The sequence below is a fragment of the Eleutherodactylus coqui genome, chromosome 13 (assembly GCF_035609145.1).
Source record: "Eleutherodactylus coqui strain aEleCoq1 chromosome 13, aEleCoq1.hap1, whole genome shotgun sequence".
NCBI lineage: Eukaryota > Metazoa > Chordata > Amphibia > Anura > Eleutherodactylidae > Eleutherodactylus > Eleutherodactylus coqui.
In genome coordinates this window covers 54387667-54448614 of record NC_089849.1, presented here as the reverse complement: position 1 = coordinate 54448614, position 60948 = coordinate 54387667, and the positions used below count along the sequence as shown (strand labels likewise).

Genomic DNA, 60948 nt, shown 5'->3' with positions numbered 1-60948 from the left:
TCTGGTCCACAAACACAGACCTTAGGCCTCATGTCCACGGGGAAAATCAGGCCCGCTACGGATTCTGTAGCGGGTCCCTCCTGCCCCGCGGACATGAGCGCTTAAAATAAGAATTAACTCACCTCTCGCCCGCTCCGGATCTTCCCTTCGTCGTGGCTTCATCTTCTCTCCGTCGTGGCTGGATCTTCTTTCTTCGGCCTGGCGGATGTGCACGGCACGTCGGTTGCGATTTTGGTCTCCCGCGGATCCGGATGGCTTCAATAGAAGCCTGCGGGAGCCGTCCCCGCGGGAGACCCGCACGAAAATGGAGCATGGTCCATTTTTTTTCATGCTCCATTTTAAAAAAAATCCCTTTTATTGACCATCCGCGGGTATTTATCTACCCGCGGGTGCTCAATGCATCCCTATGGGGTGCGGATCCGCATGTGGGTCATCCACTGCGGATCCTAATTCATAATTTGCCCGTGGACATGAGGCCTTAATAGGACATGCTGCACTTTCTCTATATGCAACATCGGTCCACATAACAAACACACACATCAGAATACACCGATTCACTTAAATGTGTGCGAGTGCTCTCTGTATTCAGTTAGTAAAAAATACGGACAGAAAATACTCCCATGTGAATGTGACCTTAATCCCAGAAAACTCATGTAATACCGTAGTGCCTGCTGCAGCCATACCCCCATTATACATAGTAACATAGTATGGAAGGTATAAAAAAGACACATGTCCATGCGGTTCAGCATATTACCCCCCAATGTTGATCCAGAGGAAGGCAAAAAAAAGCTCAATGAGGTAGAAGTCAATGTTTCCCATTTAAAGGGAAAAAAATCCTTCCCGACTCCAATCAGTAAATCAGAATAATCCCTGGAACACCGACCCTTCTGAAGTTATTAGTGATTTTACAATATGGAACATTGTATCGCTCAAGAAAGACATCAAGACCCCTCATATACTCTGTAAGGCCCACAGCCATGATGGGCAGCGGAGTCCGACATGGCGCCCCACAAAGACCCCATACTCACCTCTCCGGATCCTCTGCGAGAGTCCTGTCCGGCGAGCTGGCGCGCATCCGCAGTGCAGCACGTGGCGATACTTTCGGCGTGCTCACAACGGAACTATCGCATGACGAACGTCTTCCCTTGATTACAATGGAAGACAGCCATGTATTTTTCCGCAGCAAATAGAACATGCCGCGATTTCTTTCATGCTGCGGAATTCTGCAGTAGAATTCCGCAGGGTGAACATTGCAAGGCAAAAAGCTATTAGGTTAAATAGAACCTAATAACTGCGGAATAACGCCACAGATTTCCGCTTCGGGAAAGGCGGCAGAAATCTGTCTGTGGGCATTAGCCCTTATACTGAAAGTCACAACCATCCTAGAATAGATCCTGCTGCATAGATGATATTCTGTAAACTTCCCATATTATGTAGCCTGTTTTGGGGTAGAAAAAAAAACCTAAAGAGCAAATTGAATGTACCAAGATGAAAAAAAAAAATTTGTGCCCCGTGTGAGGATCGAACTCACGACCTTCAGATTATGAGACTGACGCGCTACCTACTGCGCTAACGAGGCTCTGCATTATGAGCTGTGCTCTTCAGTACTTCCCTGAAAACACGATCGTGTCATCTACGTACTTCTATTGATTTCATTGATCGATGGCCATCAACAAATGCCTGTGAGCCCGAGAAAACAACTCCTCGTCCGCCCGGTGTAAATCTCTCCGTACATACCGACTTCCATCCTGTAGCCTGAGCAGCAGGGCGGAGAACAAGCGGCAGTACCAGCGACCAGCACTAGTCTGCGCTGCAGCTTGTGAAGCGTCCAGCCTCCCCTTCGGTGACGTCATAATGTTTGTTCCAGTGTCTTGGCACGGAGTGAGCTCAGAGGCTCGGGCATAGGAGACTGGGCACTGCCAGGCGGCTGGGGTGGACGAGGGCGGGCAGGACGAGGGCAGAGAGGACAGGAGACGCTGGTGGACACATCTGAAGAAGCTATTTGTTCTTGTGAGGAGTCGGGACAGCCAGAGCCCAAGATGCCGTCGGAGCGGCCTTTTAAACACAGGAGGAGCTTTGGTGAGTGTTCTACCTCTATTCTTCTGGGCTTACTTTGTCCTCTTGTTGCCCATCTGGCCACAAATGTGTCAGTTCAGCACATGGCGTCGCCAGGAACAAGAATTTGGATCAGTTAGCGGTGGTACCTTTGCGATCGGAGGCGATCACTTGAGGGGGTTTTGTTATCGAGTCGTGATCAGTAAGTTAATATGGGGCACTTATGAAAAAAAAAAGTGATAGCGGATCTTTGGTATTTTTGTCCAGAGTCTACGAAATAGTTTACGCTGTTAGAGTAAATGCAAAAAAACCCAAAAAACTGCGCTGTCGCGATGAGAGGGTAATTAAAGCGAAAACGGACAAAAGAAATGAGTTTCCATTTGGAACATTGCTAAACGGCTTTAATAATCAGTTTTTTTCTGTGATGTTTGCTAATAAGCGGACTAAATATTTTAGGCCGTTGCTTAGCAACAAACGCCGTGGCCAGTGGTTGGCACGGCCAGACTTCCATGCTACAGCATACTGAGCCGGAGATGCTTTATGATAGGCGCCGGCAGCGCTTCCAATGCCCGATGACAAAGCGGTATGAAAGTATGGCTTATTTTGCGTTATTCGCACTCATTGCAAACCACAACGTTTTTTTCCGTAGTGATGTCATCGCATTCAATGTTTCATCACTATGGACGTCACGTTTTTATGTATGATCGTCACCCAAGAGTGGCGGTGGGCTGTGAAGTTGGTGAAGGGAGGGCATCGGAAAGTTTGACTCCAAACAACCCAAGTTGGAAAACTACTTTCGTGAGCGTTCGCACGTCGCGGCTTTATTATGGATTCTGTCGCGAATTTTGGTGCAGATTTCACCCCTTCTGTTTGAATTTATTTGAAAGGGTGAAATCGACTGCAGATCCGCGCCAAAATCCGTAACACATCAGCTACATGTGAACGCAGCCGCAATGATCAGCGGGGATTGTCGTTAGTTCGAGTAGTGATGTCACAAATATGTTTTGTCCCTCCTATAGCAATGCGGATGGTGGGACGTTACATGACACAATACGTCCTGGAATCTGATTGGTTAATCTGGAGGCTCATTTTCTATTCTTTCCTATGACCGACCTATAATTCAGAATATCTAACAATTCAATGCCTGCTGGCACAGGAGGAGTTAATTAGTACAGCCGTCAGCGGTGTAATAAATATATTGACGTTCAGAAAGGTGACGGGTAATAACAGGTGCTGGCGTCACGTGGTGTTTGTTGCCCTGTTATTCACATTTCTGTCCCCGGTCATGTTTCCGGTGATTAATCAAGTATGGAATCCGGAGTGATCACTTTAAATCGACTTGAAGTATATATTCTATATACACCCCTTCCTTATTATGACCATACCATGGTATGTTCTCCACCAATCACAAGCCGCAGTAATGGGCTGCAGCTCCATAAAGACGTCCCTTGATAGCGTTACTTTAAAAACATCTCATCACGTATTTTATTTTCGAATAATCTGAAGATTTCGGGTTCCGCCCCGTTAATTATTTACAGGCTGTGCACAATTGTGGCTGCCGGAGACGTCACATGGGATTTATTAGGACAAAGAAATCCTCCCATTAGCTAAAACAGCATTTAAAAAAAGCTAGGCCCAAGTTTCCGAAAAGTTTTGGCAGTCCAGTTCGCAGCTGTGGCAGCTTGTGACGCTCCACCTGTTGTGGAGCTACAGGTCCCAGCATGCCCTGCTAACCAGATCCTATTAGATACAAGAAACGCAGACCCTCGGTTTAGATCTTGTAAACAACCTGTGAGGATGAAGGGTCGGGGGGTTGGGCCCTATTTCTCTTCATGGTGGGGTGAAGCTCTGCAAGGTTTGCACAAAAAGCAATGAGCTCTGCAGCAGATTAATCCCCTTGTCTTCTACTATGGATGGGAACGTTATGGGGGCAAATATTGGTCCAGCAAGGGTGTTCTTCGCTGAACATCAGAGAGCCTCCCCCATGTAGAAACAAGGATTTGTCAAAGGGCCCTTCCCCCTGTGAACAAAGGCCCATGATAAAGCTTTACCCCCTGTAAACAATGGCTTGCCAGAGAGCTTACCCCCTTGCAAGTAAGGGCCCGCCAGAGAGCCTTCTACTCCCATAAACAAGGGCCCGCCAGAGAGCCTTCTACCCCCATAAACAAGGGCCCGCGGAAGAGCCTTCCCCGCCTGTGAACAAGGGCAGGCCGGAGAGCCTTCCCCGCCGGTAAACAAGGGCCCGCCGGAGAGCCTTCCCCGCCGGTAAACAAGGGCCCGCCGGAGAGCCTTCCCCGCCGGTAAACAAGGGCCCGCCGGAGAGCCTTCCCCGCCGGTAAACAAGGGCCCGCCGGAGAGCCTTCCCCGTCTGTAAACAAGGGCCCGCCGGAGAGCCTCATCCCCCCCCGCCTGTAAACAAGGGCCGGCCGGAGAGCCTCATCCCCCCCGCCTGTAAACAAGGGCCCGCCGGAGAGCCTCATCCCCCCCCCCGCCTGTAAACAAGGGCCCGCCGGAGAGCCTCATCCACCCCCCCCACCCCCCCGCCTGTAAACAAGGGCCCGCCGGAGAGCCTCATCCACCCCCCCCACCCCCCCCCGCCTGTAAACAAGGGCCCGCCGGAGAGCCTCATCCCCCCCCCCCCGCCTGTAAACAAGGGCCCGCCGGAGAGCCTCACCCCCCCCCCGCCTGTAAACAAGGGCCCGCCGGAGAGCCTGATTCCCCCCCCGCCTGTAAACAAGGGCCGGCCGGAGAGCCTCATCCCCCCCCCGCCTGTAAACAAGGGCCGGCCGGAGAGCCTCATCCCCCCCCCGCCTGTAAACAAGGGCCGGCCGGAGAGCCTCATCCCCCCCCCCTGTAAACAAGGGCCCGCCGGAGAGCCTCATCCCCCCCCCCCCGCCTGTAAATAAGGGCCCACCGGAGAGCCTCATCCCCCCCCCCCGCCTGTAAACAAGGGCCCGCCGGAGAGCCTCATCCCCCCCCCCCCGCCTGTAAACAAGGGCCCGCCGGAGAGCCTCATCCCCCCCCCCCGCCTGTAAACAAGGGCCCGCCGGAGAGCCTCGTCCCACCCCGCCTGTAAACAAGGGCCGGCCGGAGAGCCTCATCCCCCCCCCCCCCCCCGCCTGTAAACAAGGGCCGGCCGGAGAGCCTCATCCCCTCCCCCCCCCCCCGCCTGTAAACAAGGGCCGGCCGGAGAGCCTCATACCCCCCCCTGCCTGTAAACAAGGGCCGGCCGGAGAGCCTCATTCCCCCCCCCCCCCCCCGCCTGTAAACAAGGGCCGGCCGGAGAGCCTCATCCCCCCCCCCCCCCCCCCCCCGCCTGTAAACAAGGGCCGGCCGGAGAGCCTCATCCCCCCCCCCCCCGTCTGTAAACAAGGGCCCGCCGGAGAGCCTCATCCCCCCCGCCTGTAAACAAGGGCCCGCCGGAGAGCCTCATCCCCCCCGCCTGTAAACAAGGGCCCGCCGGAGAGCCTCATCCCCCCCCCCCCGACTGTAAACAAGGGCCCGCCGGAGAGCCTCATCCCCCCGCTGAAAACAAGGGCCTGCCAATCCCTCTTTCCCTCTATAAACCGAGGAAGGTGGGTTGCCAGAGAGCTGATTCCCTCCTATAAACAGGGAACCTTTACTGAGAATTTGACCTCAGCAGGGTCCCCCAGAAAGCCCTTCCCCTTCTTACTGCAATCAGGACCCGCCAGTCGGTCCCCATATATATGCCCTGGCCAATAACCACACTGCCTACCAGAGAAAATAACTCGCCCGCCCCATATACACAGCCCAGCAGAAAGCCCCCCTGTAAACGGGGCCATGAGGTCCCCCATAAGCAGTGTGTCAGACAGAGCCTCCCTTCACTATTTTCGGTCCGTTTGCCCTGTAATGGTGTCCCGGCCATCCTCAGTATTGTGTATTCTCCATACTGCAGTCTTGTGTTTATACCTGACTGAGGCACGGAGGAGCGTGGCAGCCATCCAGGGCATATCCTTCCTCAGGCAGAACATGACGCCCGCCTCCCTTCCTCCACACATGGCTATTTTCATCTGTGGCCTCCCTGTCTTGTGTACAAACATGAGTTCTTCACCTCTAGTGACTAATATTCGTGTCAGACGGGATAATGGAGTCATCTTTTGCCCTGAAGAAAAATGCAGGCTCACTCTGTATTGTTTACTTCGTGTGAAAAGCTTTATTCATCCAGGACCTGCTGACATCTAATATGGCTGCCATTATGGCTCTCACAGGGACAGCTTTAGTCCTGAACAGCAGATGTTACCCAGCTGAGGGATAGAACCTGACTAATAACCCTTTTGGGAGTCTGGGAATGCCAGCTGTGAGCGATAATGACAGCCATGTTGGCTCCCAGCGTTCACAGTAACCAATATCCTTAAACAATGCGGGGTGGGCCACAGAAAGGTGCGGCACCACACTGTACTGTTAACTGACCAAGCGAAAAACTGTCCAATCACAGCTCAGCTTTCATTTTACCTCAGCAGTATAAGCAATGACAGCTGCGATGTGATTGGTTGCTATGGGCAACACAGGCTGATTTCCTTTAGTACAGCTTTCATAACAGTGTGGCCCCGGACTACTTTTCGGTGGCCCACCCTGCAAAATTTTTCAGAATAATTAAATAGCCAAATCCATTGTATTAACTCCCCTAGCGCCAACATATGCCGCAGCGCCGTACAGATATTGTCATCTAATGGGCTCTGCAGGCCTGGTGTACAATGTGCCAAATTTGTTAGGAAGCCTGTTAAAAGGACTATATCATCATTTTTTTATTCAATAAAACCAGATAGAGAAACATATATTCAATTTTTCTAATTTTGTTTTTATTTTATGATTGTTTATTTTTTTATTCTACTTCCTATACATGCTTAGCCTGGGTTCACACAGGGCAGATTCTCGTCGGAAATCTTGCAGTTTGGCCACAGCAAAAACCGCTAGATTTCCGCCGGGAGAACCGCCGCGGAGGCTTTGAAGCGGCTCGGTCGCTCGCTCTTCCGCTGCGGCCGGCGCTCCCTTAGAGGAGCGCATGGCCGCAGCGGAATGAAAAAAAGAATGGACATGCTGCATATTAAGAAACCGCGGCCGCCGCAGCCGCAGTTCCAGCTTGACTTACCGTAGCGGATTGGCCGCCCCGTGTGGACGAGATTTCTGAGAAATCTCGTCCACATGGCTGGCTAACCCCGAGAATAGCGGCCACAGGCAAATCCGCCCTGTGTGAACCCAGCCTTAGGGGGGGGGGGGCAGCCATCTTTATTATGCTACATCAATAAGGCCGCCTGCACACAGGCGGAAATTCGCTGCAGAATCTGTGGTCAGTGTCCGCACCGTGAATATGCAGCAGATAGTGCCCGTTACTTCCTATGGAGAACTGCTGCTTCCTACACACGAGCGGAAGTCATGCTCCATTTTCATGCGGGCTCTGCACGGACAACTTCCATTGAAGTCAGTGGAAGCTGTCCGACTCGCGGCACACCTGCAATGAACATTGCGGACAAGTTGCAGATTCTGTATCATCGCCTAGCAACAGCACGGGAAAAGAAATGTTTGGGGGAAAAATCTGTACTGCGTCTGTGCGACAGCAAGCCGCCGGGTCTATCCACAGTACAGAAAAGGCCCTTGAGTGCAGGGGGCCCTAACAGCATTTAGGCCAGCTTCACAAGGGCGATAAAATCGCGCAAGATTTGTGCATTGCGAGACGCACCAATATGAACCTCATTCTTTTCAATGGGGTCATAGATATGAGTGAGGCATGTTCTATCTTTCTGCATGCTCTCGCATCGCAGTGCCTATAGTTTTCAATCGGGTGACGGTGGCAGCATTGTCGACCCTATTGAAAGCAATGGGCGAAACTCAGCGATAATCTGCCGCGGCTGTGACAGCCATGCTGGAGGATCCCTATGTCCCCGAAGTGATGTGAGGCTGTCTTCACATGAAAATGCTTCGCTTTCCTGAAGAGTTCACATGGATGGCACCATAATTTATACCAATTTCTGGTGTAATGCTGGGTTCACACGGGGTTGAAATCTCACAGAATGTTCGTAAAGGGACCACATGGAAATTCCGCAAGATTTCCACAGCGGAAAGGCAGCTTCAAGGGTTTGAAGCGGCCTGTCCACCTGTATTCCGCTACGGGAATCTTTCCCCATAGAGAGAGCCCGCAGCAGAAACGGCGATACAATTAACTCTGCGCCACATGTCAGTTTTTGCAAATCTTATCCACTTTGCTAATTAGGCTTGGGCTTTAGAATGCATGTGGAAATTCCGCCCTGTGTGAACCTAACCCAATTGTGGATAAATCCGTTGGTTTGTGGGAGGCCCCACCAAACCGTGCCCATCCAGGCAGCAAAGAGTCACAAAGGTTTGTGCAGATATGGAATGCTCCAATATTTGTGGGTTTTTATTTATTTATTTATTTTTTTCATAAGAAAACTGGTGCAAACCGGATAATAAATTCATCTGTTGTATGTAGTATAGCTATACATGGCATATAAACAAGCTTAAAGGTGCGTTTAGACGTAACGGAAAATGGTGGGGATTTTCCGCTGTAGAAAATCAGGACAAAATTCCACATAATTTCTGCTGCAAAAACCGCTTCAGAGTCCACAACATCAGGGTGCATTCAGACGACCGTACATCGGCTGGATATTCACGCCGGCCGATATACGGCGTCTCTCTCTGTAGGGGGAGGAGGCTGGAAGACCCGGGAGCAGTGCACTGAGCTCCTGCCTCCTCTCCACCCCCTCTCCGCCCCTCTGCACTATTTGCAATGAAAGGAGATGGGGCGGGGCTAAATTCCAAGAATTAGCCCCACCCCTGGCCCGCCTCTCCTCATTGCAAATAGTGCAGAGGGGCGGAGAGGAGGCAGAGAGGGGGCGGGAGCTCAGAGCACTGCTCCTGGCTCTTCCAGCCTCCTCCCCCTGCAGAGAGAGACGCCATATATCGGCTGGGTGTGAAAACCCAGCCAATATACGTTCGTCTGAATCCAGCCTCAGTGCGTATTTTTACATGGTTTTGGTCACAGATCCTATATTGCTTCAAGGAGCAAGACTTAAGTTAAGATTACGCTTTAAAGAGAGTAAGACAATATAGAAGGTTTATCAATAAGAATTTATTAAAACCAAGTGATAATCAAGCCTAGTGGTGACTAATTGTCCTGCGTTTGTAAACTATTGGATCTATATACAAAGGATAATAGCTATATACAAAGCATAAAGGTTGCAGACGTCACATCACAAAGTATAAAGATAGCAAGTTATATTACATCATTAGCTACACATTATTGCCTAAAGGTTACAGATCACATATTACCATCACCAAAGGTTCCCTCACTTCTAGGGGTTCAACAGATGACCTCCTCATTCTGTATCTGAAGCGTCCGTACAACCCAGAGCTTCTCACCCTTCCATCAGAGATTCCAAGACTTCTCATAGCTTCCAAAAGCTACTACTCCCTTCTTAACTTGAGAAGATAGGACTTTTTTATATTCTAATACAGCTGACCAAATCCTCATTCCAACAGGTTACCTGGCTACATACCAAGGCCTTCTAAGCAAAAAGGTACCAGCACATTCCAGTGTGAAGTGGACATCAAGCAGTTGCACATGGTCATAAATATTGACTCCAGGTTGTCTGAATACAAACTTAAAGGGGTTGTCCCGCGCCGAAACGTTTTTTTTTTTTATTCAATAGGCCCCCCGTTTGGCGCGAGACAAACCCAATGCATGTGTTAAAAAAAAACAACGTTTAGTACTTACCCGAATCCCCGCGCTGCGGCGACTTCTTCCTTACCTTACTAAGATGGCCGCCGGGATCTTCACCCACGATGCACCGCGGATCTTCTCCCATGGTGCACCGTGGGCTCTGTGCGGTCCATTGCCGATTCCAGCCTCCTGATTGGCTGGAATCGGCACACGTGACGGGGCGGAGCTACGAGGACCAGCTCTCCGGCACGAGCGGCCCCATTCACCAGGGAGAAGACCGGACTGCGCAAGCGCGTCTAATCGGGCGATTAGACGCAGAAATTAGACGGCACCATGGAGACGAGGACGCTAGCAACGGAACAGGTAAGTGAATAACTTCTGTATGGCTCATAATTAATGCACGATGTACATTACAAAGTGCATTAATATGGCCATACAGAAGTGTATAACCCCACTTGCTTTCGCGGGACAACCCCTTTAATTACACCTCTTCCTAGACCAGGATGTAATCTTAAATGTCCATCATGTTGAGTTCACCCTTGTGTTCAAGTCAATAGAATTTGCACATCAAAAGGGGGGTCATCTCTTCTGATTTGCATATAGAACTGGTTTAGCCACCTACTCAGTGTATTCTGGTCAAAGGCTGAAAATTGTAATTAAAAAGGCTGAATGAAATCTAAATAATCATACATTTAGTATTTTCCTAAGGCCTCATGTCCAGGGGCAAAAGAAGAATTAAAATCCGCAGCAGATTTTAACTCTTCTCCTGCCCGCGGATCCGCATCCCGTAGGGATGCATTGACCACCCGCGGGTAGATAAATACCCGCAGATGGTCAATAAAAGTGATTTTAAAAAAAATGGAGCATGAAAAAATCTGGACCATGCTCCATTTTCGTGCGGGTCTCCCGCGGGGACGGCTCCCGCGGGCTTCTATTGAAGCCTATGGAAGCCGTCCGGATCCGCAGGAGACAAAAATCGGAATTTACTCACCCGCTCCGTTTCTTCTCTTCGCTGCGGCGCCATCTTCTCTCCGTCGCGGCCGGATTTTTTTTCTTCGGGCCGGCGCATGCGCGGGGCACGTCACCGACGTCATCCTGCGCATCCGCCGGGCCGAAGAAAGAAGATCCGGCCGCGACGCAGAGAAGATGACGCCGCAGCGAAGGAAGGATCCGGAGCGGGAGGTAAGTTTATTCTTATTTATTCTTATTTTCAGCGCTCATGTCCGCGGGGCAGGAGGGACCCGCTACGGATTCTCCATGGAGAATCCGGAGCTGGCCTGATTTTCCCCGTGGACATGAGGCCTAACAGATCCACAACAGCCTTCACCCTGGGTATATTAGAGTGCATCATAAGTGTCACCTAGGAAGCGCTCCCCGGTACAGTAGTGAAGGGGAAGCACTGACACCAGGAAACTCAGAGTGGCAAACATGGCAGGTGATAGAGAGAAGGTGGCTCGTCCCGCTTTGTGCACGGAGGGAGGAAGGGGTGGACACCAAGGAGGAAGAGGAGGAGCAGAGAGCAGCATCAATACAATAGGCTTCTTGTCTGTGGATGTATGCGTCTGCTACTGGGAGGCTGTGGAGAGGAAGGACGGACTGAGGCGGCTCTGTCTGTGCTCCAGGCACCGCGGCTCTGCCATGCATGTGAGAAACCTTCAGGACTGAGGAGGAGCATATGAGGGTAAAATGGGTGTATTCTACGGCGGATCCGCGTCAAAACATGCATCAATGGTGCAGATTTTGATGAAGAAGTTATGCAAATTTTCTTTTGCAGAAAATCTACACGGTTTTCCGCTACATGTGAATGCACCCACATACCTTCAATGAACATTTGTCCAACATGTATTCCTCGTGACTCCTCCATATACATGAATACTCGGTTTTCTCTCTTCAATGGAGAGGGAAAGATGGAAGCTGCTGTCAGACACTTTGGTGACAACTTATCTCTATGGAAAACAAAAGAATTGGGTGTTGAAACTCTTAGCACGCCCAGTCCTTCTTTCCTCCCATGTCCTCTGTCGGTGCATAAGTTGATAAGCCTCTATACACATGCAGAAGTCAGTCCACCATAACCAAGGTCAATGGGTTTAGATAACTAAACTCTAAATGTGTATGGGGTCCTTAGGGGTCTGTTCATTCAGGATCGAGGATTCTGTTATTACACAAGACATAACAGATGTATTGTATGATGGATCTATTGTGTAACTGATCCTAAAGGATCCTGATGGACTTGATTGGCAGATTATGGAATCATCAGTTTTCAAGATAGAATACCATTGCTCAGCTCCACAAGACCTAGAGACAGACTTCTTCAGTGGCTTTGCTTATGGGATTTGTCCAACCCCATGGCTTATCTCCAGGACAAAAATAGCCCAAAAGTGGATATATATGGTGTTTCCCCAAAATTAAGACCCTGTCGTTTATTTATTTTTTGACCCAAAAGAGTCACTAGGTCTCCAGAGCTGCGACACGTTTCTTGCAGTCCTCAGCTGCCCACACAAAATCACTTTCTGGTTATGGCTCTGATTGGCTGAGCAGCGCTTGAAAACCAATCAACGAAGCGTTCGATGAACCAATGCGATGGCTGTGATTGGTTCATTGAGTGCTGCACTGATTGGCTGAGCAGAGGTCGAAGAACCTATCACAGCTATCGAGTTGTGGAGGCGGGATTTATGAATTGGCTGAGCCGTGGCATTACCTAGCCTGCTACATAATGTATTCCTTTTTTTAATGTAATGCAGCTTGGGCTTATTTTCGGCATAGGGCTTATATTTCAAGCCTCCCCCCAAAAAAAATCATAGTAGGGCTAATTTTCAGGGTAGGTCTTATTTTCGGGGAAACGGGGTAGCATTTCTGAACATCTCTAGTTGTCTTAGAGATACATTTTTGGTAGTGGAATCTGTCAACTGACACATTTTTTGAAATTTATATATGTATTAGATGCAGTAAGCTAGCTTTTATGAAACGGCTCCTTGTGAAAGCAGCAGCTCGGAACATCATAAGGGAGGAGACAGAGCCAGGAGTAGGATTTATGTAGCCCCCCAAGACATTACTACACGGAAGGAGATCATCTGGCCAGGCGGAACTAAAGGGGGAGATCATCTCCAGCTTACACCCGCCTGGTGCCCACCACCGCAGGCTGGTGGCCTATGACATGTGTGACCACACGGGTTGCACGTGGCTAAAACCAGCCATGCGTATTCTGGCTAATTGGCCGAGTAGGATAACATGACCAGCTGTCAGGCCTATCTTCATGTAAAGGAGTTGTTGACCTATTCACATAGTCCCTGTTAGATAATAATCGCCCAATGGAGCTGGATCGTTTAAGCATATACAACATGTCCTTTTGCATCTCTATTCAGGGGGTTGGGGGGCATTTTATGGGTCTAGTAAGACCCTGTAACTCAATGTCATTAAATGATCTTTGGTTGAGAACCGCACCAGAAAAGGCATTTGGTTTACTTTAAAACGTGGAGTTGGTCTGGAAAGTCTTCCTGCTTTTTCACATTTTGATACGTTGTAGCCTTGTGCAAATTAAGAATAAAAAAATCAAGTTTTCCCCCATCAGTCTGCACTCAGTACCCCATAATGACAAAGTGAAAACCGAATGTTAGAAATCTTTGTAATTTTCAAAAAAATTAAAAACTAACATTTTGCATTGACATAAGCATTCAGACCCTTTGGTATGACACTTGAGATTTAGCTCTGGCGATCTCCCATTTCTCTTGATCATCTTTAAAATGTTTCTGTACCTTGATTGGAGTCGCCTGGGGTAAATTCAGTTGATTGGATATACCATATTTTTAGCTTTATAAGACGCACTTTTCTACCTCCCAAAGAAATACCTGCTGGGCATCGCGATCAGGCGTTCGTTCGTGCGATCACGAGTTTAACACTAAATTGCGGTCTCGCTAACAAATACGTGATCAGTTTGGAGTTCTCTCTCCTCTGCACTGCCGCCCGTATGTACTGCTGATTGGTGGTGAGCGTCGGCAGGAACTGCTGCTCCCCCGCCTCCACCAATTGGCTTCTTCCCTTCCTCCCGCTGTACACAAGTGCTGCTGTTACGGAGCTCCGCTGTCTCAGAGCTCTGCTGCTTCTTCTGTGAAAGAGAAAGTAAAGGCATAGAAGTGGCCATCTGTCGCCTGGCACTATCACCTGCACTGTCAACTAAATTCCAAAAATATTTTTTACCTATTTTCCTCCTCTCAAACCTGGGTGCGTCTTATTGTCCGGTACGTCTTATCAAGCAAAAAATACGGTAATTATAAAAGACACCCCGCTGTCTATATAAGGTCTCACAGCTCACAATGCTCATCAGAGCCAAAACCAAGCCATGAAGAGGAAAGAACTGCCTGTAGAGCTCAGAGACAGAATTGTGTGGAGGCTCAAAACTGGAGAAGACTACAAAAAATTCTGCTGGACTGAAAGTCCCCAAGAGTACAGCAGCCTCCATAATTCTTAAATGGAAGAATTTTTGAACAACCAGGAGTCTTCCTAGAACTGGCCGACCCACCAAACTAAGTAATTGGGGGAAGAAGTGTCTTTGTAAGAGAAGTGACCAAGAATGGTCACTCTGGCTGATCTCCACAGATCCTGTGTGCAGATGGGAGAAAATCCCAGAAGGTCAGCCATCACTGCAGCCTCCACCTATCTGGGCCTTATGGCAAAGTGCTTAGAAAGAAGCCCCTAAAGGATTCTCACATTATAAGGGCTTATTCCCATGAGCGTATATAGGCGTTTTTTACTGCCGGCCGATATATGCTTCCATCTGAGCAGTCCCCGCCTTCCCTCCCACTCACCGGCTCTCTGCCTCTCTCCTCCGTTCGCAATGGGAGGTGGCGGGATGGAGGCGGAGCTAAGCAGCACTCCATCCCGCCCACTCCCATTGCTGGCGATAGACAAGGGGCAGGGTTTCCTTAGGTCTCCCGCTGCGGAATCCAACCTGCCCGTGGACATGATCCATAAAGCTAATTTCACATGGGTGAGCGCAATATCGTGCTGTGAAACTTGTGCCAGATATCGCGCTTGGGAATGTACGATGCCCCCCGCGGATGCAAGGCATTTTTGTGTTAAAACCGCCTTCCATCACTCCTGGGAAGTTGCAAATAAGGGAGATGGAATAAATCTCCGCAGAGCGTTTCTGACTCCTGGGAAGTTGCGATGCAATGGCGGGGCTTTCAGATGTACGTAGGTTTGTTTCATACGATAGTGTGTGAGTTGCTGCTTCCTTTCTCTGGCTCTGATGTAGACGGGAAATGGAGTTCCTGGTTGGGTTTTCCCTCCCCCTTCTTTCCATATGGAAAGATTTTAGGTTAATGATGAATAGAAGAATGTGAAAGGATACAATTTATTACCCCTTCTGGAAAGGCGTTTAATATGTCCCTTTATATAGCTATGATAAGAGGACATTGAAATCCTACATATCATGTTGGTGACGTCCACTTCAGCTTGAGGTCTTTAGAAGACAACAGAGTAACCTAATACATCATGGGACTGGCCGAAGACTTTACAGGGCCATCCGATCTGTTTGGGCTGACCACATGGCTGTTTGCTCAGCAAGAGGACCAGATCCACAGCTCCTTTTCCTGAAAACAAGATATACAATATGCATTGGCGAGCGGAGGATTAGAGAGATAGACCTTACCCTACAGTACAGGAAAGTCTCCTGGCATGTTATATCGGAAGACTTCCTGCTATGTGCACCTATGCAGCGGGTCTCATTTATTTACATGTGTATAGCTTCGCAAACCATTTATTCTTATTGTCCTGCAAATCTAGAATGACCAATGAAGCAACTTTGTATAAGGACGCCTACCCACTAGCGATGTGTTCTTGCAAAGCGAGTGAAAACGCATGATTATGAAACCAATGATTTTCAATGGTTTCATACTCATTTGCAGTTTTTCACTCAAGCCTCGCAGCGCTAAGAAAAATCTGCGATTTCGCTTTGTTTTCAGTGTGGCCGGCGCCAGCCCCATTGAAAACATAGGGAGTACATCGTGGACTTCTGCCACAGCTGTGACAGCTATGGCAGGGGATTCCTTCATCGCCGCTGCCTCTGGTTGGTCACAGCACTCAGCCAATCAGAGGCAGCACTTTCTGAGGACAGGGATTTTTCAATTCCTGGCCTCCAGAAGACAAAAGACTACTGCCAGGGCCGGATTGTTCTAGGTGAGTAAAAAAAAATTTCTTTTACTTTATTTATTTTTTTTTTACAGCTAGGGCTGATTTTCAGGGAAGGGCTTATATTTGAAGCCCTTCTCCGAAAATCATTGTTGCGGGGTTTGCCTGCAACCCATTGCTTTTAATGGGGCTGCAGCAGCGCCGGCCCCATTGAAAGCAATGGGATAGCATCGCAGACTTCTGCCACAGCCGTGACAGAGAATTCCTTCGTCCCTGCAGTCCCCAGGGGGATGAAAAAATCCCCTGCCATAGCTGTGGCAGAAGTCCACAAGGTACTCCCTATGATTTTTCTTAGCGCTGCAAGGCTTGAGTGAAAAATCGCAAATGAATATGAAACCAGTAAATGGTAACTGTAAAAATACATTCGTTTGCAAAGGTGTACATACTGTGTTTCTCCCAAAATAAGCCCTACCCTGATTTTTCGGGGAGGCTTGAAATATAAGCCATACCCTGAAAATAAGCCCAAGCTGTGCATTTTCTAAAAAAGAAAATACATTACCTAGCAGGATTGGTCCAGGTCCCTCCCGCTGCTCTCCAGCCAATCAATGTGGCGGCTCAGACAGTTCATAAATCCCACCTCCACAGTGCGATGGCTGTGATTGGCTGAGCAGCGGTTGACGAAGCAATCAATGCAGCGCTCTATGAACCAATTGGTTCTCTAGCGCTGCTCAGCCAATCAGAGCCATCGCTTTTTGGAGGTGAGATTTATGAATCTCGTATCCAGGAAATGAACTTCCGTGGGCTCCCGAGGACTGCAAGAAGCACGCCGGAGCTCCGGAGAGCAGCAGGAGGGGCCTGGATCGAGCCTGCTAGGTAAGTATAATAAGACCTTCCCCAAAACAAAGGACCTAGTGCCTCATTTGGGGAAAAAATTTTAATATAAGGCAGGGTCTTATTTTTGGGGAAACACGGTAGCTTTGAAAGGGGTTGTCCAGCTTTATCTATTGACGGCCTATTTTAAAGATAGGCCATCAAAAGTCCGCTGCCCATCACCTGCTTGCCAGGCTGGTGCGCACATCCATGGAGCTGATGTGTGCCGGAAGCGCACAGCTCTGTTCTCTCTGCAGTGGCCCCACTTAATATTGCAGGCAATGGGAACTGTGCCGGCAATACCAGCCAAGTAAAAGATGGACAACCCTTTTAAACTTGCCATAGATCTGCATAGTGACTGCTATTACTCAACTTTCCCCTAAATTTTTGCACCTGGGCTGGTTAAAACCTGTGATTAGATAAGTGGTACTCGAAACATCTGGTGCAGCTTATCTTGGCTTCTATAGTTTTTGGCAGCCAGGTTTGTTATCGTGGGAAGCAAGGCTGCATTGTACACCTATGGTCTGATTCTGGCACCTTCTACCTAGTTTAGTCTGAATTTTTTGGCGCCACCACTCATCATTTACTCTGTTTTTGTTTTCAGCTGAAAGATGTGCCGAGGTTCGTCAGATCCGTGAGCAGCATCCCAATAAGATCCCAGTGAGTATCCTACCTCAGTAATGCTAGCAACAAAGCCATCAAATTTAGGCCACATGGGCATAGTAGAGCCATGTGCTGCTCCATGTATGCATCCAGGGGAGATTGCTTGGTGTCTGATGATTGATGCTACAGTGCTGAAGGATCTAATGCCTCCATATTAAATTGGAGGCATGCAGAGATACAATAGGGCCCCGTAGAAAATCTATAGCTGCCATAGTAGTAGAACGATGAGGCACAAAGTCTTTCATGCACCGTTGACGTTGCACTTTCCTGGAGAATTGGTAAGGGTCATTTCACATTAGTAGTTTTGCTTTCTGTCTAGCTGTTCCGTCACGGGAGCAGCAAAGTGGAGAGAAAAAGTTTCAGTTTTCCTGCCCATAGAAATTCACTGAAACATTTTCAATCCCTTTCTCAATTTTCTGTTTCATTACATTTTTTTGTACACTGGAACAAAAGTGCAGACTGATGTTTTTTAACAGTGTAGTCAATGATTTTAAAAATCTTATCCACTTTGCTGCTACTGTAAATGCTGTGGATTTTACGTGTATAGGTTCTGCATGGAAAATCCACAGCAAATCTGCCACATGTGGACATATGACCTTAGGGTGCCTTCACATGTAGCACAGTTGGTAGATTTTCAGCAGTAGAAAAGCTGTGTCAAATTCTGCATCAAAATTGGCACTATTGGTGCAGACTTTGATGTGGATTCGCAGCAGATTTCACCCTTTCAATTGAAGGAGTGAAATCCGCTGTGGATTCACAGCTAAATCCACAGAGGGTGGCATCCTAAAGGAAAGCTACTTTGCATTTCAACATTCTTGTCTTGAAATGTATTATGTTCGTCGGTATTACTCTGGCAAGGCCTAAGAAGCTTATATACATGGCAAACCATTGCCACCCTGTGCTTGCATGATGTTGGAAGGGGTTCTCTCTGTATGCCCATTAGCATTTCCATCTGTAAAACCACTTAGGTGCCACTGTCTCCATTGACCTTGGCATTTAAGGGTTTTGCCAAAAAGCATCTGAATGTTAGAGCAGTGTGTTGGCTATACATTAAATGCCATTGTGCCTGCACTGCAATATTATGGGGTCTTGCAGGAATGCCCCACTCACTGCAAAACAGTTTTACACCGCAGGGGAGGTGGTTGCATTAGTCAGTCTACGTTTATTTTAACCTATAAACACGTGACGTGTCCTTTTACAGAACGTGGCATAGGAGTTCTGTATTACATTGTTAGCCTATCAATATAGTGTATATACATCAAAGATCTGACCTGCGCCTTTTCTGTGTTTAGGTCATTATTGAGAGATACAAGGGAGAAAAACAGCTGCCAGTGTTGGATAAAACCAAATTCTTGGTCCCGGATCATGTGAACATGAGCGAGCTAGTGAAGATCATCAGGTAATAGAAATATGAATGTCACCTGGAATTATGGCATATTCATTAGGATGTGCCATATGGCCAATCTGTCATTCTCAAATAATCAAAAAAGGGTCCCTCTGACCACCGACTCCATCTGATAAAGAATGTGGAATGAGAGGCGGCTATGTACATGGGCATCTCTCAATGCAAGTCAATGGGAATTATGGAAACAGACTAGTCTCCACTTTGGTATTTGGGAGTCAAGCCAAAAAGATAGATCTACAGTCATTTAAAATGACCATAGTCACCTTAGAGTCTCAAGCACATTTTTTAATTCCTCCCTTCCTTACCTTTCCGCTTCGATCAATATATGCCGACATGAGTGCTGCAAAATATCCAGCTTTGAAAAAAAGAATTGCATTAAACTGTTGGGCATTTTGAGTAATGCTATTTTTTTTTTTCTTCGAAGTTGGTCATTTTGTACCACTTATTTTTGGGATATGCCAAGCCAAGAGAACACGTGAGAATGTAGACTGTTAACACCCAGACGTGGTCCATGAAAATTGAAGCAACTCTAAAAACAGGAAATGCGTATTCCTGGACAGATATTATAACCTCTGTGTTACCCTAAGGTACATGGATGTCAGAGAGGTTCAAAACCCTGTCTCTCTCCAAACCAACAAGCAGCGACTCTCAATCTTGAGCTGTACATTGTATTACATGAATGGCCATTCATCTGAATAGCCACAAAATGATCAGCTGATTTGCAAGAATTAGGGAGCTTCCCCCCAATGTAAAGGCTGGTTTGGACGCAACAATTCTCGCTCAAAAATCCCTCAAAGCCGTCTTTTGAGCGACAGTCGTTGGGTCTAAGGCCTCCTTCCCACGAACAGATATGAACCTAATAGCTTAGGGCTCACGGTGAGGAATTCCACCATGGAATTCCGCACCGTGAAATCTCCCGTCCTCACCCGCGGCATGCTCTATTTGCCGCGGGTGTACGCGCGGACGGCTTCCATTGCAGTCAATGGAAGCAGTCCGTTCACGCTATCTTCCGCTGTAGCACAGCGGAAGATAGCGTGAAATCGCCTCTCCGCCTACCGCCGCCGCGTCATGTGACGCGGTGGGCGTGTCATGTGACGTGACCGGCGTGTCGCATTAGGCTGCGGCCCGTCATGCCGAAGCGTCATGCCGGATCCGCAGGTAAGTTTGGGGGTCTCTGGGGGGCACCGTGACGGGCTCCTCCGCGGCGGAGCCCGTCACGGCCGTGTGCAGCCGGCCTAACTGCACTGACATCGTGCAGTTTTCATTAAGCAGTTGCTGATCATTGTCCTTCAGCATGCTGAAAGAGAACAATCAGCCTTATCAGGAGTTCGCAGCGGGACACAGCTGATACTATTGTTTTAGTGGGTATCCCGCTGTGTGAACCCAGCAGAAGTATGCAGGAGACAGCGCTCCAGCTGTGTGCTGCATACCTCGCTCGGAGCGCTCAGCTGTATAATAGCTGAGTGCTCCGAGAAGAGAACAGCTGGATGCAGAAGACAAGCGGCCCCGCATGTCTTCTGCATACCCCGCTCGGAGTGCTCAGCTGTATACCAGCTGAGCGCTCTGAAAAGAGAACAGCTGGATGTAAAAGGCAGGCAGCCCCGCTTGTCTTCTGCATACTCTGCTCAGAGCGCTCAGCTGCGCACTCCGTGAACACAGCAGGAGTATACAGAAGACAGCGCTCCAGCTATCTTCTGTATACCCCACTTGGAGCGCAAAGTGATCGCTCAAAACTGTCAATCCAACTGCCGTTTGAGCGATCACCTTGCCCTTAAAAGCACACAATGATGATCACTCAAAAGATGTCTTTTGAGCGAGAATCATTGTGTCTAAACCAGACATAAGGCAGCTCCTCCTTGCTCTTATCTCTGTTCTAGATATTTCTGCAACTGAAAATCCTTCCCCTAAAGCTCAGTGGGTTGTTCCTGCAGCTTATGCATAGATTTCTACAAACCCCATCCAGATACTATGCAAAAATTGCAGAAAGTCTAACCTCCTGTCCATAGACTGTGTAAAGTGACATCTTTGTGCCCATTTGGATCCTTTCCTTTTTAACGTGTTATGCTCCCCCTTACTTCTCCAGGCGCCGACTACAGCTGAACCCAACACAAGCCTTTTTCTTGCTGGTGAACCAGAGGAGCATGGTTAGTGTATCCTCTGCCATCTTGGATATATATGAGCAGGAGAAAGATGAAGATGGTTTCCTCTACATGGTGTACGCCTCGCAGGAAACCTTTGGTTAATGAACCCACGTAATAATTGGTGTGCACCGGCTATATTGGCGAGCACATATATAGTCACATCTGTGCACACTGACCTAACATTTGAACACACCTTTCTCCACCTTGATGCATTTACTCGCACATATTACTCTCCAGTATGGTTACACGGACATTCCACTTGACTTCGCACATCTACGTGTGCAGATTTTCAACCACCCATATATGCACTTATTCTCCCATTCCTACTTCCATGACCTGAACTCATAATTACACTTTCCCCTGCATGTGCTAATGCTTCCACACCATTGATCACCTACCGTTAGACATAACTCTTCTCCATCACCAGTAGGCTGGGGGATACAATTAGAACAAGATTGTAAGTGACACACATTGTCAACGTGTTTTGTGCAACAAGGACCCTCAGCTTGTGTCTGTATACACACGGTATGTCTTGTGGATTTGACAAGTGGCCACCATTTGGACTTTCCCTTCCTGCCATTTTTAACCTACGAGTCTCGAGCCATCAAAGAATTGGCTTTTTTAAAAAATTGTATCTTAAACTGGAACTCCTCTTGGTTTTGTATCTGAAAGAAGTTGTAGACCAATTTCCGAGGTGTGAGCATATTACTGCCAGAACGTGGCCTTACTGTGGAAACGTAGGCCAAGTTCACAGTACCAAACTACAATGTGCATTAGTAATGCCAGTCATTAGTGTGAACTTAAAGGGCTTATCCAGCTCAGAATGATGACAAAACAAAAAAAAAGCACCATGATGACATCACCAACACCAGAGACATGTGACTGCTGCAGCCAATCTCCAGCCGTCTCATTCCTGGTGTTGAGGCATCACTAATGAAGCAGGAAATTAAAAGTAGGGGGATTGGATGAGGTGAATCTGTCTTTGAAATCTGCTCAGGATGATAGAAAAAAAATTGATATTTTTGTGGCTGGATAATCCCTTTAGGCCAATTTCACACAAGCGTAATATAGGCAAGTGTCCTGGCCTGAGCTTGGGTCTACTGACCTGAATTCAGAGCAGCATAGGGATCTCTGATGCTCCGGGTTCAGGTCAGTAGACCCATGGTTGGGCAAGAACACTTGTCCGTGTTATGAGCACATAAATGTGACGTTAAAGGGGTTGGACCAGAATTATGATAGTAGGCAACTTTCTAATTGGTGAGGTCTCACCACAGATCCCAAGAAGGATTTTGTGTTGTGGCTTACCTCCATTTTCAATGGGATTGCTAGAGATAACGCCGCTCAGCTATTTCCATCAGCTCCGGCGCATTGGACATGTATGCTGGCCGAGTGCTTCATACAATGTGATCCCCCGAGTAAAGAGAAGAGTGTTATATGGAACTCCCCGATCTCAGGATCGGCAGGGGTCTCAGCGGTCAGACCCCCACTGCTCAGCAAGTTATCGCCTACCATATGGATTACTTGTAATTCTGTACAACCCCTTTAATACATCCTACAGACAGCATCCATAGCCGATTCACAAACCATTTCCCCCATTTTACATGAAGCATGACTGAGGCCTAGCTCTGCAGTACATAACGCGAGGCATGCCAGAAGTCAGCCCATTTGTACGTTCTTGTTTTAGGGTTAAACTCAAATCTTGATTAATTTTCTGTGGTATAAACTGACGAGACAAACCTTTTTAGGGGCAAATTGCTAATTAGTTTTGTACAGGTCCTAACCTCCTGACTCGCCTGTCCTGTTGTAAATGTACGGATTTTATGTTTAGATCTTTAGCGCTTTTATCTGTTGTTTCGCAATCAGTTCCTGTTCTTTTTGTTATGTATGCCGAGTGACAATATAACCAAATTACCTGTATGAAATCCTGCAAAATGTAAAAAAAAAATACAAAAAAAAAAAATCTATGTATAAAAGCTGATGTGTATATAAAGAGGGATGTTCCATATGTATAAAGATGAATAAAGATTCAAGTGTAGTTGTGGTGAATTTACAGTTTGGTCAATACCTTTCTATGGGCAGAAGTTATTAAAGGAATCCTCCAGGTAACTCCTATGTTGTCCTTAGTGCAGAGCCTGGGGGGGAATTTTTGGGTCAATCAAAAGGTCCCTTTTTTGGTTTTAATAGCAGCCTGGCCCCCCCAGGGCTGCTATGAATGATTGCCTATCAAGGTGTGATGTTGGCCTGTCAAAACAGGGTATAATGCAATACTATGTTATTGCATTATATTGTATAAGCTAAAAAAAACATTAAAAGCTAAAATTCCCTACGAGAACTTAACTTTTTTTTTTTTTAAATAGAAAAAACCCCCATAAAATTAGTAAAAGTTATAAAAATGAGCTTTCCTAGTCATCTCGTCAACAAAATAAAATTTAGTATTATTGCACCCACAAAACTCCAGTTTACTAAAATATCACATTAATTCGGCACGGTGAACACACCATACAATGCCAGAATTGCGCTTTTTTTGGTTAACCCTTCCTTACCCAAGAAGAAAATAAATAAAAAGACATATACACCCCAAAATGGTATTGATATAAACTACAGGTTCCCACGCAAAAAAAGAGCCCTCTCAAAAGATGGTGGCAAAAAGCACATTTTTAAACTGATTTTTTTTTTTTTTTTTAAGTCTTACCACGTTAAAACAAAAAACTATATAACTTTGATATTGCTGTAATTATACTAACCCACAGAATAAACAGAATTTTTACTGCATCCAGAACATTGTAAAAGTAAATGCCCATCAAAAATAGCGCAGTTGGTTTTCTTTTCCATTTCTCCCCATTTAGAAAGTTCTACGTTTTACAGCATATTATATGGTACGTTAAAAGGGTACCGGTAAAAAAAACAAGCCTTCATGTAGCTGGAAAAAGTAAGTTATAATTTTTTGAAAGTGGGAATTGTAAAAAAAATAATAAAAAATGAGAAAACAAAAAAGGGCTGGATCAGGAAGGGGTTAAATAAGAGGCTATTATAATTGCAGTACCCCTGCACTGCAGGGTATATTTGCACTAGTCAGAAAGTCCAAAAGTGTCTTGCTTCTTCTGAACCTTCTCAGAAGCACCAAAAATGGTCACAAATCGCTGTAGTTCTTAGGGCCCATTTACACAAAGCGATGATCGCTCAAAAATCACTAAAAAGTGATTGTTTGAGCGATAATCTTTGTATCTAAATGCGCGGCCATCGTGTGCTGCTAGTTGATCGTTAAATTTAGGCCAACGTAAAAATCGTCATGAGGTCTTATCAGCAGTGCTCCCTGGGGAGTGCTGATAGCATTGTTTCCCCATGGAGAACAAAGGAACTGAAAGCAGATAAGAGCCCTCAGGCTATTAACTGCTTTCAGCTAAAGGCTTCATTTGCACACATAATTGCTCTTAAGTAGCTACTTAATAGTTGATGCAAAATGATCGCTGTCCTTTGAGCGATCATCGCTCCGTGTAAATGGGCCTGGTAAACGGAAGAGACAATTAAGGAAATGTTACATTTAGTAAGTATTACTGTTTCCACTGGTCAGATCTGATACAGCAATCAATCACTTTTACTAATATAACTTACAAGGACCACCACTTACCTCTAGTTCAGGATCTTGACTTGGCCGCTGCCCCTTGTAAGGAGAGGTATTTGGGGGTTTTGCCTTTCTTTGGAACGACATTCATTATTTGGAACAGGTTGAACTTAAGTTTTGTTCTTTACTCTGCGATTACCTTAAAAGACTCCTAGGCACTTTATCTTCCATCCCAACTTCAGCTTTACCCAAAGGATACAAGAAGCTTAACTTTTTTTTTGCTTTACTCTTCTCTTTGGTTGCAACAAACTATTTTACGAAAGTGACAACAGTGTTGCAGCCATATATGAGGTTGCTTCTTTGGTACTAGCCTATTAAAGGGAATGTGTCCTCAGAAAGTGACCCATTGGATAAAGCACTTTTTTGCGTTTATATATAGTTTTTAAAAATTTGGGGTGATTTTTATTTTTTTATTTTGGTCATAATCTACATTTAAAAAATCCTGCATCTTTCACACTGGCCACTGAGCCTAATAATTGTGTGATACTTCCTTATATCTGTAGAGAAAATGTTGCAACAGTTATCTCACAGGCAGGATTACACTGAAAGGTAGCTCCTATATGTAGAAGATAATACAGTATCCACCATGATCAGCTGTGACCATCTACTCCTTTCCCCCTGCACGGGTCACAAAGCATGTCTGGAACAGTCTCCCATACAAGCCAATGGGTCCCCCACCTGTCCACTGTGTGATGGCCCATGAGGCTGCTGTAGAGCCTGTCTTCTAAATGCTGTTTAATGGGGATTCCGACAAATAAAGTGAAAGTTAGATTCTTCTAAGGCGATAACATGCAATTTTGCAATAGAATGTTATAACTTACACAAAGCTGCAGAGATAGTGCTTTACCTGTGATTCCCCCTTCCAGCTTCCTTCTCCATTGGTTACGACCTATATGCTGTTTTCCTGGTCAGGCATGCTCAGTGCCTTCAAATTCCATAATGACCACACAGTTTGTACAATTGTGAATGCACACTTGTCAGTATCTGCCAATAGGGCATTGTGGGAAATGTAGATTTTTCACACTCCAGTGGCCATTTTAAAGAACAATGGGAAAATTTAAAGCATTTGAAATAATGGCAATAAGTGGAAACATTAGTCTCCAGAATACCCCTTTAGATGCAGCTCGGGAAAGATGTCCACCCCCGTAGTCATATATATATATATATATATATATATATATATATACATATATACATATATATACATATATATATATATACATATATATATATACATATATATACATATATATATATATACATATATATATATATATATACACACAACCGAAAAAAATTCTCCAATAAAAACATGAGAAAAATAGAAAAGGTTTCTCTCTCTGGTTGTAATAATAAAAAAAAATTGGCGATTTAGTCCCCGATGACAAACTGTCAAGAACTAATAAAAGCAAATTAAACCTCTGTCACCACCCTAACATCTGCTTCACTTATATGTGGGAACTTTCTTGAACTCCAGCAGCACCGCAGCCATTCCCTGGCACAAGGCAAGTAGTCAGACTATTTCTGGGGAGACATTCCTGACATGCTGATATGTGCTTACAAGCATCACTTAATGTCTTGAAGGAACACTCCGTCTTGTGAACCCCAAGGGCTGGGATTATTTTCACAGTGTGGGCTATCATGCATTCTTACCGCCGGTCAAGTGACTAACTGGATCCATCCTTGTAACAAAATATGCAGTCCGGGGATCATGGCCTGAGCAGCAGAGCTAACTTGTCACTCTTTACTAAAAGAAGCTTTATGGTTTTCTATAAATATCACATTTGCAACATTGGAACTAACTCCTTTAATCCGTGCTACAATCCTTCTTCAGAACACGGACCTTGGCGAACGTTGGAGGTGATAATATGTTGGTGTTCATTCATATGGATGTATTCAAACTTAAAGGGAACCTGTCACCACTTATGGGCACCATCAACTAAGTTTTGGTACTGATAGGCCAGGTTCTGAGGAGTCCAGGAAGGTAGGGAATAGGTGGTGTACAAAATTGCAAAGCACCAAAACGCGCAAGAAAAACGCAAGTGTACAGAAGCCTTTAGGGCTCCTATCCACTGGCGATAGCGAGTACGCTGCGAGAAAAATCATAATGTTAAAATTGTATCGCAACACTACCAAAAAAATAATTTAAAAAAAAAAAAAAAAAAAAAAAAAAAAAATCGCAAGCTTTTGCGTTGCGAGAATCCGTTTCGCCATTGCACTGTATGGGCGACAGAAAAATGCAAAACGTTGAAACAATCCTCCTGCTGCGATTTTTAATCCTCGCAGCTTGCCCTTAAACATCGCTAGTGGAAAGGTTGTCATAGAACAACATGTGTGGGACTTTCCTGCGAGAGCTCGCACTTTCGCGTCGCACTGAAAACGTGCGATTACCTCGCCAGTGGAAAGGCAACCTTACAGAGATATCAGCATTTTTTTGTTTTGTATGCTGGCTAGTTATGAAAAAGTGACAACACAGTCACTGCCATATTGGTTGTCACTTTTATACTAGCTGCATATGGAGTTTACTGCAGGGGTCTCCTGCTCACCCCCTTCTATTAGCTAAGCAGGAAGTATAATATCCTACCTTCTATGCGACAAACACCATATGGCATCTGTTTAACTGGCTTGCCCTTTTCTTTTATCGGATGCTTCTGGTTGGAATAGCTGGGTCTGCCACATTATTCCATGCAGAAAATAAAACCAGCGGGGAACATTTACTAAGAATCACATTTCCAATGCCAGTCTTAGTATAATTGCCCCTGGCGCACAATGCACATAATACATTAGGAGACCTAGGCCTCCTCATATTTTAGGCGCATTTCGGCATCTTCACGTGCTGACAGAGAAATGTGCGCCTGGTGTATATTTCTGATATAAATTATGTATAAAGCTGTCTGAAACGGCCATGCTCCCTTTTTGGGAAAGTGGCAAGACCGGCGCAAAAACAAAAAAGTTGCAAATTTCATCCCAAGTGAGTCTTGCAACAAAATATGTGACTTAACACCTTAATTCTAGTGTAGACACCTTAATAAATTTCCCTTGGTACCTCCAACAGATATTAGCTGAACAGAGACCACAAGGTCCTCAGTCTAGCGAGTGGGGACCTTTGGATCAGTTTGATGTATGCATCAGGAGCCTTGAGGGTTTTTTTATTTTTGTAATGCACCAAAACACAAAAGGGAGGTAAAAACCCTCAGGGTGCTGTCATGGGTTCAAGAAAAACAGATTACCGTAAGAGTAATCACTCCTATCCTCTCGCCCATGGAGAACTGAACTAGAAAACATTAGGGTGCGACTAAGCCAGAGACAGGAGTTAGCGGTAACATATAATGCTTTTGGAATGTGTGCGGGCAGTCCAAGTAGCAGTCAATCTAGAGAAGCTTCTGCCCACGTCCCAGGAAGTAGAGACTGCTCTCAGAGTGCAAAAAAAGGAAAGGTGGACTTCCTGTCATATGCTACATTAATGGCCTGGCTGATCTATCTACTGATGCTAAATTTACTGGCTCGTAGACTCCTTGTTATGGCCTTGAAATTGCACAAGCAGATTCTCCGAATTTCTGCATTTCTTACCAAATCAAGAAACTCCTGACATCCTGGCAACATAAGGCCAACTCCTTAGAATTCTTAGGGCTGATGCAAAAAGAGGGCAGAATGATTCCTTGAGGTCTATGGAAATCAGAAACTATTTTTGGGGAAAAGAAAAAAAAAGGTGGCAGGGTCTTCATGCTGGTCATCCACCAAGATTGTAGTATAAGGGGACTGCAGCACTTGTGTGTTTGGGACTATGTGCTGTTTTTGTTTATCCCTGGACAGCACAAGGCTCCCTTAGAGGCCTATGAAGCTAAGCACATGGACATTTTTTCACATGGACCAGTGGTCCACATGAAAAAAAAAATAAACCAATGGCATGACTTTTTACTGGACGAGAAATAGGATAAAAGTCCGTGTATATCGGACAGACACCAGTCCGTGTGCTATCCAACATGGAGTTGCGTCTCTCGGATGAACTTGGCTCGTGTACACCTAGCCTTAGGAGGATAAGTAGTGAGGGCCTGGAGTTTGTAAACTACTACAACTGAAGTGCCAGCAAGAAGACGACAACTTGGAGGGAGAAGGAGCTGAAGGGCCCAAAAAGGTAGACCAGACATGGTAGATAGAACTAGGTTTGGATCCCATGGTATAACCGTACATTTCTCCCTCGGCGCGAGTCTGTTAAAAATGTTCTCCGCCAAGTGAATGGGGGCCTCTGCATCTGTTTTACATGTGCCAGGAGCCTTCCTACAGATATGTCAAACTACTCACAAAAATGCAGTGTGAAAGTAGCCTTTGTCCAACCAACTCCTTTACTCCCGTTTGGCAGATATACCAATGGCCTTGGAGTCTGGTGTCTTTACTGACAATATGGCTGGTATTTTCCTTGGGTCACCTGTATCATTTCCATAAGGACATTTCTGAGACTAGTGGTTATTTATAATAGGTGTATATTGACATTTTCACACTTACTGCAGCACAGAGATTATAAAGACAATATACTCTAGTTGTCCATTTACATCCGATTTATTCGAGCCCCACGTCTCACAAATAAAATTTACAAACAGAAATCAAATCAAACTGAAATATAAACAGTGCAGAATATATATATATACGAGGTCAATATCCAGAGGCTACTGCTTAACCCCATAGTAACTGCTGAAGCCAACAGCAAAGGCTAGTTGGAAAGATCGAACACGACTATTGGACCTTACCCAACTCTCTCGTAAAGTCTGATCAGATGAGACGCTACAAGTGGAAGATGAAAAAGCTGCAAACATTAAGCTGATCGATACTTCATATTGATTGAGGGAGGGCTAGGAGAGGGTTCATGCCACTTGCTATGGTCTACTGCAGAAGCTAAGGGGTTAAGCGTACCAATAACCAAACAATAGTTTGGAAAAATGAGTAAGTGCAATAGCAGATGACTGTGTTCTCCATGACAAACCACCCTAGGACCTACCAGACAAAGTCTCATGTATAGATTTAGCAGTGCGGAAAGTTCCACCTTCCTGTTCAGGTTTCTCTTACTGTTATAATGGAGACATTAGGGAAGTGTATTATTATGGTCTTACGTTTAGGCGGCTTACAGGTACGGTCACACGGATCGGATTTGCTACAGATCTTGCTCAGTGGAAAATCTGCATTAAAAAAATCTGAATGCAGATGTTTTTTTGTTTTACTGCAGCATGCGAATGAATTTTGTTAAAACCTCATTTAGGCGGCCTGCACACCGGCAGGTTGGAATTCACATACCAATTTCTGCTGCGATTTTTAATTAAAAATGCTTGCGAGCGATCACATCCACAGTGATCAAGGGAGCCTTCTCGCGCGGAATTCGCAACAAAATAAACCATGCTGGGATGTGGGAGCCACAGTACAAAATCCACGTGTGCGTGGAGCTGCGGACGACCATTCTTATCTATGGCCCCCTAAAGCAGCGAATCGTCCATGCGGGAGTTGCACGCGGAGCTCGCAAATCAAATACGCCCGTGTGCAGGCAGCCTTACTTTGCTGCTACTGTAAATGCTGCAAATTTTCACATGCAACTTTGCTGTGGAAGATCCATACGGTTTATACCCCATGTGGCCTTATTTCCTGAACCCCCCCCCCCCCAATGTACAGATCCATTATGTGTGAACATTATTGTGAACGGAGAACTTTGTTTTTTTATCCTTCTGGTAGGTCTTCTTTATATTTGTTCGCAGGCGCCAATACTGTTAGTGCCCCACTAAGGTGGTTTCACACAGCGTATTTAGAAAAAATGCCACTGCGATGCAGTTTTTTCAGCCAAAGCCAAAAGTGCATCCAGCACTAAGGAGAGGTCCTACCTTCATATTACTGTCTCCTTTAAAATCCACGTTCGACTTTGGCGCTAACAACTACATAAAAAGTTGCCACAAAAACTGCAACCGTTTTCCATAATCTGTTGTGTGTGAAACCACTCAATAAAAAACTTCACCTCCATCATGCCAAGTCACAGTCCAAATATTGGAGCAAGAGCACATCGAGGATTTCCACTCAAAACTTCAACAGGTCATCTTGTCTCCTGGCAGGTTTTACATGTCATCCAGAAAAGTCCTGCCGTGGCTCATCCGAAAATGTAGCGAAGCAGTGACACCATTTCCCAGAGATAGACGATTCTGCCAACTCTGGCAGTCCCATTGAAGTGCATGGGAGCGCAGGTGCGTGTGTACAGTCACAGCTGCCATACACTTCGGGATGAGCTGTAACAGAACTTACCTGAATGACCAGGCAAACCTAATCATGAGACAACCACTTTAAAAATGGACATAAAGTCATAAATCACAGAGCAATTACCCAATGTCAAAAAAGCCAGAATCTCAAAAAAGGGCAAAACAAAAAGTTATCAAACTTTAACCGTCCGCTGCTCTACTGACTTAGTAATGCATGGCCAGTTTTAGACATTTTGTAAGAAAAAAAAAATCCTGCTCCTAGAAGAAGTTGTCGTTTGGCTGCAAATCTGGGCATGGAGTTCCATCTCGGGCAGATATACTAATGATGAGAGTTGTGGTGATTAGATGAATGGTCTTGTCACCTGAGGCTCTAAAAATGGTTCCCCCTTGGCCTATATAAGGCTCTCGGAGGCTCCTTGTGTGAATGACCTCTTCTTCCGCTTGTGTAGAGCTTGTTGGCCACTAGACGCTTCTACGACGCAGAGAAGAGATTTCACCCCGTTACCAGAGTTTGATAGGGGCGCATTATTGGGATGTGAGAAGCTGGATGGTCATATCGAGAAATTGGCCGCCAGCTTGGCTGTTCTCAGCAGACTGTTAGAAGGTATTGGGACCAGTGGATGCATGGGGTCACGCACACAAGGTGACCGGGTTCAGGACGCCCTCAACAGATTACCAGTAGAGAGGATCATCCGACAAGTACGATCATCTCCAACTGTTTCATTATTCGGCATCGAGAGACAGGTGGCGCCATCGTTACACCCGTGTCTGTCTGAACCATTTCCAGGTGCTTTGCTGAAGGACATTCGGTCCCACGGCACCCATTATGTATACTTCCATTGACATCCACCCACTGCCACCTCAGCTTACAGTGGTGTAGTTAACAATGAAACTGGATGCTACGGAGTGGAACCGGGCTATCTTCAGCGACAAATCCAGATTTAGTTTGGGCATTGCCGACAGTTGTGTTTGTGTCTGGAGTGCCAGAGCCTCCCTTGAAGGGGTCAGTTTTCCACAACAAACTATCCTTTTGCTCTGATATTGTAATATAATAACTTAATTATATCAACGTTACAATCACACAGAAAGTTTTATTAGATTCGACAACTTCTTCTAGGTGCTTGATGTTTTCTGGCCAATGAGTGTAATTTGCTTGTCAATCCTCTTGGTTGGCCCAGAGAACTACACAGTGGTGTCACAGTACTAGCAATTGTCTAATAATCACCCTCTCATTATTTAGAGGGCTGTTAGGGTGCTATTACATGAACACCAACTGCTAGCCCACAAATTCCCCTAACAATTGCTGGGCAGCCCCTGTAAGCGTAGATGCAGCCCGACAATCGTCAGGAAAAGGCAAGCTGCAGCGGCTTGTGTAATAGCGCCCTTGGGCTTCTTTCACATGAGCGCATATCGGCCGGGCATTTCACGGCCGGCCGATATGCGCTGTGATCTGATGCATTCGATTCCAATGCATCAGATCACATGGGCGTATTTGCGAAACGTAAAAACGCCCGGCCAATATAGCGCCGGGCAGTTTTACATCGAGCCCAAAACATAGTTCTGTAACTATGTTTTGGCCGGAATACGCTGCCCATGGCAGTGGACGTAGGTGGGAGGGAGTTTAGCAATGTGTCTGCTAAACTACTTGCCTCTGTTCTCCTCCCCTTCCCCGTGCTGGCTTACCTCTCCTTCCCGCTCCGTCTGTGCTATGGGGCGGGGTGGGGGCAGAGCTAAGCCCCGATCCGCCCCACCTCCTCCCAACGATGGCTATGGACAAGGGGCGGGATGCGGGCGGAGCGCTCGTGTGAAAGAAGCCTTAGAGTGGTTTCACTAGCAGCATTTTTCCTGGCGTTTTTTTCCAGCTGTGGCCTGATGTTAGGTAAAAACCAATAATGAAATGTGAAAAAAATGCGTCTTCACTTTTGTTGCATTTTTGGGTTAGTGTAGTTTTAGTGTTTTTGTTTTTTTTTCAAAAAGGCAGCATGTGCTCCTGATCTGGGGTTTTCCATGCATTTTCCTGTAGGACTGGAAAAAGGCATGAAAAGAATAAATGTAAAAACTAAGAAAAAAAAGCTGCCATCCAAAACTGCTAAGGGGAAAAAAATATGCAATGCATGAAAATTATAGCGTTTTTATTATATTTTTTACAAGCCCAAGAGAGGGGTCCAATGAAGGGGGGAGGGGATAAAGAATTGTATTCTCCTGGACTCTATTATCAATGGTCTTCTGGAACCCCTGTGCTTCCTTCATGGTGCTGATTAGTAGGGGTCCCACAGGTCAAACATTGATGGCCTATCCTAAGGCAAGTACAAAGTCCAGGAGAGCTTCTTTAATGGTCATACTGGAAAATGTACCTTTAACTTTCCTGTGTGGGGGCGATGTTTCTCCACAGAGCAGAGAAAGAACATCATGTCCAATCAATACTTGGCCATAGCCCATATTTATCCGGTTGCTTACACCCCGAGCTGACCCGCAGGATCTGACCATGTATTGTTTGCATTGTACACACAGTGATTATCACGAGATTTAATAAGTAGAGCTGTACTATAAAACAAAAGGAAAGTTAGGAAAGGTATGAAAGTAAACCGGTACATGGCAGAGGACTACAGCACCATGGGCATCCATATATGATCCAGTGTCCACCAAACATGCCGCATTATGTTGTGGCTGCTTCTCTTCCCTGAACCATATGCAGCAGCCACCAGGACTGATCGACATACAAGTAGAAAGTCATCACTAGAAACGCAGTGGACCAAAATCATCTTCAGTTGACTTTCGCACCTTACCCAATAATGCCATGGTCTCTTCTCAACAATGCTTCATGCATAGCAGAGGTCTACACTGCAGCATGTTTGTTAGAAGGAAACAGGAAGTTTTCATGCCGCTTTACCTTGTTAAAGTCATTGTAAAAAAGTATTAATACGCAGTCCTTGTTTGTCCTTTAGGATGTGGACGGACAGGCTGGAGGTGGGACATATAGCCACTCTGCTCCACAGATGGGCACTGCCCCCATCTCACCACATCCCACGTTGTAAACAAACCTTCAAGTACCCTCTTCATAGTTTTATTTCAAGATTAAGGTGGCTTCGGTTCCATCTTTCTTGGTTAGATAGAGGCCATGGTGAAGGTGGTATTCTCTTCGTAGGAAGGCATAAAAATAATCAGACACCAGCAGAATCTGAAAGGGATGAAATAAAGGTTTTTAGTACACGTCACTTTATAGTGTATCATATTGGCATGAGGTTGATGTACATATTTTGTCCGATTTACCTATATGCAAATTAAAGGGGTTATCCAAGACTACACTACTGAGTATCCATTGTCGAGATAGGTTATCAATAGCTGATCGGCAAGAGTCCGCTGCTCAGGATCCCTAGCAATCAACTTATTGAAGAGGCTGCGAGCTGGAATACCAGCCACAGCTGCTATACTATGTGTGGCATTGTGCCTGGTATGGACTGAAGTGACAGCAGCACTTACCGGAGTACTACTGTCACTTCATTCAGCTGATCGGCGGGGATTAAAAGTGGTAGACCCCCAACGATTAACTATTAGTGACCTACGCTGAAGACAGGCAAGTAATAGTGTAGTCCTAGAAAGCCCCTTCAAAGAATATGAACGAAACTCACCTGTGCCACATTGAATGAGAGTGTGATGGCATAGTAGAAATTTGAGTTGGCACTACCCGCATATATCCACAAGTGCCAAAGAACCGGAAAGAGAAGTGAGCACACCACCAGCATGCAGGAGACTATGAAGATGTTACGCAAAACTGCAAGAATGAAAAGACATGGGAAGAGTTAATCAATCATGACCTATACTGATACTGCATAGCCACCGTGTGCCCATACGTGGCCATCTGTATGCCAGAAATTACGGAGTCTTCCTCCCCCTCTCACTGCAATCATCGCAGGGGGCTTGTTGTATGGCTCAATGAATTACCAAAGCCAGTCTCTCTGATGTATCTCAATGAGATTTCAGAAGGCAGCTAGTGGCGCACATTCACTGTAGGGGTTTGTTAGGATGCTGTCTGAGCAATGTAGATTGCCAAGCTATAGGCATACAGTGGGAAACATCGCCCATAGTATCCCATTTAAAAACTGTATAACTGCGCTGCATCGAGGAGCAGAACCATCGCCTGCTGTATAGAAAAGGAAATAAGGGGATGTTTTATGTCCCCATCAGGAGCCTTCCCAGCATATACGCCAAAATGTGTGAAAGCACCATTATACAGTTAGGGCCAGAAATATTTGGACAGTGACACAAGTTTTGTTATTTTAGCTGTTTACAAAAACATGTTCAGAAATACAATTATATATATAATATGGGCTGAAAGTGCACACTCCCAGCTGCAATATGAGAGTTTCCACATCCAAATCGGAGAAAGGGTTTAGGAATCAGCTCTGTAATGCATAGCCTCCTCTTTTTCAAGGGACCAAAAGTAATTGGACAATGGACTCTAAGGGCTGCAATTAACTCAGAAGGCGTCTCCCTCGTTAACCTGTAATCAATTAAGTAGTTAAAAGGTCTGGGGTTGATTCCAGGTGTGTGGTTTTGGATTTGGAAGCTGTTGCTGTGACCAGACAACATGCGGTCAAAGGAACTCTCAATTGAGGTGAAGCAGAACATCCTGAGGCTGAAAAAAAAGAAAAAATCCATCAGAGAGATAGCAGACATGCTTGGAGTAGCAAAATCAACAGTCGGGTACATTCTGAGAAAAAAAGGAATTCACTGGTGAGCTTGGGAACTCAAAAAGGCCTGGGCGTCCACGGAAGACAACGGTGGTGCATGATCGCCGCATACTTTCTTTGGTGAAGAAGAACCCGTTCACAACATCAACTGAAGTCCAGAACACTCTCAGGGAAGTAGGTGTATCTGTCTCTAAGTCAACAGTAAAGAGAAGACTCCATGAAAATAAATACAAAGGGTTCACATCTAGATGCAAACCATTCATCAATTCCAAAAATAGACAGGCCAGAGTTAAATTTGCCGAAAAACACCTCAAGAAGCCAGCCCAGTTCTGGAAAAGTATTCTATGGACAGATGAGACAAAGATCAACCTGTACCAGAATGATGGGAAGAAAAAAGTTTGGAGAAGAAAGGGAACGGCACATGATCCAAGGCACACCACATCCTCTGTAAAACATGGTGGAGGCAACGTGATGGCATGGGCATGCATGGCTTTCAATGGCACTGGGTCACTTGTGTTTATTGATGACATAACAGCAGACAAGAGTAGCCGGATGAATTCTGAAGTGTACCGGGATATACTTTCAGCCCAGATTCAGCCAAATGCTGCAAAGTTGATTGGACGGCGCTTCACAGTACAGATGGACAATGACCCCAAGCATACAGCCAAAGCTACCCAGGAGTTCATGAGTGCAAAAAAGTGGAACATTCTGCAATGGCCCAGTCAATCACCAGATCTTAACCCAATTGAGCATGCATTTCACTTGCTCAAATCCAGACTTCAGACGGAAAGACCCACAAACAAGCAAGACCTGAAGGCTGCGGCTGTAAAGGCCTGGCAAAGCATTAAGAAGGAGGAAACCCAGCGTTTGGTGATGTCCATGGGTTCCAGACTTAAGGCAGTGATTGCCTCCAAAGGATTCACAACAAAATATTGAAAAAAAAATATTTTGTTTGGGTTATGTTTATTTGTCCAATTACTTTTGAGCTCCTAAAATGTGGAGTGTTTGTAAAGAAATGTGTACAATTCCTACATTTTCTATCAGATATTTTTGTTCAACCCTTTAAATTAAACGTTACAATCTGCACTTGAATTCTGTTGTAGAGGCTTCATTTCAAATCCAATGCGGTGGCATACAGAGCCCAACTCGCGAAAATTGTGTTACTGTCCAAATATTTCTGGCCCTAACTGTAGCTCAAAGACATCTTCAGTATGAACACATTTTAGCCATTACTGTTACTTTAATAAGCTGCCATTATAGAGATCTTTCCAGAAACTTACATCTTGACAGATGAGACCACATGGGAAGGAGAGCCATGTAGAGAGCCACATCCCCCACAGTCGGGTACGATTTAAAGATGGAGATAATCGCAATCTGTATGAACATCAGGAACACCGGATGTTCTCTGGAAGGACAAAAAGCAAATCTAGCACCAGAGCAATATAGGAGAACATCACTAATAATATAATATATTGCAATCTAGAAAGGGTTGTCCATTTTTATGATTATTGCATCTTGGTTGCAGATACCTGGGGGCACCTGTGTCTACTATGAGTGTTTTAGAGCAACTTTAAAAAAGACTCGGCCACCATCTTTTTGCACCCCACAAGGTAGCGAAATGCACCCTAATTGCATTGTCTGTTGTGTGGATCTGCGCAGTATTATTAGAGAAAATATTTTATTAGTAGCAGCACATGAGTAGTGGACTACTTAAAAGTAGTCCTGGATGTTCGTGAGCTGCAGAATACACCCAACCCCGTGCTCCAGTCACTGATTGACAGCGGTCTGCTTACTACATGCTCATGAATATTGTTATAGTAAGGATATATATATATATGTCCTCCTCCTTCTTAGTTAAAGGGGTTGTCCCACGAAAGCAAGTGGGGTTAAGCACTGCTGTATGGCCATATTAATGCACTTTGTAATATACATCGTGCATTAAATATTGGCCATACAGAAGTTATATACTTACCCCCTCCGGTGTTGGCGTCCCCGTCTCCATGGCTCCGACCGAAGCCTTCTTCTCCCTCGATTAGACGCGCTTGCGCAGTCTGCTCTTCTGTCCCATTGAATGGGGCCGCTCCGGCATGCTCGCGCCGCACAGGGCTTCTGCACAAGCGCGTCTAATCGAGGGAGAAGAAGGCTTCGGTCGGAGCCATGGAGACGGGGACGCCAACACTGGAGGGGGTAAGTGTATAACTTCTGTATGGCCAATATTTAATACACGATGTATATTACAAAGTGCATTAATATGGCCATACAGAAGTGTTTAACCCCACTTGCTTTCGCGAAACAACCCCTTTAATAGCAGCAGCTAAATAGTTAACTTGTTCATATTATACATTAACATGTATTAGATTCTTGCTTTTACCTCCTACACGCCTTTCTCACAAGAGAGGCTTAAATTCTGATAAGAGAAGCTACTTGTACCCACCTTTGCATTCCTTACAGGGGTATTCCAGTTAAAAACTATTGATGACCTACCGAGCAGCAGACCACAGGCTAACTGATCAGCTGTTCGGGCGCATGCTGTCAGTGCCGTATTAACACAGAAGTCGGTGTGAAAACCTCCGCACGAACCTCTGTGCAGTGGCCGGCGTTTGTACCTGCAGGCACGGCTCTTATTTAAATCAATGGGAGCCCTGCCTGCAGTTACAAGCGCCGGCCACCACATGGGAGGTCGCGCGTAGGCTTACTCTTCAAATACATCAAAGTCGTAGTGGAAACCTCCGCACCGACCTCCCATGTAGTGGCCAGCGCTTGTAACTGTAGGGAAAGCTTCCACTGATTTCAATGAGAGCCTTACCTGCAGTTACAAGCATCTGCCACTAAATGGAGGTAGGTCAGCACGGAGGCTTCCGCTTTGTGTTATTGCGGCGCTGGCAGTATGCGCCCGCACAGCTGATCAGTCGGGGTCCGAACGGCAGACCCCAGCCGATCAACTATCGATGACTCATCCTGAGGGTCCTGATTTTGATACAAGCACTGTCTGATTGTCAATTCTTCCCATGCATGGTTCTCCCTGATAAACAACTTGGAACAGATAGTGTAATCAGAGGAACCAATTTGGTTTCCAGGACAATATGCAGGACTAGTCCTGTGTGTAGCTGCTACTAATACAAGTATCTCCTAAACTACTGCACAGATACACACAGCAGACATATGACTAATCAGAGTGACCAGAACTACCTTATGGTGCTGAGAGTTGCAAAAAGATGACGGATTCCATTGACGTTAAAATTAATTCAAGGGACTTTATTTCTCACCAAGTAATCCCAAAGGGGAAAGAAATACCCGTTTATTACTTACTTCAACTTGATGCTCAGTGGCACGGTGTAAAAGAACACATTGATCTGAAAGACACAGACGAAGAACAGGCTGAAGTGTGCGAACATCTCTGCAAAGAAGTACCAGAACAAGCCAATGTTTGGCGTCAAGTCTGGAACGGAAAGTCTAGAAAAGATGTAAAAAGTCAGAATGGTCAGAACAAGCGGTATAACGGGGTCAGTACCACATATTATAAAACCTTTTAAAAATCAGAAATTTATAGGTAACTGCAGAATACCATCTATTCCCTAACTACAAAGCAATGGAGCCTTTCAGAAACAAATTAAGGTTTTCACAATCTAATGTCTTAAGGGCCATTTACATGGGACGATTATCGCTCAAAATTCGTTCAAACGAATGAAAGTGAGCGATAATCGTCCAGTGTACATGCAAAAAAAAAAAAAAAAAAAGTTTACTTTTCATTATCTCTGCCTTTCAGTCAGCATAAAACTCATCACTGGATCGCAGGTTTCTCACCGAGTATCAACGCTCCCTGCGCTATGCGAGAAGCCCGCGATCCAGCGGTCACTCTGCAGGAGCGCTAACAACCTTCACGGTGACATCAGCGCTCCTGCAGTCATCCCATCTAAATGGGACATAAGCATTCATAACTTATCTACACCTTCCAGGTGGGTAGTACAATTAGGAGGACCACCAAAAGGTACAACCATAGAAAACATTGTGCTTAGTACATGTAGCTGTGATGCTCTACTCCAGGACTACCCAACCCTTTTAGCATGTAGGTAAGAAGGCTATGACGAGTAAAAGCAAGAAATGCAATTAGTGATACATTCATGAGGTTTTTCCGTCATTCAGTTTGAATGCTCAGCACGAGCGCTGACGACCTTAGCGGTAACATCGGCGCTGGTGCAGTTGTTTAAAGGGCTGTCGGCTCGTGGAAAAGGCCTTAAAAGGACCATTGTTCTTCCTATCCTAGAGCAGCGGATACATTATCTCAGAACATATCTTTCAGACAAACACTTAATACTTACATAAAGCCGTAAACAGAGTGTATGAAATCCCAGGAGTTCAACAGGAAGAAGGAATGGCAAATTAAGATGGTCAAGCAGCCCAGGTAAAGGGAAGTATACTGAAAGGTAAGGATCCAGAAGCCAGAACTGGACATCTTCACAGGTATAAATTCTCTCTGAGCAGAAAATACAAGAAAACACATTCGAGTTGTCTGATCTGAGCAGATGTTACTATACATCTATGACTTTAACGTGGTACCTGTAGTAGGTAGAGGAGAGCTGCAGGGAACAGGGTAACGGGGTACAGAGACTGGTAGGTGGCTAATGATAGGAACACTGCACTTAGGAGCGGGCTACCTAAGAAAAAAGCAGGACAACATGAGTAAAATATGAAGTCAGTGTACACAGCAGATCAGATATCAACTACTGTTAGGACTACACACAAGGACACCATGACAGACAAGAGGATCTTAAGAAGCCCATTGGAATAGGATGCATTTACTTTATTAAAGGGATTGTATCAACTTTTAACACCTAACCAAAGGACAGGCGATAAAACCCAGACCAGTGGGGGTATCACTACTGGGACTTTCTCCATGATCATGTGAACAGGGGTCCCATGTCTCCGTTTCCTAACCTGTGTAAGGAGGAGGATCTTGAATGGAGTGGTGGCCAAACATTTCAATGGGACTCCTAGAAATAGACTAGTGTTTGTATTCAGCTTGTATTCCTTTTCTTGTCTGTGTGCTGGAAAATTAATACCATGCCGGCTGTCCAGAGGAAGACGACAGACATACGGTGCCTCAGTGGTTAAAGGGGTTGTCCCGCGGCAGCAAGTGGGGTTAAGCACTTCTGTATGGCCATATTAATGCACTTTGTAATGTACATCGTGCATTAAATATGAGCCATACAGAAGTTATACACTTACACCTCCGGTGCTGGCGTCCCCGCCTCCATGGCGCCGACTAAAGCTGCCTTCTCCTTCCATTAGACGCGCTTGCGCTGTCCGGTCTTCTGCTTTGTTGAATGGGGCCGCTTCGGCGTGCTCGCGCCGGAGAGCTGGTCTGCGCATGCGCAGAAGACATGTGCAGTGCGAGCACGCCAGAGCGGCCCCATTCAACAGAGCAGAAGACCGGACAGCGCAAGCGTGTCTAATGGAAGGAGAAGGCAGCTTTAGTCGGCACCATGGAGACGAGGACGCCAGCAACGGAGCAGGTAAGTGTATAACTTCTGTATGGCTCATATTTAATGCACGATGTACATTACAAAGTGCATTAATATGGCCATACGGAAGTGTATAACCCCACTTGCTGCCGCGGGACAACAACTTTAACACTGTTGCCTTGCCGTGCTGGGGTTCGAGGTTCAAATCTGACCAAGGACAACATTTGTATGGAGTTTGTAGGAGTTTCTTCTTTAGAACAACCTTTAATTTGTACAGTGGAAGGAGGAGGAGAAGAACTTTTATGATTCTGTAGTCCTATATACCAGTTTAAAGGATTTTGGTGAAGTTCTGGTTCAGTTAGAACTAATTCGGACTGAACGAAACTTTCTGCAGAGGTTAGGCAAACTGGATGGACTTTTCAAAAGTTCACTCGACACTAATAGTAACACAACAATACTCTATTCCCTAAAGGTACAGACAAATTGTACAGGGCTCTTACATGGAACTCCAAGCCGCCAACGTCAAATATAAGGAGAGGAAAATAAACATTAAAAGTAAAATGTTTTTGATAAACTAAAAACGAACACTTGTGGGTGCATTTAATAATCTGCATTTTTTAGGACAGGACTCACCTTTCACTGTAGCCAGGATAAAAAAAGCAATTATTGCATTATTGATAGCACAGGTAGATTTGGCCACACAGGATAGAACGGTATATGGGTTCAACAAGTAGCTGCAAGGAGAGAGAGAGAGATATACATATATAAAGGATTTCCCCTTTTTTTTGTACAAATGTTTGAATTAAAAAGATACTACTGGTATTCAACATGGATAAAGAACAGCAAAGTGAACATATCACAGCCTTGTTAAAAGGCAGAGAAGACTCCTGCTTGTGAATTTAAGGAGGTCGCACAGGATTAGAAAATATGGCTACCTTCAGAAACAGTGCCTTACTTGTCTACAGGTTCTGTCTAGTATTGCAGCTCAGTCACATTCACTTAAATGGACCCTGGGTGCAATACCAGACAGCCTGTGAATAGGTGTGGTGCGGATTTTGAGTAAACAAAAAAAAATAAACAGTCGTGTTTTTCTAATCCTGAAAAAGTCATTTAGGGCATAGTTGATGCCTCAAAGCCATAACCATTACAACCGAGATAACAACCGATGTACAGCAGGAATGCATAGATTCTGGCCAACAATCAGCCGATTGCTAAGGGTCCACACATATATATCCTATGGGTCTGGGCAGATCGCGAGTTCTGTCCATCACCAGCCTCCTTTGAATAATATGCTACATAGCAAAAATAGCAAATTAGAGCATGCACAGTGCTGTGTCATTCAACGAAGGCCACTGATGTATGGGTCTGGTCACATGCCCCTTGATCAGCAGCCATATGTATATAGGCAAAGCTGTGTGGGTAGCGCAAAAGCAAGGGGTTGGGGCTTTTCATGGACTCATCCGTGCTAGTAAGAAGACATGAAATAAATTATATATATCGATATATATAGTAAAAAATGTCCAACCCCTTAGCAACATTGTAATTCATAGATAGGCCATGTGCGGCAAAGCAGAATAAGTTAATACATAGCTGTTCTCTGATCCAGCTCATACAGAGGGGTTCCAGGCAGGGGGAATGGGATTAAGGAAAGAAAATGCAGAAATGTTTGTATGACTTATAAAATATTTCTATCTCTATTAAAGCCCAACAACCACCTCAATGACACAAGACACTTACAAGAGGGCCACCTTTAGTGGGATGTAGTACATTTCTGTTGGCACTCGGAGAAGTTCGTGAGCTCTTGCAGCGTACTTGTTGAGCTCCAGGTATAGTTTCTGCTGTTTGAACTGTAGGAGAAGAAACAAACAAAAATGGTTTTACATAAAGAGGGAGCACAAAAACAAGGATGTGATCATCCGATCAGCTACAGTAAACTAAATATAATATTGTTCATTTTAGAAAATGTGCAAAGTAGGTAACCTGTGAGCCACTGCACAGTCAATGAAAATGGCCATCTAATAATCCTGTGCACAAAGTCTCTTGGATATCTGTACTGGGATTACTTAAAGGAGTTGTCTACTTCTAGCTGTTTTTCTGCAGGAAAAGCAACATCTCCATATATTGTGCAGTGGCCCAGGTTGGTCCTGCAGGCCGACCCCCATTTACTTCGATAGGACTGCAGTACCAACCATGGCCACTGTGCAATGTGTAGAGCTGTATGCTTTTTGCAGCAAAACTGCTAGAAGTGGGACAACCAAATTAAAGGGGTATTCCTCAACTTAAAATATTGTTGTCCTATCCTTAGGGCTAGGTCATCAATACCAGATTGGTTGGAGTCTGACTCTCGGCATTCCGCTCCGATGACTGAAGAGGCAGTGGCACTCATAGGTCTCATACTGCAGGACAAAGCCACTACAAAAATGTATGGAGCTGTGCTTGGTGGAGACCCTCCAGAGCAGCTGAGTGGAAAGACTCCTTTACTAGGATGCCGTTGAGATAGGGAATAGTGACAATCCCCCTGGAGTGTAGAAGGGTCATCACTGTGGCCGGACTTTCGTGAACACCAGACTAAGGGTCACACCGAGATCAAAAGAAAGGTGAACGTTGGAAAAACACGGGAGCACCAAGAGAGCAGCCATGAAAAGGGGATAAACTCAGGTGGGAGAGCACCCAAGTAGGTACGATGGGGGTTGTACTAGACTGAGGTAAGGGTCCTAACAGCAGAGGTGGACAGACTCCCATCCAGTGGATGAGAGAGCGCTTAGGAATTAGGAGGGAGAGAATACATACCCCACAATGAAGTATATTCACGCATCCGTAGCAGGGACTCCTATACTTCAGCAGTGTGCACCCCAGTTCTCACCTACTTTTTGTAGAGGGAGAGTGCTCTCGGAGGGAGCATGCTATGGCTGGCAGGTCTCGATAAAACTGGTGTTAAACTGTTCCTCCTTTTCTTCTGAAAGTCGGGCATACAACAGGGTGGTTGCCTCCACACTGTTAGCCCTCCTCGGTGGGGTAAAAAGGGAGAGTCTAGTGCCTGCCCTGTATTTAAAGGTAGTCATAGAAAAGGGACCAAAGACCAGTGATAGAAGTCTGCCTCCTATGGGCACTAAGCTAAAACCGATTAGCTTGGTGCCTGCAGGAGGGGCTAACACTTTTTGGGCATTGTGTCTGCCTCCTATTGGCAGTAGCTATACCCACTGTCCGAGCTGTGTCCACCAACGACACGGACAAGAAATTTAAGTTATGGAAAACTCCTTTAATGATACTGTCAGTTAGGAGACTGTCACTCATTAACCCCTTAAGAACCTTTTTTTTTAATTTTTTCCACGTTTTTTTTTTAAGTGAGGAAGAAAAAAACATCATAACTCTTATTTATTCATCAACATAGCTGTCTGAGGGCTTGTTTTGTGTGGGATGAGTAGTATTTTTCAATGGTACTATTAAATGAACTGAAAAACTTAAAAGAAAATTCTAAGTGAAATGAAACAGGAAAACACAATTCCACCATATTAAAAAAATAAAATATCCTTGGAAAAAAGTAAATTAGTTTCTGCCGCCATCTTCTGACCAGCTTTTTATTTTTCCATCAACATAGTTGTACGGGGGCTCATGTTTTACGGGACGTTCTGTAATTTCTATTGGCACTATTTGGGAGTACAAATGACTTTTTGATCGATTACATTTTTTTCTTGGAGACGGGGTGACCAAACAAAGCACAATTCTGACATTAGGGTTTTTTTTCCGGACACAGTTCACTGTGTGGGGCATCAATTTGATAGATCAGACTTTTATGGATGTAATGATACCAAATAGGTTTGGGTTTTTTTTTATTTTGATGTTTTTAAATTATAAATATGGGGAAAGTTTTTTTTTTAAGCTTTTATTACTTTTTGTAATAAGTAATAAAACTTTTTTAAACTGCCTTACCCCCTTTTTTAGTTAAGGTTGTGTGTCCTTTTTTATCTCAGTAAGAACAGAATTCTTAACTGAAGTGTGGGGGTGATAATGTCAACTATACTGTCAGTCCCATTTCAAACTACATACAATAAAACACACATTAAACAGAAGGTCTTACCAACACTTTGTTATAGTCTTGTACCGCCAAATAAAGTGCAACTGCTGTAAGTGCATCTGTGATCTGAGAAGAAAAGAGCAAATATCACTGCATGCACCTGCATTCTGGTCAGAAACACCTCAACCTCTTATCTAAATGGGAACAGGATTTCAGCTCAACCTGTTATAGTAACAAAGGCTGAGCTGCAATACCAGATACGGTCTACGGACATGAGTGGCGCTACTTGTGGAAAGGAGGAATAGAAAAAAGGCAGAACATTTTTCTAATCCTGGACAACCTCTTTAGATTCAGTTTACCTTCCTTCTAGTTGTCTACTTACCATGAAGACTATCTCTGAGTAGTCTACAAGGAAATGGAAGAGATAAACAATAAGCGGTGTCTGCAGGAGAAGAAGAGATCAGCAGAATTAGCATTTTGTTTGCAAAGATGGAAATCATACTTCAATAGACATTTATACAATGAATTAGAAATAGAATGAAGAGAAAAGCTGTTGGCGAGATCAATGTGACTCGCTGGACTATACGGTCTAAACCAGGAAGCTGTGCCGTTACATCCCATGTAGATCAGTATTCAGAACTACATACAGCACACAGTATTCTAGTTGCTGCTTTTGTATTGCTATATATCACATGCGTATACCTCCATAGTGAGAGCAGCATTCCTGATGTAGGTATAACTATAGTACTCTATCCTAACAAAGTAATTGGACCTCTGAGCAAGAATCAAAAGTATTTATTTCCATATATTAATACTTAGTGGGGCTCCTTTGGCCCTAATGACATCGGATGCTCTCTGGGACATACTTTCTACTAACAGCTGATACACTTCTGCTGGCATTTCCCTCCATTCATCCTGCAAATGTCTGGTGAGTTCTCTCAGAGAAATGTACGCTGTTCATATTTCCTGACCTGATGTTCCAATCATGGAACATCCATATCCTCAAACCAACATAAACCAGCGTTGGATTTGTGACAAGCTGCGTTGTTTTGTTGACCATTCCCAGCAGAGTTTTACCACATTATTGTCTACAATGTCAAGGCACACCTCTGTATTCATGGTTCTCGCCACTACAACCAAAAGACCATGCCGTGTGAAACATCCCCAGACCATAGCAAATATGTGGCGTCCTCCACATCCAGGTACGTCCATATGAGTTGAGGCTGGAGTAGTGCGATTCATAGAATGTCATTCCGTTGCTCAACTGTCCAATGACGATGTTCCTTGCACTATTGTAGACGGGCCGATGCATCATCTTTGATAGAACTAGCTAGATGTTTGCAGGATGAATGGAGGGAAACATCAGCTGAAGTGTATCAGACGTTAGTAGAACGTATACCATGGAGAGTATCCAATGTCATTAGGCCAAAAGCAGCCCTACTTGGTTTTATTCTTAATCATGTGTCCAATTACTTTTGACTGGATAGCATATATAATTCAGTAAGACAACTCCTGCAGATGACCGGCTGGAAGTAGCATCACTGAATAATGCCGATTGCAGCCCTCATTATTTACCAACTGTAGTTTTCATACACAGCATAGAAGCTGGGGAATCAATACTTTGGTACAAGTTAAAGGGGTTGTCCCACCAAAGCAACTTATCACCCATCAAAAAAATTAGTTGATAAGGGTCTTGATTGCTGGGGGTCCTACATTTTGCTATGGGAACCCCACAGATCATGAGAACAGAGGTCTCGAGTCCCTTTCTAAAAATGAAGTGGTGGTCACTGCTGCCCTATTCATCTCAATGGGACTGCTGAACATAGTCGAATACCATGCCACAGAGGTGAAAGGACCAGCGATGGGCACACCTGTCCACTGCTCCATCACCGGGAGACTCGGACCCCCTGTTCTCATGATTGGTGGGGACCCGAGTGATCAGACACTTACTACCTATCCTGTGGATAGGCGATAAGTTGCTATTGTAGGATAACCCCTTTAAAACGTACTGTACAATGGAGTGACAGTGAAGATGACATCTAATGTTCTCGGTGCTCACTTCATGGAAGAGATCTCCTGAGTAAGGTGAAACATCAAGGTCCAAAAGGGACATTCCTTCCACAACTGCAAAGAGAGAAACAAAACGTCACATAACTATCAGATTCTACAGGATGTATCACTAATTAGGAATCAAGAAGAGAAAGCAGTGATATTAAACATCAAGACTACAGGCAAGAACTGATAAGGGAGACTCTAGTTTTCAACTGAGCTTCCCTTATAGGAGAGGATTACACTGAAGTGGATCTTGTCCACCATGGATTCAGAGGAATGAAAGGACTCAACAGAGATCTCAACCCTTCACTGCATTTTGTATCATATATGATACAGTATACATTTCCATATATTTCTTCAGGGAATGGTTCAGTCTCTCTACTGCATGGTGTAACAGATATGAGACACTCCATGGTATTACTATGTGGTTCTCAGATAAGCCACTAGATGGCATAGTTGGTTAGTTGCAGATCTGCTATAACATTGCTTTTAATTATCAAATTTCTAGTATTAGATCTCCCAGTTCTCTACAACAGCCCTCCCGTTCTGGGAACTAGTAGCAGAGGACTTCAATTTGGCAAGTTCCATCACCAGCCCACCAATGAAGGTATTAGAGACTCTACATTTAGAGGTGAAGCTGTTCCTCTAGTGTGTGTATACAGTATATAGGAGGCAGTAGTCCTGCTCTGTGTCGCATCACTACCATAAATGGACAACTTGGATTTATGGCGCCAACAAGAGTGGCAAGAGACACTTGTGGGCAGCACACCGGACGTACCCATGCCTCTTTCCAAGTTGTTGAATTACAAAAAACTTTATTGAGAAAGTGTGTACGGTGAAAAACGGAAATGCTTTCCTTATAGTAAACAGATGGCATACGCCGCGCATACAATTTTGCAAATGGAAGCGTATGCTTAGAGCAGCCTGCGCACAGGCGGATCGGCAGGCGAGCGCACATCCCATTCTTTTCTTCTCTCTGCACTGCGGATGGCCGTCAGACATGCGCAGTACAGATTTTTTAGGTGATCCCTCAGGTTTATACCCCCTCCCTCAAAATTCTGGCTTCTCTCAGTTAGGTGTGCGGAAGACCAGGGTTCCCCGATCCCAGAATACCCCGCCATGCCCTGCCTGACAACTCCTCTCAAGTGGTTTCCTAGCAACCAGATTGTCAGGTCTGCCCCTGCTCCACGTTGGTTGGGCACCAGCAGAACCCTCTTGGCAGCCATGCCAGTCCTCCCCCCATTCTAATCTATGACTTCCTACCATTAGGTTTGCTTTTTCTGTGCACCAGTTTGCAAAAATGTTGGTAATAACCTGCTACTGATCACGTGTTCTATGCAAAGCCCACCACTCCCATTCTGCTGTCACCCCCTCGGACATGGCGGCCGCCGCCCTCCTCACCTCTCTTCCATGAATTGAGCGGGGACACCACCTCCACCCGCTCGGAAATGAAGGCAGCGAGACTGGAGCGGAATAGTATTGCCCTGATCGTAACTGCCACCAATACTACCAGCACCAAAGGCGCCGCCATGTTTCCAGAGCAGGCTGCTCGGGCAGCGCGGACAATCGCACAGAAACATGGGGCTTGTAGTTTTACAGTCCTAACATAGCTAGTGCAAGATGAAGCGGTGAAACTACAATACCCATAATTCCAGGCGAGATAGTCGCCCTCTCTTCCGGGATTGAAAAGTAAACTACAAGTCGCTACGTGGGACAATCTTGCAGCGAGCGCGTTGCTGAATGTATGAAGAGGAATTCTTCCTTGTGTTCTCTGAGTTGATGTATCATGCATAAAGTAATGGGCGTCATTGTAATTCTGCACTGCTTTCCGGCAGGCTGCAAATATTTACTATCCTTTATGTTTTCAGCAGTTATTTGAACCCAGGATTATATATATTCTTCATTTAAAGTCTTTTTATCATTTTTTCCCCCGCCTATTGTGAAAGTAATGCTATGGATCAAAAAATGCAGTAAAAGCAGTATAAAAAAATGCAGTGTTGTAGGCCGGGCTGACATGAGCGTAATTCGATAGAGTATTCTGCGGTGAATGGCATCAATGAAAGTACATGTGTATCTGCAGCTGATTTCATACTATGTGGCGCTCCCCCTCACCTCCTCCGAAGGCTTCCCGCAGTGAGCGCTCCCCGGCTTCAGGTTCCCAGCGGACTGTAGTGGCCTCACCTGACCAGCGGCGCCGCACCTGACCAGGCTGCTGGGAACCGTTATCCGGAGAGCGCTGACAGTGGGAAGCCCTCGGAGAAGGTGAGGGGGAGCGCCGCATAGTATGAAATCAGCTGCAGATACCCGGCTGATTAACAGTCAAAATCCGCACCAATGGTACAGATTGTTGCTGCTTTTTGGATGCAGAAATGCTGCGAAATTTGCAATGGAAATTTCTGCTGTGGACATTATGCAACATTTCCGTCACGTGTAAGCATACCGTAAGTCAGCTTGATGTATGCTGCCACGGGCAGAGTGGCCTCAGTAGTAGTAGTGACTCCCACAATGGCTTAAGTAGCAGTAGTGACCCCCACAGTAGTCTCAATAGTAATAGGCTCCACTATATTGTCCAAAGTAATAAGTGTCCCCTCACAATGGCCCCAGTAGTAATAGTGACCCTCACAGTGGCCTCAGTAGTAATAGTGACTCCCATAGTGGCGCCAGTAGTAATAGTGACCCCCATAGTAGCCTAGTAGTAATAGTGACTCCCACAGTGGTCTCAGTAGTAATGGGGACCCCCATAATTGCCTAAATAGTAATGAGGACCCCCACAGTTGCCTAAGTAGTAATGGCAACCCCCACAGTGGCCTAAGTAGTAATGGGGACCTCCCACAGTGGTGCCAGTAGTAATGGGGACCTCCCACAGTGCCGCCTGTAGTAATAGTGACCTCCCACAGTGGTGCCAGTATTATTAGTGACTCCCACAGTAGCCTCAGTAGTAATAATGACCCCCCACAGTAGCCTTAGTAGTAATAGTGACCCGCACAGTGGCCTCAATAGAAATGGGAACCTCCCACAGTGACCTCAGTAGTAATCGAGAGCCCTCAAAGTGGCCTCAGGAGTAATGGGAACCTCCCACAATGGCAGCATTGATAACAAACAAAAAACAGAAAAAAACTCTTCTTTATTTTTTTTTTATTTTTTTATTTTTTATTTTTTTTTTGGCAGCAGTAGTAATGGGGACCTCCCACAGTGGCACCAGTAGTAATGAGGACCTTCCACAATGGCGCCAGTAGTAATGGGGACCTCCCACAGTGAAGCCAGTAGTAATGGTGACCTCCCATAGTCGAGCTAGTAGTAATGGTGACCCTCACAGTAGCCTCAGAAGTAATACTGACCCCCACAGTGACCTCAGTAGCAGTAGTGGCCCCCACTGTAGTCTCAGTAGTAATAGGCTCCACTATATCGTCCCAAGTAATAATAGTGTCCCCTCAGAGTGGCCCCAGTAGTAATAGTGACTCCCACAGTGGTGCCAGTAGTAATAGTGACCCTCATAGTAGCCCTAGTAATAATAGTGACTCCCACAGTTGCCTAAGTAGTAATGGTGACCCCCACAGTGGCCTAAGTAGTAATGAGGACCCCCACAGTGGCCTAAGTAGTAATGGGGACCTCCCACAGTGGTGCCAGTAGTAACGGGGACCTCCCACAGTGGCACTGGTAGTAATAGTGACCTCCCACAGTGGTGCCAGTAGTAATAATGACCCCCACAGTAGCCTCAGTAGTAATAGTGACCCCCACAGTTGAGCCACTAGTAATAGTGACCCCCCCATAGCAGCCTTAGTAGTAATAGTGACCCCCACAGTGGCGCCAATAGTAATAGTTACCCCCACAGTAGCCTCAGTAGTAATAGTGACCCCATAGTGGCCTCAGTAGTAATGGGAACCCCCACAGTGTCCTCAGTAGTAATGGGGACCTCCCACACTGGCACCAGTAGTAATGGTGACCCCCACAGTGGCCTCAGTAGTAATAGTGACCTTCACAGTGGCAACAGTAATAATGGTGACCCCCACAGTGGCCTCAGTAGTAATGGGGACCTCCCACACTGGCACCAGTAGTAATGGTGACCCCTACAGTGGCCTCAGTAGTAATAGTGACCTTCGCAGTGGCGCCAGTAGTAATAGTTACCCCCACAGTAGCCTCAGTAGTAATAGTGACCCCATAGTGGCATCAGTAGTAATGGGGACCCCCCCACACTGGCACCAGTAGTAATGGTGACCCCCACAGTGGCCTCAGCAGTAATAGTGACCTTCGCAATGGCAACAGTAATAATGGTGACCCCCACAGAGGCCTCAGCAGAAATGGGGACCACCCACAGTGAGGCCAGTAGTAATGGGACCCCCCACAGTGGGGCCAGTGGTAATGGGGACCCCCACAGTACCTTCAGTAGTAATACTATTACTATTGGGGCTGAATTAGGGAACACTATTATTAATAGTGTCCCCTATATGGACCCCAGTAGTAACAGTGACCCCTCCCCCTACAGTAGCTCCAGTACTAATAGAACACACTCTGAAACCAAAATGCTTACCTTCTCCCGGTCTTTAGAGCGCTGCTGCTCCTCTCAGCGCTGCTGCCGGCAGAAGTGTGTGCGCCCACAGCAGCTCCTCCTTCCCTAAACTCTTTCCCTGCAGAATTGTGTCAGTGTGTGCATCTGGCCGAGGCGCCTCAAATTAATTACCAGCCGGGAAGCTGAGGCACACCAGCTGGTAATCACCTTTTGGTGACCAGACGTCCCAAAAGCAGGACAAATGGCTGTCCTGCTGGGGTCCCAAAGCGATACTGTACCGCCTAAATTGGGACGTCTAGTCACCTTACCTATTGTTCTCTATGGGTGCATAATCAATGCTGTACATACGCAATTACATTGCGTATGTGCGCCATTTATACATAACGTTGCCAAGCCACACAGCTGGAAATTAGAAGCAAAAAAAAAGAACAAGTCAGACTGCGCATGACAAAACTTCGGGGAAGTAGCAATCCTTTGACATGGCTGTCGGCCGTGGCGGAGGATCGCGGGGTGTCTCCCATTGTTTTCAATGGGAGACATGGCATCACACTCACGTGCACCCAGTAGGTGGCGTGATGCTGCCGCCAGCCACATTGAAATCAATAGATGATACCGCACAATTAAGTATATTCACGCATCCGTAGTAGTGACTCCTATACTTCAGCAGCGTGCACCCCAGTTCTCGCCTAGTCTTTGTAGAGGGAGAGTGCTCTCGGAGGGGGCATGCTATGGCTGGCAGGTCTCGGTCAAACTGGTCAAAATTAAATTGTTCCTCCTTTTCTTCTGAAAGTCGGGCATACAACAGGGTGGTTGACTCCACACTGTTAGCCCTCCTCGTTGGGTAAAAAGGGAGAGTCTAGTGCCTGCCCTGTATTCCCAAAGGTAGTCATAGAAAAGGGACCAAAGACCAGCAACAGAAGTCTGCCTCCTATGGACACTAAGCTAAAACCGATTAGCTTGGTGCCTGCAGGAGGGGTGAACACTTTTTGGGCACAAAAACACAATTCTACCATATAAAAAAATATCTTCGGGAAAAATTTAATTATGTTCTGCCGCCATCTTCTGACCACCATAACCTTTCTATTTTTCCGTCAACATACTTGCACAGGGGCTCATGTTTTGCGGGACGTTCTGTAATTTCTATTGGCACCATTTGGGAGTACAAATAACTTTTTGATCGATGGGAGACATGGCATCACACTCACGTGCACCCAGTACATGGCGTGATGCTGCCGACAGCCCCATTGAAAACAATAAATAATGCGAGAGCACGCCCAAAGATAGGACGTGCCGTGATTTGTCTATGTGTATCATATTCACATATGTGTCTATGTGGTTCATATTTGTGCATCTCGCAATGCCCAAATCTCGCGTGATTTTCTCAGCCGTGTGAAAACGGCCTTATATACACAGCGTCCGACAGGAAATATTTGAATGCTGTGTTTTTTGCCTTAAAAAAAACTTAAATAAGTTTTTTGTAGAAACGACGATATTTGAAACCACATTTTTTTGTTGGGGTTTAAAAAAAAAGAAAAAAAAAGACACATAAAACTTAAATCTTTTTCCTCCTATTAAACTGGTAATTTTTTTATAGGCACTTCCTGATTGGCTTTTTCGTATTTATTTTTTTGCCTATTCAAAAACACCAAAATAAAAAAGCAAAACCAACGGCATTCTACAATTCCAAAAAACTCCAACTGAAAAAAAAAACCACACAACGTAAGAAAAGTATCGCCATAAAAGAAACATGTAGTGTTTAGAGCGTGTTTCGTACTTTACTATTGACCTTCAACTGACATCTGGCTGCAGCGTTTTTTGCTACAAAAAACACCCAAAAATACTGTGGCTCATTTATCAAAAGTGTTTAGTAGTTAGGCCTCATGCCACGGGGACAGATCCGCAGCGGGTGTCCCGCACGTGTGATCCGCGCCCCATAGGGATGCATTGGACACCCGCAGGTAATTAAATACCTGCTGATGTCATTTTCCCTTGAGGCGCGGATTGCGTGTGCGGGAAAACACCCGCAGCATGCTCCATTTAGGTGTGGGTCTCCCGCGGGGACGGCTCCCGCAGGCTTCTATTGCAGCCTATGGAAGCCGTCCGTATCCACGACACACCCGCAGCTTAATTCCGGCTCTCTGGCGCGGGAGAGCAGGAGTTCAAAAAAAAAAGAGTGCACGGCGCATGCACGCGGCACACTGTTGGCGTGCCGAGCACATCCGCCGGGCCGAAGAAAAAAGATCCGGCCGCGACGGAGGGAAGATCCGCAGTGCCCTGGCAGGTAAGTAAATCTTCTTTTTAGGCCTCATGTCCGCAGGAAAGGAGGGATCCGCTGCGGGATTCTGCATGAAGAATCCGCGTCGGGCCTGATTTTCCCCGTGGACATGAGGCCTAAGACTTCGGCCATCTTCACACGGGCACATTTGCGCATTCAAAAGTTGCAGGCGCAATTCACAGAGAACAGAACACATCGCTGGATTCAATGGGTTCATTTACATGCATGTATTTTCCTGCGCATTTTGGAAATGCAAAGAAAGCAGCATGCTTTATTTTCCTGCGCATTTGCGCACCAAAAGTCCCATGGAATTAAGTGCGCGCAAAATACGCTATGAGATGCATGAAACACTGCATAATTGTGCAGAAAAAAAACACATTTGGAACTAATTAGACTAATTAGCAATTTCAATTCATATTTTGTGCTGCACATGCCCTTGTACACGCAAAAAGTACAGTAAACTATGCCGACGTCTGTGCAAAAAAGCATAGTTTGTTTCGCAAAAACATTATGCTCATGTGCATGCAAATACGCAGCACTCCCAAAATCATCCTGCTGGGAGAACACTGGGAACGCCTCAACAGTTGTAGATACTTCACAGCAGTAAGGATGATGAAGAATGGGCCCACTATCTCTGTACCCCACATACCGCACCACACCATGACTCTCTCAGTGCCCACCATCTTGGAGGGATCTGTCCACTGCGGCTTTGTGTTGGATTAGTAGTAAAGGTTTTGTTTGTTCACCTCCCCATTCATGTAGAACTCTACTTCATCACTGAACAGTACCGTCTTTGTGAAATGTGGGTCCCCTCGCTATGCTCTGCCGTGGCTGTGACAGCTGTGGCAGAGGATCCCTTCATCCCCGAAGCAATGAAAACGCCTCACATCCAAGGGAATTCACATGGCGGCAAGTGAGCTATTGGGTGGTGAATCAGGGTCTCATATCGCACTCACCCGTGTGTGGCTAGCCTAAGGCTGGGTTCATACGAGGCGTCATTGTCGCTGACTTTCCGTACAGAAAGTCCGCACAGCAATTCTGCCCGCAGCTCCTAATCCCGGGATTGGCCAGCAAAGTGGAAGAGATTTTGCAAAAATCTCGTCCACATGCTGCGGCCCATCCATTGTGGTAAAGGCGCACAAAAACTGAGCCATTAAAGTCCCGCAGCCTATAAATTCTTTTTTTTTTCCGCAGCGGCCTCTCTTCTCTCTATCGGAAGAGAAAGCCGCAGTGGAATGCTGACAGCGAAACCTCTCCAAAGGTCGCGGGTTTTGAAGCTGCTCTTAGCTCGCGTTTTTTTCGGTGCAGTCATTCCACGAGATTTCCGCGTGATTTCTGTCTCATGTGACTCCCGCCTCGGGGTGCTTTCTCACCGATGCTCGTTCTTCCGCAGGATGGAGTGGAATTTAAGTCATTCCATGTCAAGTGGACTAAAGAAGAACAAGTCCCCACCTTCATATCTCAGGTTCTGTTCAAAATTAGTGTATTACACGCCCATGGTATCAGAAGAAGTTTCCCAAGGTTTTAGGTTCAGCTAATGGTTCCTGAGTTAGACCCCCCTGTTTAGGACGGGGTCTGCAAACGTGGAACTACGTGATCAAAAAAGCTAAAAACTGGAGGTCCTGCACAACTTTTTATGCTACGTTTAATGGTGCCATTGTGAACTTTTCTGGTTCCACAGCTAGCTTGAAAACTTTGCTCAAAGGGGGCCTCAAATCTGTGATTCTCCGCAGAAGAAATTTGGGCCATTGTAGCATCTAAACAATAATCAAGCTTAATTATTATAAAAAAAGAGGCATCTTAAATGGTTTTCTTACTGATACTATGTGAAAGAGATTTTTTTTTCTCTATAAGAGCAGTAAGTTTTCATCTTGCAATGCCACCTATGGTGTGGTTAGAACTTCTGTCATAGTATGGGGGGTTTACGGGCTGTTACGGGTACATCACAGGATAGGAGCACTTTTACACCAGTGTTACAATTTTGCAAATGGTCTTGCTTACAAACTGTCATTGTTTTGTGCATGCAGCTTCTGTGCAAATACATGGTGACATCCTGAAGAGCTGTGCGGCTGACCTGTAGGTGGCGCCAGCTGTCTTTTAGCTTGAACCTATTGCGAATAAGCAAATGTTTTAAATAGCTAGTACAAATATTTAAATGCGACCGAAGAAAGGATTTGGAAGGGCAGGGCCGTGTCATGTGTGGGGCATAACATACAAGGGTTCCAATACAATGTTTAGAACTATCTGAGAATCCTGTTAACAGGTGGGCATCCACTCTGGGGTCCTAGACAGTGACCCCAGGGGTCCTTCTACCTTTTTTCTGCTGGTGGTGAAAATGAAATGGTGGTTCCTCCTTTCCAAAATATGTGATAGGATGAACTGCTCAAATACTGCAGGGAGGGGTGCTGTCGATGCGAAGTGCTCACCCCGTTCATGAATGGGGATCCCTCCCTTGTCAATAATAAAGGATGTCACTTTTAATAAAGTGTGAGGATGATATGAACTTCAGGATTTAATGTAAATTTTTATACTTATCCCCTATCCTATGGGAATAGTTGATCGGTAGGAGTCTGACCACTTGGACCCCTACCAACCATCAGGGGTCCAATGTTTGACCCCATCACTGCATACTGCTACTCCATTCATCTCTATGAGATTGCCCAAGATAGCCGAGTACATCATGAATACCATCCAATGCGAGCTAAAATCACTGCACCATATTCTCTACAGCAGCGGTCTCCAAGCTGTGGCACATCCAACTTTAGTAAAACTACAACTTCCAACATGCCCTGGCAGCTCTAGCTCACCATTATAATTAGTGTCAAAAACTTATTCTGCAATGCTACACTGCAATACTCACTAAATACTACATACGGTCAACAACAAATGATCCACTTTACACTGTGTGAAATGTCCCTGGAAGTTCCCGTTCTGTAGTTCCTGTGCCAAACCACCAATACACTTCATTCCTTCTGTACGAAATACATCAAAGGGGTTGTACCAGAATTGCAAGTATTTACCCATCCAAAGGATAGGGGATCACTTGCTCGTTGGTGGGTCTCCCCCACCGATCCCGAGAACGGGATCCCATTTTTCCCCATCCTCCTACTGGGAGCTTACTGCACCACCTGCAGTGAGGAGGAGAATGAATAGAGTGACAGTCGCGCAAGCACACTTCCACTCCCTTCACTTTCCATGGGATTGCGGAGATATCCGTATGGCAAGCACTCTGGGGTATTTCCGTCAGCTTCATTGAAATGAATGGTGCTCCATTACATGTGACGTCACTGCGGGTTGGTAGGAGCAACGACCCTCAGAATGGTGAGATGAAGGGGGCACGGCACCCCTGTTCTCAGGATTAATGGGGGTCTCAGTGGTGAGACCCTCATGATCAGCAAGTTATTCCCTATCCTGTGGGCTGTTTGGCTACTAGAAACAATCTGAGAATGCACATAGCCTATTCTTGAGGAGAGCAACCCCTCGCCCGCCTCACACTGATTGCCAGGCTGCTGTTGCACAGTGGCCAGTTGCAATATAGAATTTAACAGAGTGGGTGTCCGCCTCCGGATTCCGCAGCAAATACTGCCAATAGCATGTTATAGAAAATCGCTTTCCCCTGCACACGGGCGGAGATCAATTGTGATTTTCCGCTCGGGGAGGGAAAATTGCCACATGCTCTATTTCAGCATGGATTCTGCATGGACGGCTTCCATTGAAATCAATGGAAGCCGTCCGACCCACGGCCCGTTTGCGGACAGGCTGTGGAATCCACGTCATTGCCCAACGACGGTGCGGCATCATCTGTACTGCGCTGGCCGGCACATCCGCATTACAGATGTAGGGCACTGCGGACAGGTACGCAGGAGTCACTGGTCAGGCATCGGGTCATATTCCGCTGTGTGATCCCGAATGCGAAATCTGACCTGGCCGTGTTCATTCGGCCTAAAGCTCCAATCACTAGTATTAAGAAATTAAATGGCAAATAATTTTGAACCAACAGCAAATCGGGGGATAACACAGGATAGGGAATAACTTGCTGATCAGCAGAGGTCTGAACGCTGGGACCCCCACTGATCCTGAAAAATCAGCCCCAGATTGTGGGCAGTGGAGGACACACGATTCATTCAATTCAGTGAAATCACCAGAGTATGCGGAGCACTTTAAATCCGTTATCTCTGATAGTCCCATTGAATTGAATGAAGCAGAGGTAACATGCACATCCTCTTTGGTCCACAATTGGGGACATCCTGGGGCTGCATTTCTGGGATCAGTGGAGGTCCAAGTAATCAGATCCCCACCAATCAACTAGTTATCCCCTATCCTGTGGTTAGGGGATAATTTGCTGCGATGGGAGTAACCCTTTAAACATGCAAACTAAAATAAAAGTGTCCATGTGGCACCAGCTCTGATAGAATTATGAGGTGTCTCTGTCTTCACCAGGAACCAAGTAGCTACAGGAAACTCTGAATGACTGGCATTTGTATTAATGACAAAACCATACAACCAAATTAAAGGGATTTTCTCAGTTATTGATTTCATAGTTCTGGGCTCCCCATGCCCAACACTATATAAGATCAATATACTAACTATGGCACCATGGCATCTGACAGGTGACTTTCCCCGCCAGAAGGCCTGGTGACATCCTGTAAACCTGTCATGTGAGCTTCTAATGTAGAAGCCCCAAGACAGATATACAGGACATCATTGATGACATCCCTGTCCGGCCTCCTATTGGCTGCAGTGGTCACATGAGTAATAAACCCACATGACTGCTGCAACACTTGTAAATAGAAGGCCGGAGCGAGGAAGCATCGTGAAGCGGGAGGTGAGTATTGCGGTTTATTATTACATATTCAATGTTCCCCCCACTGCCACCAATGTTAGGGGTTTTCAGGAACCCCCTTAAATTATTCTTGATTAAAAAGTGTGTCATAAAGTATAGCAAATGCAGTAAACCTCTACTCACATGGGAGTTTGTGATGCTTTGCTGGCCCCATTGAAAATAATGGTTGGTGCGTTCAGAGGGAAAGCCCAAAGACAGGCATGCTGTGATTTTTTTGGGGGGGTGGGGGGGATTCTTGGGGGGGTTCGGCTGGGCGCCTTTATGCCGGGCAGGAAAGATAGGCCTGGAACTATCTACATGGCTGGAAAGCGTCAGCTGCTGGAGAAGGGTGGTGGGAGGGAGTTTAGCCACGTGACTGCTAAACTCCCCCCCCCCCCCTTTCTCTCCTCCTCTCCACCCCTTGCCGGCTGTTTGCAATGGTAGGGGGCGGGACAGGCCGGGAGCTAGTTGCTAAGCTCCTGCACCCTTCCTTTGCCAAGAGCTGGTGAGGGGGTGGCAGTTCAACAGAGCTAAACTGTTTCCCCCCGCCCGACAGCAATGCCGGCTCGGCGTATATGTGCGGGGCTGTCTGAACGGGCGCACAAACAGCAGACTTGTGCACATGTTCATGTGTTTTTATGGTGAAAGCCCTAAAAAAACAGGCATGTCAGGAGAGCTTCTTAATTGGAGCACCTTTTGCCAATTGGCTCTTAGAAAAATAATTTCCACAGAGGTTCACTTACTTTTCCCACCTGCACTGTGGATGTTTGCACAGTGTGCCCAATAAAAGACATGAGCGATACAACTGTGTTTTATTAGTTAGATTGTTATCTGTCAGTTAGAGAATCACAATCACTTCACATTTCATTAATGCTCAATGCAGAAATCCGGGTAAGTACAAAGGGTTCACTTAATTTTTTTCCAACTATATTCGTGTCTCCTGGTGCGCCATTGAACATTTAAAAAAAACAGACACCCCTTCCTGATGCTCACCACACCCTTGTAAGTATCCAAACCATGTAGCTAACCGGATTTGGTTGTCTTTTTCATCGTCCCCATTGCAGTTGCTGGCTCTATTACACCCCATGTGCCTCTGTAAAGGCACGTGCCCATAACCATAGAGGAGTACTGAATAATAAATGGAGGATGTTATATAACTGAATGCAGTGACTTTCATTCAGCAGCCCTAAGTAACCTTGCAGGCCGGTAAAACGTGATCGTATGACAAAGCTAGCAGACATGTCAGATGGACACATCAGTAATAACGCCGAGTGCCTGACTCAGAGGAAGGAGAGCCGTGCCTAGCTGCCAGTCACTGTCACCCAGCCTGCTGCCACATGCTAGCACTGACAGCCATGTGTTCTGCAAATGTTTTACAAGTGCTTTTTATATCATTGTTTTTTGTAAGATAAGCAGTACAGCTGCAATAAAAAATAAGTGAACCCTTCGTAATTCTCCCAATTTTTTTGTATTGATTACTAATAAAATGCGGTCTGATTTTTACCTAATTCACAGTTCGTCCGCTTTCAAATGAATATATTTTAGCCCCATATCTGGTAACACGAAGCTAATGGTAATCCAGGCATCTATTCTCATAGCCGTATTTTTCACGGCTGTTTTTTTAAAATGCAGCATGACGTATTTTTTACATTTTTGCCTCCGTATTGCTATTCGGATTATTACTTGCCCAATAGAATCCGATTATAATGTCATCTGTAAAATGTCCATAATACAGACGTGCTAGAATACGCTCATCTACAACTGGCCTTAGGGCTCATTCCAGCGGGCGTGCTTTCTGTCTGGATTACATCTCTATTTTTTACAGATGTACACGGACATCATAAACCCTATGGATTTGCATTGGGGTATTAACATGGATGTTTTTTTCACTCACTGACTGGTCGCATGATAAAAATAAGCACATGTGCTATTTTGGTCCATAATGACAGACCAAAATTACCCATTTAGGGCTTTTACCCACCAGTGTTTTTTTTTTTTAACGCTGCGATATCGCTTCAGATGTCAGTGGGACTTTAATGTTAAAATTGCATCACACAAACTTGCGATTTTTGTGCTATGTGATTTTAACATTAGAGAGTCCCATTGAAAAAATCGCAGCGTTAAAAAACCGCTAGTGGGTAAAAGCCCTAAAGCCGAATGTACATGGCTGGGTCTGATTCTGTATGCGGGATTCCGCAGCAGAATCGAACCGGCACCCGGCCAGTGATCCCTGCAGGACCCCCTGCGTACCTGTTCACAGTGTCTTAATGCGGGTGTGCCGGCTGGGCCAGACTGCACTTGTGCAGTGCAGATGACGCC

General features: G+C 45.7%; 2 protein-coding genes and 1 non-coding gene across 3 annotated transcripts; 1 reads left to right on the top strand and 2 right to left on the bottom strand.

Moving 5' to 3' along the window:
• Positions 1-1506: 1506 nt before the first annotated feature.
• Positions 1507-1579, bottom strand: TRNAM-CAU (transfer RNA methionine (anticodon CAU)). Its single transcript has one exon. It is a non-coding gene; the product is annotated as a tRNA-Met (tRNA).
• A 269-nt stretch (positions 1580-1848) lies between these two features.
• MAP1LC3A (microtubule associated protein 1 light chain 3 alpha) lies at positions 1849-22991 on the top strand. The gene is made up of 4 exons (XM_066587917.1): positions 1849-2079; positions 17352-17407; positions 18703-18809; positions 20899-22991. Exons 1-4 carry the CDS (start codon positions 2040-2042, stop codon positions 21056-21058), a joined length of 363 nt encoding a protein of 120 aa, XP_066444014.1. The 5' UTR covers positions 1849-2039; the 3' UTR covers positions 21059-22991.
• Positions 22992-29116: 6125 nt separating this feature from the next.
• PIGU (phosphatidylinositol glycan anchor biosynthesis class U) lies at positions 29117-48605 on the bottom strand. The gene is made up of 12 exons (XM_066587788.1): positions 48427-48605; positions 47033-47097; positions 45356-45415; positions 45037-45099; positions 42696-42805; positions 41592-41692; positions 40054-40151; positions 39816-39970; positions 38806-38949; positions 36777-36901; positions 34435-34577; positions 29117-33983 (listed from the first exon to the last, which is right to left on the bottom strand). Exons 1-12 carry the CDS (start codon positions 48554-48556, stop codon positions 33870-33872), a joined length of 1308 nt encoding a protein of 435 aa, XP_066443885.1. The 5' UTR covers positions 48557-48605; the 3' UTR covers positions 29117-33869.
• Positions 48606-60948: the final 12343 nt, after the last annotated feature.

What these genes read in the sequence shown, in the direction of transcription:
- MAP1LC3A (XM_066587917.1), top strand. Translation starts at nt 2,040, where the DNA reads ATGCCGTCGGAGCGGCCTTTTAAACACAGGAGGAGCTTTG. An exon ending in TAAACACAGGAGGAGCTTTG is followed by an intron (nt 2,080 to 17,351) that starts GTGAGTGTTCTA and finishes TTTTGTTTTCAG; the next exon opens with CTGAAAGATGTGCCGAGGTT. An exon ending in AGCATCCCAATAAGATCCCA is followed by an intron (nt 17,408 to 18,702) that starts GTGAGTATCCTA and finishes TTCTGTGTTTAG; the next exon opens with GTCATTATTGAGAGATACAA.
- PIGU (XM_066587788.1), bottom strand. Translation starts at nt 48,556, where the DNA reads ATGGCGGCGCCTTTGGTGCTGGTAGTATTGGTGGCAGTTACGATCAGG. An exon ending in CAGGAGATCTCTTCCATGAA is followed by an intron (nt 45,416 to 47,032) that starts GTGAGCACCGAG and finishes CTTCTCCTGCAG; the next exon opens with ACACCGCTTATTGTTTATCT. An exon ending in GTGGTCTCATCTGTCAAGAT is followed by an intron (nt 34,578 to 36,776) that starts GTAAGTTTCTGG and finishes TCATTCTTGCAG; the next exon opens with TTTTGCGTAACATCTTCATA.